This window comes from Anopheles nili, chromosome 2, assembly GCF_943737925.1.
Source record: "Anopheles nili chromosome 2, idAnoNiliSN_F5_01, whole genome shotgun sequence".
NCBI lineage: Eukaryota > Metazoa > Arthropoda > Insecta > Diptera > Culicidae > Anopheles > Anopheles nili.
This window is the reverse complement of record NC_071291.1, coordinates 48,331,634-48,402,334: the sequence shown is the minus strand read 5'-3', so window position 1 is coordinate 48,402,334 and position 70,701 is coordinate 48,331,634. Positions and strand designations below refer to the sequence as shown.

At 35.6% G+C, this 70,701-nt stretch overlaps 10 protein-coding genes across 13 annotated transcripts in view; 4 read left to right on the top strand and 6 right to left on the bottom strand.

Moving 5' to 3' along the window:
* Window positions 1-7,319: 7,319 nt before the first annotated feature.
* LOC128720269 (splicing regulator SDE2-like) lies at window positions 7,320-8,262 on the bottom strand. Its single transcript, XM_053813930.1, has 2 exons — window positions 8,170-8,262; window positions 7,320-8,078 (listed from the first exon to the last, which is right to left on the bottom strand). The coding sequence occupies exons 1-2, from the start codon at window positions 8,260-8,262 to the stop codon at window positions 7,410-7,412; spliced, it is 762 nt and encodes a 253-aa protein (XP_053669905.1). The 3' UTR covers window positions 7,320-7,409.
* A 5,239-nt stretch (window positions 8,263-13,501) lies between these two features.
* Window positions 13,502-27,125, bottom strand: LOC128730570 (rho GTPase-activating protein Graf; the record flags this gene model as incomplete). The annotated part of the gene is made up of 15 exons (XM_053823638.1): window positions 13,502-13,869; window positions 13,946-14,025; window positions 14,454-15,488; window positions 16,190-16,405; window positions 16,471-16,576; window positions 16,856-17,087; window positions 17,159-17,272; window positions 17,344-17,523; window positions 17,608-17,705; window positions 17,772-17,895; window positions 17,957-18,054; window positions 18,133-18,250; window positions 19,707-19,880; window positions 23,082-23,239; window positions 26,957-27,125. Coding segments are annotated over 15 exons (2,994 nt in total), but the record flags the coding sequence as incomplete, so codon positions are not given.
* A 4,096-nt stretch (window positions 27,126-31,221) lies between these two features.
* On the bottom strand, window positions 31,222-36,670 carry LOC128731346 (nuclear pore complex protein Nup160 homolog). Its single transcript, XM_053824458.1, has 14 exons — window positions 36,589-36,670; window positions 36,403-36,511; window positions 36,012-36,310; window positions 35,566-35,943; window positions 35,053-35,489; window positions 34,396-34,980; window positions 33,924-34,306; window positions 33,666-33,854; window positions 33,444-33,562; window positions 33,091-33,365; window positions 32,689-32,986; window positions 32,261-32,424; window positions 31,473-32,183; window positions 31,222-31,389 (listed from the first exon to the last, which is right to left on the bottom strand). The coding sequence occupies exons 1-14, from the start codon at window positions 36,668-36,670 to the stop codon at window positions 31,339-31,341; spliced, it is 4,080 nt and encodes a 1,359-aa protein (XP_053680433.1). The 3' UTR covers window positions 31,222-31,338.
* A 2,493-nt stretch (window positions 36,671-39,163) lies between these two features.
* Window positions 39,164-40,129, bottom strand: LOC128720442 (mpv17-like protein). The gene is made up of 2 exons (XM_053814112.1): window positions 39,938-40,129; window positions 39,164-39,873 (listed from the first exon to the last, which is right to left on the bottom strand). The coding sequence occupies exons 1-2, from the start codon at window positions 40,059-40,061 to the stop codon at window positions 39,467-39,469; spliced, it is 531 nt and encodes a 176-aa protein (XP_053670087.1). The 5' UTR covers window positions 40,062-40,129; the 3' UTR covers window positions 39,164-39,466.
* Window positions 40,130-41,022: 893 nt separating this feature from the next.
* Window positions 41,023-41,521, top strand: LOC128724752 (coiled-coil domain-containing protein 86). The gene is made up of 2 exons (XM_053818477.1): window positions 41,023-41,144; window positions 41,227-41,521. Exons 1-2 carry the CDS (start codon window positions 41,023-41,025, stop codon window positions 41,516-41,518), a joined length of 414 nt encoding a protein of 137 aa, XP_053674452.1. The 3' UTR covers window positions 41,519-41,521.
* Window positions 41,522-44,424: 2,903 nt separating this feature from the next.
* LOC128724741 (probable ATP-dependent RNA helicase DDX10) lies at window positions 44,425-46,802 on the top strand. Its single transcript, XM_053818466.1, has one exon. The coding sequence runs from the start codon at window positions 44,425-44,427 to the stop codon at window positions 46,726-46,728; it is 2,304 nt and encodes a 767-aa protein (XP_053674441.1). The 3' UTR covers window positions 46,729-46,802.
* Window positions 46,803-49,135: 2,333 nt separating this feature from the next.
* On the top strand, window positions 49,136-50,860 carry LOC128732050 (U4/U6 small nuclear ribonucleoprotein Prp3). Its single transcript, XM_053825212.1, has 2 exons — window positions 49,136-50,003; window positions 50,109-50,860. Exons 1-2 carry the CDS (start codon window positions 49,139-49,141, stop codon window positions 50,858-50,860), a joined length of 1,617 nt encoding a protein of 538 aa, XP_053681187.1. The 5' UTR covers window positions 49,136-49,138.
* A 3,250-nt stretch (window positions 50,861-54,110) lies between these two features.
* On the top strand, window positions 54,111-58,358 carry LOC128721940 (eukaryotic peptide chain release factor subunit 1). Of its 3 annotated transcripts, XM_053815748.1 has the most exons (9): window positions 54,111-54,218; window positions 55,091-55,371; window positions 55,462-55,861; window positions 56,072-56,317; window positions 56,403-56,558; window positions 56,645-56,842; window positions 56,918-57,065; window positions 57,218-57,312; window positions 58,058-58,110. In XM_053815748.1, the coding sequence occupies exons 2-8, from the start codon at window positions 55,286-55,288 to the stop codon at window positions 57,295-57,297; spliced, it is 1,314 nt and encodes a 437-aa protein (XP_053671723.1). In that variant the 5' UTR covers window positions 54,111-54,218; window positions 55,091-55,285; the 3' UTR covers window positions 57,298-57,312; window positions 58,058-58,110. The 3 variants fall into 3 exon arrangements, with proteins under 3 accessions (XP_053671723.1, XP_053671721.1, XP_053671722.1); XM_053815746.1 differs by lacking the exon at window positions 57,218-57,312 and having other exon boundaries at window positions 58,058-58,358; XM_053815747.1 differs by lacking the exons at window positions 54,111-54,218; window positions 57,218-57,312 and adding an exon at window positions 54,747-54,875 and having other exon boundaries at window positions 58,058-58,358.
* Window positions 58,359-61,888: 3,530 nt separating this feature from the next.
* On the bottom strand, window positions 61,889-66,846 carry LOC128730677 (vesicle-fusing ATPase 1-like). Of its 2 annotated transcripts, XM_053823750.1 has the most exons (9): window positions 66,204-66,267; window positions 65,866-65,930; window positions 65,698-65,786; window positions 65,340-65,564; window positions 64,599-65,256; window positions 63,994-64,518; window positions 62,525-62,815; window positions 62,246-62,430; window positions 61,889-62,187 (listed from the first exon to the last, which is right to left on the bottom strand). In XM_053823750.1, the coding sequence occupies exons 2-9, from the start codon at window positions 65,872-65,874 to the stop codon at window positions 61,890-61,892; spliced, it is 2,280 nt and encodes a 759-aa protein (XP_053679725.1). In that variant the 5' UTR covers window positions 65,875-65,930; window positions 66,204-66,267; the 3' UTR covers window position 61,889. The 2 variants fall into 2 exon arrangements, with proteins under 2 accessions (XP_053679725.1, XP_053679727.1); XM_053823752.1 differs by lacking the exons at window positions 65,866-65,930; window positions 66,204-66,267 and adding an exon at window positions 66,826-66,846.
* A 3,391-nt stretch (window positions 66,847-70,237) lies between these two features.
* LOC128724730 (aminopeptidase N-like) overlaps window positions 70,238-70,701 on the bottom strand; it is a 4,377-nt gene continuing 3,913 nt past the window's right edge. Inside the window, exon 5 of the mRNA XM_053818455.1 lies at window positions 70,238-70,701. This exon is cut by the window's right edge and continues 104 nt beyond it. Within this exon, the coding sequence (XP_053674430.1) occupies window positions 70,238-70,701 (464 nt within the window).

The window sequence follows — 70,701 nt, the reverse complement described above, 5'->3', positions numbered from 1 at the left end:
CCTTTTCTTTGAAGAAATTAATATGGATTGTGTAATTTGCTCTACATTTATCATTTGCTTGTATGTGGCTAATTAACAGAGATAACAGTTCATTTACCTTGTGGTAATAATGATTTATGACTTCATTAAATTGTTTCATAGTTGTGGGTAATTCGAAATTTATTAAAAATATATCTCTTCTATCACCATAGTGGTTAAGTCTAGTTTGTTTTATATTTAGCCAATCCGTGGATATATTACTTTTATTTAATGCATCTGCTGCCTCTCCTACTACTTTTGTTCTAATACTTTGAAGGATTATTTGTGACAGTAAGGTGGATATACTGCATCTCACACACATACTCAGTACTTCCTCAACATCCTCTATCAAGTTATTAAGTTAGTCTATTAAGTTAGTTAGTTCTGTGGCTCGGCCGTCGAACTGTCTCAATTCCTTAACAAAATCGGGCACTTTACCGATTTCGTAAATGTTAGGTACCTGATCTATAGGTATTTTTTTTGTTTTTAAGAAAAAAAAATCTTACCAAGTGGAGCCTTACCAATATGTTGTAGTTTACAGAGGAAGCCTGGACAGTCAGCAAAGGGCTACCTTTTCCTATTCGTACTGGGGGCCTCGGCAAACGATCGGGTTAATTTCACGGTGTCCCAGGTGTCGCTTCGTGCTGCTAAATCCCTGGAGACAAATGCCGAAGCACTGCGGTAGCGGGAAAGAGATAAAAGATGATTTTCTACATGCACCTCACCGGTTTGAACGATTTTTGGGTGTTACTTCCCCGTCAAAAGCACGAAGGGTGCTAAATTTCTCCGCTTTGCACCTTCGTACCCTTGTGCGTGTGCATGTGGAGCGATTTAGGGTTTGTGTGCGCGTTTCTCCAAATTCTAAGTCCAGCCGATGCGTCGGCGAAGTGAACTTAGCAAATGTGCAAGCAAAGCAGTAAATGGAGTGAAAGAGATAGCAGTGTGAAAGTGGTGTTCCTGGCAGAAGGACGTGCGTGCGGTGTAATTATAAAGGTAAGTTTGCACGTAAGATTGTTGAGACAATGTTTACGTTTTCTATTTCAAGCATTTTCTTATTTCATGTTTTATGATTCATGCGGCTGTGCGTCGAGACAATATTCAATCGCCGGAAATGCTCCAGATGATGACAACAAAGCCAGATATTGGTGCATAATAGTGATGCTTCGAAGACGCCTGTGCTACTACGTGTGCATTGAAAGACGCCTTTAATTTAGCACCGTGGATAGACGTAGTGGGAAGGCGGTCCATGTATATCAAAAGTGATTAAGTTTAAAAACTATCGTGAAATTTATTATTATAAAAAACGTAAGTGACGCGTCGTTTTCAAATTATCAATAAAGGCCTTTGTTGTTTGTTTGTGGTATACCAGGTTTCCAGGTTTGCACCCTTTCTCTTTTGGAAGACGGAAAGAAAGCAAACGAAATTCTGGATAGAATGAACCGAGCACCTCCGATCCGAGCACGAAGTGCTCTTGTAATTGTTAAGTCTCTGCTGAAGATGAAGTTTTAGCTTGCATGGCGCTGAAAGAGAGGAAAGCTCCCATATAACCATTAAAAAAGTGGGACATGAGCTTTTCTATGCTCCACACATAGAGTGACGAAGACTCACCTACACTGGTAAGAGACAAATGGAGTCCTTTTTACAACCTCTCTTTCTATATTACAAAAAAAACTTATCCATTATTCCACAAACATCGTTCAAATTATGTTCGATTTGGCAGAAATTAGGGTACGATGGTTTTCTTCCCCAAAATATCGAATAGCTTAGTTTCTGTTCTCTAACTGGATGGCGGACAGAAGCTCCCTCATCAGCCCCACTTTTAAAAATGTCGAGAAATATGTTCAAATATACCAATCACGGCTGATAAAAATGAAATGGGGCATAAAAATCGATAATAAAAAGCAAAGTCCATACTTACTCCACACAGAGAATAAAGGCATTGCAGCTTTCTTGGTGGAAAGCAAATGGGTATGGATCATTCAACATAACTGAACAATTTTACTTAAATTTCGGTTCAACTTAGTCCATTCAAGAAGTAGCATCTTTTCCTACAAGGAATGGAGACCCTCAACAAACCCCTATTCTAGACTATTATTATTATTAGATGGCAACGATTATTGATTATTAACATGGAATGGGGGTTCTAAAATGAATTCTAAACGCAGGTGTAAAATAAAGGTAAGAAAAACTGTGGAAAGGTACGTGCTGAGATACAAAAAAATAGAGTATGTATGAGTGAGAGAGAAAGAGAAAAAAAGAGAGAAAGAGAAGAAATACCAACAAAGCAATAAGGAAATGGAGTTCCGAAATTGGTAATGATATTGGATTATCTAGAAAGAATGTACTTAGGTGGATGGTAGATGTATGATTTTCAAAAACCAAAGCCAACTTCATACATCCTAAGGTTGGAACAACGCGTTACTTTTCCTTGCTGCTATGTAGAGTGAATGTTATGACGGATCCAAGAATAAGCATTAAGGATTTAAGGGGGTTTTCCATAGAGTGGATGTGGAAAATAATCGGCATAGACAGTAGGTGTTACTTATTCAAGAAGTTTACGAATGATTGGAAACGTTAGGTATAGGAAATTGTATAAGCTGCTCAAAGAGCAAAAGAGTAAGATGTGTGTAGCAACATGAAAAACTGTTTTATATGAAGTTAGGAATTGATCAAATAGAACGAATTCAGATAGAAATCGATGGAAGACAAATAGACACTTCAATATTTGTATAACCGTGTCAACATGTATTTTTTTGCACCGGTCGACGTGCGTCCGATCACCTCGATTCGATTTTAAGTGTTCCATATAAAGTGAAAGCTCTTTTGATGCATGGTACCATTGATGTCTACTGTACTTATGAGCGCAACCGTAAGCGCTGGTTTGCACTCTTTCTCTCTTCAAAGAACGGGAACAGTAATTTGAAACGAGAGCGAAGGGTCATTGGACGCACGGAGCTCCTCCGGCCAACGCTTAAAATTTATCGCTCTCTCCATAAAGAACAAGCTTCGCTGAGGCGTCATTCATGAGTGATTCCTAATACTTAGAGCACCCACAGGGTCACTGTTCGTCATCTACAGAGCGACCAAAAAACACATTCGATCTTAATGACAACTGGAGGCAGAATGGTCGTTTTTTGATTGAATATATCATTTATTGAGCGTTTTGCTATTTTACATGTTGACTTATGATTACGATATTCAGCACAATTTGGCTTTACAACTACTTAAGACTAATGCTAATCCTACTGACTAGAAAAATTTACTCAAACCTAACAAGACAGCACTCTAGCTTAAGTTTAGAGGCTAAATAAATCTCTAAGGTGAGAATACGGCGAATTCAAAGTTCTTAAGACCGACGAGTTTGGCCGTTCATTTGCCATCCAAATTCACCCCTTAGGCTTTGAAATTCTTAACATCGATGAATTTTCCGTTCATTTACCATCCAACTTCTCTCTTCTTCCTTTTTTTACCCACACTTGCAAATGACCACCAAACAAAACGATCACCCTTTCTTACAAGTGTGAGTATAAATGCCACATTCACGCGTGTACACATGTAAGCATTGCGGTGACATAGCTTCCCGTTCTGCTCACTCCTTCACCTTCTCCCTCTAAAACATACAACTTCTGCGCTACACATTAAATCAAACTGCACCTATGTGACAAAAAAATCATCGGTAAAGATATTGTGGATAACAATTTTTCTTTTCTGAAGCAAACGTACTCGTTATTCCTGCACTACATTGCCTCGATGCATTGTTTAAAAAAATATAAAGTAGTTTTCTCTGCTTAATTTGGTTGCTGAAAGAAAAATATAGAACACAACAACCGTATTGCTCAGATACCACGTGGTGTCTATTTTTAGCACCAGCGGGTTTTTGGAGAGTGGGTTTCAAAGGCTCCTGCGCAACTCCATACCCAGTTCTGCTCAGCCGAGTGCTTGAAATAAAACTTGGTTTTGGCCACTCTCTCAAACAAGAATTTGACGGCCGAGCGTTCTAAGTTCGCATGGATGAAATAAGCGTAGCTAAGTTAGGATTCTGACGGGACGATTACGACTGCTTTGCATGGGTGGCGATGAGCGAGCAAAAGAGCGCCGTCCGCGCTCGTTTTTTTACAATGAATTTTATTTTATGAAAATGAACAATTGAGTTGATTCCACGACATTACCCTCGATATTAAGAATTTGTGCATTTAAATGTATAAAATGTTCACTCCGCGTTGCTAGGGCATCTAACGTGTTCACTAAATTTAAACTTGTAATCTATTGTCAAACCTAAATATTTGATAACAGAGGTCCATTCTATAGGGGAGCCATCCAGCAATACTCTGGAGGCCCGAGTAGGAGTAAGTTTACTAGTAAACTTATGGGGAAATACGATGGCTTGCGTTTTTGCGGAAAATCGAGGTAAATGATTTTTCAATCAAGGGCATAATCTAAGAAGCAATCAAGGCAGCGCTGAGCCTTGCTTCTTAGTTCTAAAAGAGACCTAACCTTAACTGCAATGGCAGTGTCATCTGCAAACAGATACAACTGGCAATCAGAGGGTAAGGGGGAATGTCTGCCGTAGAGGCCACTCTGAACGTCCGTTGGGAAAGATAGCTTTGAAGCATTTTGCGCAAGTATTCAGGGATACCAAAGCCATCAAGCTTGTGAATAAGTGCCATACATTATCAAATGCTTTCTCCACATCCAATAAGACGATAGCGGTCGACTTAGCCACTTTTTTATTCCGCGAAATAATTTTTTTAATTTGAGGAGCAGGGCATCAGTAGAATGTCCTGCCCGAAAGAAGGGTGAAAGAGAGGGGAAAGAAGGTCGAGTTCATTCACCACATCCTGGAGATGGTTCAAGATGATCCGCTCAAAAAGTTTGCCTAAAGTCGGGAGTAGGTTAATAGGCCTATAACTCATAGGGAGCGTAGGGTCTTTCCCAGGCTTAAGAACTGGCACAACTTTAGCACTTTTCCAAGCAATACGGAAATAAGAGTTGAAGGCACCTGTTAAAAACCACAGCGATAAGCTTTTTTTGATGTTTTTCATCCGCTTCAGCGCTATGCGGATTTCTTTAAGGAAAAATCGACCTTCGTGAGGAACCTCAAAAGTAGAAGCTTCAACTCGAGAGATTGTTTATAGCCACTTCAGCCTCGTGAGGACTGACCATCATGGTACCAAGTTGGTGCGCACTGGAAAAATGGTTGGCAAGGGCGTTACACTTTTCTTTCGGGGTGATCAAGGTCCGATCAGTAACCATGGGCGGAATAGGTTTCATGGTTTCTGTCTTAGGACCTCGGCCTCCTTGCAGAAAGGTGGAGAGCGACTATCCAGTCTTTCAATAAAACGTCTAAAATATTCATTTCTAAACTCCTCGACTCGAGTAGATGTCTTGCTAAGGAGTTTGTAGTCATCTTAAACAACAGGGTATCTGTGCGTTGGGTTGTGCGTTGGTGTGTATGGTAGTCCTTACGGCAGTAAACAGGACCTCTGGAGACGACGGAATCGACTGTCGTCACGACCGGAAAGTGCTCGGAGTTTAACTCATCCAGAGTCCTAGGTTTACTGATGCCAATATTGGCCAGAAAGAGGACAAGCGTACTCGAGCCTCTTGCTGACAAATACGTTGGAGCATTGATAGTGAAGTGTTCTTCCTCGGCGTAGTCGAAGAGCACCTCACCATTGAGGTTTTTGCGGCAATTGTTCCACGAACTATGGCGAGCATTTAAATCCCCACTCACAATTAGCCTAGTGTTAGTGCGTGTGACTCCAACAAGGTCACGCTTGAAAATTAAATGCGACGAATCGCTTCGACGGCTCTGCTTCGGGCAGTACATCACAACAACCTGGAGTCCACCCATAGGAGTATGAAGTTCTACTCCAAGGGCTTTAATCATCAGGGTGTTGAAGTGTGGTACCAGAGTGTACCGAATGCCATGGCGGATGGCGAACGCCACTCCACCTTTCTTAACGTTTATATCTGCAGGATCCAAACGAAGCACGGTGTAGTTTGGCAAGGAAAAGTATCTTTTTGTTGGAGATATGTCTCCGTAATCAAGGCCACATCAACGTTATGCCTTGTTAAAAAATCAGTCAAAAGTAACTGCTTAAGCCTGACTGAACAGGCATTACAAGTGGTTACGACTAGCTTAACATCCGTAGCGAATAGCAATCTCCGTAATTACTGCAAATTGCTCACTACGGTTGTGGCATGCAGAGAGGCAATATGTCCATTAATGTGGACATATCTAAAGGGTCATTATTGCAGTCTATCGAGACAGGCTGACAGGGAACTGCGGGTGATTTCGTAGATGTCTTCAAAGCCGTCGCATACTGGAGTCCAATAGGGACGGTGGGAGGTACTGGGGCCTTTCTTTGCGAAGAAGTAATGGCTTCAGCTCCGGAAACGAAGCTTTAGAAAACGTAGGAGGTACAGACACCACTCTAGGAGTCGTCAAATTACTACATTGTAATATATAGAGCTACTTGATAAAATGAAATTAACGTAATCAAGTGGCAATTATGCTCGCTATATACTGTTTGTAGCATTAAACAAAGCGGTGATCTTGCGGCAACTATATGATCGAATAATGCGTAATCACACCGTGTTCTTATGTTGTTCCGGTGAAGACTCACCTCGTGAACACGATATTGTAGTACAAATCACTCCGAGTAGTGAAGACAGTCACCGCGTTGATGCGGAATCACGGTGGCCCGAGGCCGGCGCAACGCCGATTGCTGGCGAGTGTGGCGGCATCGGTTGTTCGGTATGCGGCTCCGGTGTGGCATAACGCGAAGAACAACACCGCAGGTCGACCCGCCGCTGGATCATCCGCTGGACGCACAGGGTGCTGCCGCATATAGCACCCTGGCACAACAGGACAACAGGAAGCATAGAGAGGTGACATTCGCGTTGTCGCAAGTACTCTCGGGACATTCTTCTGATGCGCTTCAGCAGAGCAACGACGCAGCCATCACCGATTACCGTGACTCGAAGGGCGGAGGCAGAGCGAGCGACAGCGGCAGTACCGCCCTAATCTCCAAATGCATTGGCAGCAGACTTCTCTTGTGCTGACGGCGGCGGAGAAGGCGGCAACCAGCACTGCGGAGTTTAACGCACGATGAATTAAACCAGATTGCCGTAGCGAGCCTTGCTGGCATCAGTGAAGGGAAGTGAAATTGTGAGAGACAGGAAAACAAACAGAGTAAGAAAAAACTAACAACACAACTGTGCTTTGGTTCAAATACGTAGAGATCTCCTTTAGGTACAAATTCCCCCTTTAGAACAAATCCCTCGCGGGTAATTAACTATAAAAGAAGAGAGGGTTATAATTTTAAGTCTAACATTTTAAATTAAGCTATGGACTATTATTTAAAAAAAGATATTATAGTACTACCCTAGCTTTTGATTTGCGCCTTCCGCTGTTTATTACCCTCTGTGACGACGGCCAATCCACTGTCGCTTTTGTCTTCTTCCTGGCTCGAATCATCGTCCGTCTCAGTAGAAGAACTCAGATCATCCGAACCCAGCCAAAGACTTGATATCTTATTCCGTTTCGCATTACCGGCGCTGGTCTCCGATTGCTTCCGCTTCGAAGCACCCGGTTTCGCATTGGCCGTGGCATTCCCACGCTGCTCCTCGACTGCAATCACCTTCTGTAACCCCTCCTGGATGGCTTCGTCCGCTAACACGACCAGCTCACTACGCGTGTGCTCGTACTCCTTGTCCTCGAATTCGTGCTTGGGTTTAGCGAGCAGCTTGGCGATTTTCCTCTCCGCCCTCACGCTGTCGTCCTCACTCGCTTCCTGTTGTTTTTCCAGGTACGCTTTCAGGCGTTTTTCCTCCTTGATGTCGCGCAGTCGGCGTCCACTTAGATCGCGGCATGCCTCGCGGTTGGTGGTTTTCTCGATCTGTGCCCCGATGGCGCGTAACATCGAACCAAAACCGCCCTTGCCACCGGGCACCCTTTCGCAAATTCGCAGCGGCATATCAGATCGTAGGCTGTCGAGATCCGGCCGAATGCGACGTCCATTCTGGGTGATATAGTATTCCGTCGGCTGCAGACCCTAGAAAGAGAGTCATTCAATATATCAATGTTGATGCTAGATGGTTTGCGACACTTCCAGTAAGCCAGTGCTGGTGTCAGTTGTTACCTACCGTCCATCGTTCAACTGCTGCTGGAAGTTCACGAAGCTGATTGTTTTCGGCGTGCAACTGCAGCCACTTATTCCCGCAAATAATCGAGCACATCATTTTAGATGAGAAACTAACTAACCTAAATAAATTGCTTTGTTTTCTTCAAACGAAGTTGTTTCGTCTTCTTCTTTACTTATGTATTAACTTTATTGTATTTTATAGTAACCCTCGCCAACCTTAGTTTTTTTGTAGGAAGTTCTTTTTTTCTTTGCGAAATAGGATGAAGCCTTGTATATTTGAATATTCCAAAGAGTCACTTTTTTATATTCAAAGGTTGACCACTTCTTTATAGGCTCGACTATCTAGAGTAGTATGCCTTACAGCTAAATACACTAGATACAGTTGTCCATTTCGAGTAACAACGATTGTATGGTTTGTAGGGACGGCAATTACAGATTGGAGTTCTTGTTTACATTGCCCTTGTCTTTTTCTGAATCAGTGTGCTAATGACAGCTATTTTCCGAGGCGTTTACACCTTAGTGTGCGCTTCTTTTTCAATCTTTTTTTTCTGTGTGCGCTATATATATATATATATATATATATATATATATATATATATATATATATATATATATATATATATATATATATATATATATATATATATATATATATATATATATATATATGTGTGTGTGTGTGTGTGTGTGTGTGTGTGTCTGTGTAAGAGAGAGAGAGAGAGAGAGAGAGAGAGAGAGAGAGAGAGAGAGAGAGAGAGACAGAGAGATGTAAGATATCTGTTTTTAACGTAATAAATTGTTTATACCAATTAGTCATCACTAGTAACCGAGCCGCACGGGATAAGACTCTCTCTCTTGAAACGGTAGAGCCGCTTCGAACTCGAAACTCTCCGTTCAGGATCGGTTAGGTTTCAATCGGTGTCGGTAGATCCGCAGTGAACTTGAATCCTCGATAGCCAGAAACTAGACAAGGTTCAGAACTTGTTCAGAGAAGTACACAACTACTTGGCACGATACACGTAGCGACCCGTACACCTTCGCACCCACACGGAAGGCAAAACTTTATTCAAAAAATTCAATTTCGCTTTAAACGAAAACGCTCAGTGTACAGGAATTTTTAAGGTTTTTGCACTTTTTCAACTTTGCCATTTTATATCTCAGAAACTACTAAAAATATAATATATAAATGCTATATAATCTTGAATAGGACTTATGACCGCCTTTTGCCCAACGTGGGTTGTCCATCCACACATACGGGGCCAAACATCCTACTGAGGATCTTCCTCTCGAACGCGGCTAAGAGGTTTTCGTCAGCTTTGGACAAGGTCCATGTCTCAGAGGCGTATGTGAGTACTTGAACTATAAATGTTTTATATAGTTCCAGCTTCAGCCGTCGCGACAGGTATTTTGAGTGAAGAAGTTACCTCAGGCTGTAATATGACCGGTTGGCTGCCAGCACTCTTGCGCGTAATTTAACTTCAATGCTATTGTTGGTGCTTGTTTTTTGACCCAAGATAGGTGAAGTTTTGGACGGCTTCAAAAGTATCAATTACCAATCTATACGTCACCCCTGCGTAGTTTCGCTGCGCAAGATGATCTCCGAGGTTTCCACTCCTGACTTTCGGATGACCCTCTCTAGATCCAGATTGAAAAAGAAACGGCAAGCCTATCACCGTGGCGCAGATCCTTGGTAAATGCAAAGGGATTTGAGAGTTTTCCATCCACCATCACCTGGCATGCGACGTTGGTCATAGTCATTTTTACAAGCATGGTAAACTTTACGTGTATTGAAAAAGCAGCGTCGTAAAAATTTTAACCTGGTTAAACTATCATATGCGGCTCTAATATCTATGAAGAGATGGAATGATTGTAGCGGCTGCTCCGTCATCTTCTCTAAGATCTGCCGCATGATGAAAATCTGATGAGCGGTTGATTTTCCCTTTCGCAATCTTTCCTGATAGATTATAACCATTTCTTTCACGAATGGATTCAACCGACGTCGTCGGTTGCTTGTCGAGTTTCTTTAATGCTAGTTGCCAATATCATGATACCATCTACTAGTGCTCGTTGAACTGAAAGTTTAGTAGTTCATCGAAGTACTGAGCCCATCGTGAGAGGACCTCTAGCTATCTCTTGGTAAAACTATGATGGCCGATCGCACTCTGATTCTTTGCAGTTATTGTACCCGTTGTCCTTTCAGTTGATGCATCTTGGTGCGGTGTACCTAGTTTTCTTCTCGCCTGAGCCGCATTTATTTTTCTGCTCATACTCACGGTCTAGTCAAGAGAAACAACCATTTGGAAAACCCTCTATAACTAAAATTTCGCATAGAATAAGAAGAAGCATATGTGTCTAATGCGCCCTTTAAGTTCAGCTAAAACATGTCTACTATGTTTTGAGTTTTGTTTTAGTTTTAATATATTGTGATCATTTGAGTTTTTTGGAGTTGTTTTGTTTTCAATATTCTAGAAGAGATATCTGTAGAATCCTCCCTTGAAGAAAACCAACGTGGCATCTTTCAGTCAAATCGGTTTGCAAGCATAGTTTTGATCGATTTTTTAGATTTTTCTGAAAAAGAGTTGTATGATTCCTCTATGTAGCCCTAAATCGCTTCCCATCATGAGAGATGAAACATTGATACTCCATGTATTGAGTAAGACGAAGAATATTTGCAAAATTTCAGCAAAAACAAACCTGATTTATATATTTCAACAAAATATTGTTATTCCAGGAAAGGGGCTTGTGTGGGCAGATATGAAACAAATTTAAACAAAATCGAACGTAGTTTATATTATTATATTGATTTTGCTAGGTGATTTATTTAATATATCACATGGAAATACCTTATTTATAATGTAATTTTAGCACATAAATACCACATCAGCTTTTTGATAGTATAAACTTCCAACTATCACGATTGTTTGTAATCTTAAATTAAAACTTCAAATCAATGGATTCGTTAAATTCATTTGATTTATTCAGGAAACAGTGTTTATAACAAAGAATAAAATTAAATAACGAGAATATATCAATAAGTAAAAGTAATGCTATGCAATATTAAATATATGCATTTTTTCCCATTTCAACCGTACATACATTTTACTAATAACTGTAAACAATAAAAAGCAAGTAAGCAAAGCGTTCGGTTTATCCAAAAAGGTGTACAATTTTTGTTGATAACATTATGGAATTTTCATTTGCAAAAAAGTTAAAAAATACTTTATCAATGCTTATAAATTTTGTACAATGGTTATGGCATCTCACTTGATTCAAGCTTTCGAAACGATTCCAATGATAATGACCCCAGCGATTCGAAATATAACCGTGTGATTGTTAGCCAATTTCTTGTTTTTGTTTATTGTTTCGATTTATTAAACCTATTTATTCTGCCCTTTTCTTAAGATCTAAGCATATTATGAATCATTGATGATTTCATGGTATTATTCTTGATATTTGCTTCCAATGGTACAATAATTGGTGTTTACTTGCTGAAATTATGTTAATGGATTTAAGTTGATAATAACATTCGCCCATATTTATCGGAAACTTTTTATTGAAATGTATGATAAACAGATATGTTGTTTCTCTTATTTCTATATAAGTCCTCATTATTTACTCGTCGAATCAATTATATTGATTTAAAAATGTTATTATTTAGACTTTTCAAGGATATTTAAAGAAATTTGATAAAAGCTTGCAAAATTTACTAGTTATTTGAAATCAAGCAATGTTGCTAGTCATTCAAAACCAAATTAGGAATTCCCAAAAAACTATTTTTGATGAGTGTCTAACAGAGTTCATTTATGTTGCGATACATATAGATATTTTTACTATTGCTGCATCAGCCGGCAGTGCTTCCTCGATTTAAAGCCTATTGTCTAACAGGTTCTTTGTTTTATAATGCTTGACTTTCATTTGGTCGTGCTTATATGTTAACGCGTCCAATTGTGGAAGTTAGAATAAAAAATGATATAAATTAGGGAATACATTCGCGTGGACAATAATTTTGATATGGATAAATCTAAATAATTTCCAAGTGGTCATTTATTACACGTAAAATAATTGTATCATTCTTAGACATTTTAACTTGGATAAAATAAAATTTTCTATCTTTTCACGCATTGTAGTATAATCTTAGAAAAAATTAAATAGATAATTTTTCAAAACCGCAAATTACGGATATAGGAATGCATATGGAACCACAGAAACGTTGATATTCACGATGAAAATACATGATGCATTCAGTGTGGGAATATTGTGGAATGAAAGTTTTCGAACAAGCAAATAGTAATTTATTCAAGCGAATGTTATCGTAATTGTTATCATTCATTCGACGTATGAAAATTATTAATGGTTTTTGCCAAGAATATAAAAAAAATTTAAAAAATATTAATATATATATATATATATATATATATATATATATATGTGTGTGTGTGTGTGTGTGTGTGTGTGTGTGTGTGGGTATTTTAACTAAACAAAAATGTAAAAAAGTTAACAAGGAATTTTATCGAGGAAGATTATGTGTAAATATATCAAGCAAACAAAAATCGATACATACAAATGTTTTTGTAAGTTTAAACGTGTATGGCACAAGATAAATATAACTTAGATTTCAACAGCTTTCAACAAATCTTTTAAATCATAAAATCAAATTCATAAACGACGACATTTTACTAAGCAACGTGCAGTTCAACTCATGATAATTTTCAACATATACACTCTCAGAAATATAAAAGAACTTTTGTAACAGATAGTAGTCAGAACGAATTAAGTAGCAAATTATACCGCAAATACTTGATTTCAATTGCATACCCTGAATTAAGAAATACTTGAGCTTGACTAGTCAATAACAAGAAAAAAAAACTAATGACAAAATTTAAACATATAGCATACAATTATGATTTTACTCATTTTATTTCCTACCTTATGCTAAACACCCCAGCTTTTCTTTCACTAAACTATACTACATTCATGCTATCCAACTCTATAAAGCTACATTTATCAATATTATCCTGACTTGTTTTAGACATACTAGCAAAGATTTATTTGCAACATATTGTCGGCAAACATCTTGTCATCACCTTCACCTTGCCACATCATATTACAATGTCTTCACTTTTGAATTCTATTTGACGAATATATCTAAGTATACTTTCGAGGGCTTTTTGCTTACATGATACAATTTCTGGTTTTTTTCTGATGATATATATATATATATATATATATATATATATATATATATATATATATATATATATATATATATATATATATATATATATATATATATATATATATATATATATATATATATTTGAAAAAGTCTGGCTTAGGAATGTGTAATTCTGAACACTAAGGCATTTTTCATGTTAAAATAAGATTTACGATTGATGAATGTACAGAAATACAATGTACAAATGTCTTTCAAAATTGTTAAAAAAATATTCCCGTTCTTGATTCGATGTTATAATCGCTTGGATGGAATTACGTTATCAGTACATACCCATATGTACAACTTTATTATTATGTGCGTTTTTATCTTCTTTTCTGCTACATAGTGTATGTTGTTGCTCAATCAAGAGTGCCTTATCGAGCGGTTTACACACTTATTTCAAAACTTCAACATAGTTTTCTGGAATTAATCCAGACTTACCATTCAGAGTTCCTTCCAGCCAACCGGGTTCATTTGAACGACGCACTGAAACAATATTTCATATTTTATTTATTCATCATTTTCTCCACAACAAAATATGCGAGATGATTATTTTACATACCATTCGTTATTATTTGATTTGGTTCAAAAGATAATTCGCCATCATTTTCCGCCAAACATGCGTATAAAGTACGTACTCGTCTAAAAAAATAAACAAATAAACCGTAATGAACATGAAAATGGGTATATAACCAACAAATCATTTTGGAAACAATATTGAATAAAAAAAAAAGAAATCAACTAAACAAGCAATAGTACTGTTGCGTGCACTTTGCTCGTTCTATTTCTTTTCGCTTTTTCCATTCGCACAAAAACTTCTTATACCCATATATCGCTAAGAGTCGGACTGACAGTTTTTACGAATATCGCTTTGCATTTAGGTTATTTTTTATATTAACCATACTAAAGAAATGGTGGATTTCCACACAACAAAAAACTTTTTACATTAACTAAAAAATAAACATAATCAACGATCTCAATTTACAAATAACATGTTTGTTTTTGAAAAATAGTTTAATGAAGTGTGTGTTGACTAAAAAAAGGATTAATTTTACAAGCTATGTACTTACACGCTCTCTCTAGTTGTAGTTAACGATTGATTCCCCTGCTTTTGTTGAATAAATTGTTGCTGAGTTAATGATAGATGAGACTGGATATGTGGTAACTGATGATGACGGCCGTAATCTTTGCTACGTTGAGTTTTCTTTGGCCTACAATAACTTGGACTAGCGGAAGTGTCTGAACCACCGCCTGTTAACGGGGCTGTTAACGGTACTGTAGTAGTGTTACTTGTAATTGTACTGGCTATATCATATTTTGATATATTTTTGCTTCCGATCGGGTTGATATATTCATTGGCAGTCCAACTTCCTAGGTGTTGATTACGCATAACAGATAATGAATTACCAGCAACAACTCCACCCGATGAAGAACAAACTGACTCATTTGAACTGCTCGTTGAGTTGATTCTTTCATATGTAGATAGCTCCTTTCGATAACTAGCCAAATTAGAATCACTGCTAGCTAACACAGATACTCGATTGTACACTCCATGAAGTAACGAAGGATCGCAGCTCAATAAAGCACTAACTCCAGATGCGGAGTTTTGTTGTGCTCCTGATATAAGCTGCTGATGAGTGCTGTTTAGAGAAGCATTGTGGTAGTTCGCAGGAACAGAATTTAGAGAAGGATATACAGCATGATGATTTGGAGAAGAATTATTGTTAGATTTTACATGCAGTGGCTTGTTTTGGTCTCTGTTATGTCCTACAGCAGTACAAGGATCATTGATGGCTGAAGAAATAATTGTCGGTTTGGCTTCGTATGTTGGATAATGATTTGTTCCTTTGCTATACAACGACGTCAACCCGTTGGATATGTTCTGCAAACTTGATGACATTATCGATTCGGTATAGTTTGACTTAGCGATTACTCGAAGTGGCTGCGTTTGTGCATATATATTTTGAGCAGTGGGAGTAGTGCGTTCTTTGGAATAGCATTGACTGCCACTAGATGTTGCAGACATTCCTATCGATGATGTGCCAGCAACTCCACTGCCACCGCTACCTGGTCGATGGAATGATGGACTCGTACTTGTTTGCATCCTGTAAAGTAGCAATCATATATATTATAAGATAGTTTTAACTTTATCCGTTGATTTGATCAAAGAACGTATTCATTGCATAAGCACGAAGCAAAATAATTTGCAACACTATCCACTCAATAACTAAATTAAAGCACATTCAATATTTAACTACTTAAATAAGCCAACAAAACCGGTCTTGCTAAGGCTTTATATAACTTGAAATGCTAACGTAGCTTGTTAGTTAGTTGTTGTTAGATATTGAAAAAAAAATTCCACATTCACATAGCATTCACAATCGAGCTTCATTTTGCCCTCTTTTTACTCGTTTCATCCTCTCTATGTTAGAGTTGGGACCGAAATTTGTACATGCCACATTTTATAGAAAATTTGTGGTCATATGCATTTTTAAGTGAATATTTTTATTTTTTATTTAAAGAAGTTCGTGCGTTTACTTCCTTTTGCATTTTATTAACAAACTATAACCGCTACAATTCAAAATACCCAAAAACCGTATATCATATAAAAAAAAATTTATACTTTATCCATAATTTATTTCTATAGCCTACCGATCAATGCTAATTGTGTTTAACGAAATTTCTAAGAATTCTTGCAATATTAAGCGTTGTTTAAACGCTAGTAAAAAAAGTTTTTATTTTTTTATTAAATACCTGTAAATTAAATGAAATAAAATTGTGTATTTAAATTTAATTTGCTACTCACATGTACAAATCTCCAACATTGTTACTGGATGTCGGCATCGGAGAGCTTTTGAACATTTTATCATAGTTCTCGATTAGTATTTCAATAACGACATTGTTAAATTTAATGTCCAGTATAGCTGCCACCGTTTCTTCAGCCGCTCGTAACAATGTAGGTCCAAATACAACCCCTAGGTTGAACACTGACATCTTATTTCGATCACTTTTCATTGAGACTCTAAAAATATAAAATGAAAACTTTACGTTCGGAGCAATGATGTGTCATATAATTCGTTTGCTTACGATTTCAGATGTTTTATAACAATATCTAGCATCTCAAAACGGTCTTTTGGTAGTTTATATACCAACTGATGAACTTCGTTGATTCGTTGTAATCGCGTTTCTTGCTCTATGAATAAGTTAAAATTTACCCAAGAAACAAATAATCAAACCAGATGCAATTTAAAACATAGTTCAACCTTAATAGTATAAAATCGAAACTTTTTTGAAGTTTGTTCCTATTTTTTCATTATTGAAATATTATATTTGACAATATATTGATAGTTCGACTAATTTACAATTTAATTTTACATAATTTTTTACATTTGCCTTTCAAAAGTATTTTACATTGACAAGTTAATATTATTATGATATAATGAAAAGTGTTTCGGGTGAATATAATACTTACTAGCAGCTGATATAAAGGCATGATGCAAGCGAAATGTCATAAGCGGCTCACTTAAGTGACGAAGATATTGTTTGAGGGCGCTAGCAATAGTTTTGCTTTCGAGAATATCACCATTTCCAATTTGCTCCTCTTTAAAAAAATCCAAACGATCCCTTTCAGTCTTTTTCCTGTCTAATCCCATTTGCAACAGCTTCGTTATTTTTGTACTGACGCCGCCAATTCGATAAAGCCCCTGTAAACACATATTATTGTCATTCAATGGTATATATTTTAAATTATTATTACAACGTCTCGATTACATACTTCTTCTTCCAGTCCACGATTTTCCAAAATCTCAATACACCTCTTAACAAATGCAAAACCCACTTCATCTAATGTATTATCCTCGGTGTATTTCGTTGACAATGCTAAGTTCGTCTAAATGATGAAGCAAAACAACATATTTATAGACAACTTATTGCTAAAGTAATGTTTAAAATATAACTTACCGGCTCTTTGCCATCCATCGCGTCAATCCATGTTTTAATATCGTCTTCGCTAAGGGCCTGGAATGTATATGTAATGGCGGTTCTCTCATGAAATGTAAGATCAAAGCAGTATCGTTTTTCAAATTCCGATATCCTTCTCGTACATGATGCTAATGTGAATGTTTCAGGACTTGTTTGCTGCTTCAGATTGTAAACGAAAAATAAAACACAGAAAATGAACTTAATTTTGCAAAATAGAATATGACCCAATTATATAAAACTTACCGAGCGTCCGGACATTTGATTGAACTGTAGCATGGAAAATTCTTTGTTTTGTTTTTTAAATGTACAATAATACTTCGACCACGTCACCACAGTAAACTCTATAAAAAAATGGTTATTTAAAAAATATTCTTGGCATTTCAAAGTGTTTGTTACACTAATCTTACTTTTTTCCATTAAATAAAGATACCCTTGCTTTGTGTATTCACTATCCGGTTTCATTTTGCTGTCCATATATTTATTTTTTAATTCTTGCGCTTTCTGTCGTGTTTCATCAAAATTTTCTCGAGTCTATAAATATAGATGTTATTGTTCGATTACCTCCAATAAACCAAAAGCATACAAAACTTACTTTCTGCACTTTGAGCTGCAGATCCGACAGATAGACTTTGGCATCTTCGGCTACTTCATGCCCTAGATGATAAAACACTAGCCAATCAGATATGAATCCTAAAGGCAAAACAATTGAGCATTGTTGCATTATTTTTATAACAAGTGAAATAGTTTTAGAAACTGTATGAAACTTACTAAGAATTATTTCCACAAACTCGAACTTTATTCTTTCCTGAACTTCCTGAATTCCTAATACGTAGCTCAAAGATTCTCTAAGATACTCTCGTTCTAGCATTCCTAAAGACGCATCAGCCTGAAAGAAACAAAAATAAATTCTCATGTTTGTTTCTTACAAAACTCACAGCACATATAAAATTATGAACATATATTATACTATAGTTTGATATAAAATATAAATGATCCAACTGATACAAAAAAGTATATGATGTAAAATTGTGACATCTCAAAAATTAAACTCATATTCAAAGCAACATTCATATTATTTATGAATACTACGTTTATTTATTGTTATGTACAACAACGGTTGGCAGTATGCAGCTCTTAAGTTAAGCTCACTCAATAGTTTTATTTTGTTTTGAATGTGCTTTATAAGTAAATGAATTAGATTTTATAGAGGATCTCACTTTGAGTCTGCCAGAAAAAGAAAAAATAGCAATAATCATGTGAATATTATTACATCTTTAGTAGTACTCGTCCCTTCGCCGTAAGTAGACAGTACTTCTTTCCGTCTATTTTTATACCTCTGAAAAAAATCACGGAGAGTCATAAAATGTCATTCGTATATTAGCAGACTCATTAAGCTTAATATTGCCGACCACTGTTGAAATGCATTGAATAGATTTGCTTAAATTCGTCAATTAAAAAAAATGAGAAACTAGTCGATGTGTTGATTGATATTAAAGCATGAATTCTGAAGATTGCACTTGCACTTAACACTTTAATGATCACATGAAAAGATGATATACCACACATTTGAAGAAGCACAATTAAAATACATGTGTATGTAGGACAATGTGAAAATTAGTCATTTGGAAACAAAATCATCAGAATAAAAAAATCAGGAAAATCTAAGGAAAATAAGTCATTGTCATAAATAAATAACACTAAATCAGTAGATGAGAGCATGTTTATGTAATGTTTTCCTTTTTTATATGAAAATATTCTCCACCATCTTCTGATAACATTGTTGACATTCAACGATGAGTAAAGTTTCGATGCAAATTTTCAACGCAATTGTTATGATGCGTCAAAACGATAGCCGTAGACACAGAGGTACATCATTTGTTTTAGTTTTGAAAGCATCACTTGAAGTACTATATCGGAAACAACATAATTACTGTATTGTACTGATTGAAAATAGAACTACAAGATAAACATAAAACCAAACTACAGCGAAGCATAAGTTTTAACTAGCAACAGTGCAAATGGTACACCAATAGTGGCAGCTCGGAGTTGATTTGATGGAACAAAGTACTAGATTCCAAAAATCATGTAGCCCTATATACCGGTGGCAGCGCATGCGCTTTTTAAGTTGTTCCGTAATTGTTGTGACTTTTTAAAAATATTATCGTCTGGAAATGAAAAATTTGCAAATTAAACCTATTTTGATACACGCGTGAAATTGGCAATTTGATATCAAAACTTAAGATTTTAAGAAAAATTCTTTAGAAATCTCCTCCTGTATTTTAACAAAAGTTCTTAATAAATCTTCTTCTGTACATTACACTCATCTGGCAAATAAAACTTACCTCTATAACTGCTGGAGATGATTTTTTGGAAGACATATTAAGGAACCGCTCTTGAGCTTGACAAAACTTTGCAGTCTTTTTGTCATATTTCTTTTTATTTTCTTTTACTCCTCCAATGTGTACTTTACGAAACTCTTCGAGGGGTAATAGGATCTGATCATGAGCTCGATCAAGCTATAACATAACATAAATGGGAGAAATGGAAAATATTTTTTTTTATTTAATACTGTAATGGATGGGAACATGTTATGGGAGAATAAAGTATTTGTGGAAGGGAATCAACATTAAAATTATATTACTATCAAAATACATACGAATACTATTTATATGGATGTAAATTGATTTAAATAACTTGTGTTTTAGTTGTTGACCGCATTATCAGTGTTGACTGTATGTGAATTTAATTATCTTTGCAATACAGCGGTCGATACAGAGACAATGTGCGACAATGAATAAGAAAGTGATGATTTGAAGTTCTGTTCAAAGCTGTTGTTGGTGCTCTCTACGTACAAGATGATACGAATAATGCCTATTATTTTGTCTATAAGTGTATTTATAGCAAACACCTTTTTGTAAGTTTTCTTTATATGCTTATTGTTTTTTGTTTGCTCCGACAGTTAAACCTAATGTTTTGAATTATTATTACAAATAAATTGTAAATAACAAGAAGCGATGTATCGATCATTGGAAAAATCAAATAATTTTAGAACTGCTCGAACAAATTGCATACAAGTTGCATGCAGGCTAATGGGAAAGCTATATTTCACATTTTTGTGCTACGAACGTAACTAGTGCATTTCGATAAATGACACAGTTTGATACCATATATTCTTGTAAATTTAAAAATGTTTTTGATTTTAAATTATAGTAATGATGTATACAACTTTTTTAGCGGCGTAACAACATCCGTTGTATCTAACTCGATGACCCCATCCAGTTCTGTCTAGGTTAAGGTTTTCTTGGATTCATATTTCACTTCACCGGATAGACAAGTTTGGCATGCTCACGAGTTTGAGTATTGATCCCGAAATAGTCGTGTGTTTGAATCGCACGCGAACGCTTCGGCAATCAACTCCACTGGTTCGAGATCATTTCATTGTCTCGATAGTTCAAAAAACAATTCTCTGTTGTTTCAGAGTTCGCTACTTACAAATGTCCTATTTAAAATATTCTAGACTTCACCTATTGAATATTCTGATAACTTTAAGGCAAGAAATTCCTCAATTCATCAAAAATTTGACATTTTTCAGTATTTTTTTTTATGACAAGCTGATTTACTCGACTATATTTAGGACAATGTTGTTTAAGAAAACATTAAAGGGTATGCAAACAAATACTGATGTAACACAAAAATTGATGTGCCGATTCGTTTTCACCCCTGGCAGCTATGATACTTCTGTTGTCAGACCACAATATCATATCAACGAAGAGATTTTAAATCAAATCGTCTCTTCACTCGCCATTTCAAACCACAATTTCTCTACACTTCCGATCGTACGATCAACTCGTTCTTGCCAATATCTCCCCTTTAATAGCAAAATTAAGTGTTCTTAAGCATTCCGCTCTGCTATCTAAATCTCAATTCTTTACTCTAACTCTCTAAGTGACATACGTGAATATGTAACTTGTTCGAAAGCATGTTTTTATATTTTAAATTTTGAGCAATTTTTCGTACAATCCAGCGAAAAGGAGTTGTTGAGAGCTCCATATCCAAATGGAGAAACTAATACTTGGTTATTTTTTACATGTCAAAAATACATTAACCTTACATGTCAAATTTAAGTTAAATTAGGCAACATATGTAATTTTATTCATTATTTTTTAAATATTCCGAAAAGGAATTGTATGCTATCCAATTCGTTCCAATTCTTTGTACGGAATAAACGTAGAATTTTCAAGGACTTTTATGTCTCATTTCATTCAAATCATAAGGGATTAGTATGTTCAAATATAGTTTTCGACATTCTGAAAAGAGGAGCTTGTATAGAAATGCCAGGTTACTCTCCACTTAGCGAGCAGATATCTCACTACACGATATATTGATCCAGAAGAAGCATCCTTAATTAATTTCAGCGAAATCAAAATACATTATCTGTTATCCAACTATTTTTTTGTAATATAAAAAGAGAGGTTGAATGAATCTTTGTTCCTAATCGATGTAGCTGAGTCTTTTTCACACTATGAATAGTGAAAAGCATTTGTGCCATGTAACAATCAAATTGGAAACCATTTATGTCATTTCAAGAAGAGAGGTTATATGAAAATAATTTCAGTCGACAACAAATAGCAATCTACCTGTTCACTTTAAAATCCTTGCAGGCAGTATGGCAAAAATCACATTGTCAATATATCTCATTCTTCACCTTGTGCTAATTGACTTGAGCCATGACAGTTCCAGTGCACAGTGGTGCACAACAGCACTGCCGGTAGACTATTGATGTGAATACTGGAGATAAAACTAAAGCAAATTCAAAATATCCTCAAGTAACGAGCCTAAGTAGCTTGAAAAATATTAATTCTGAACCGTAGCTCTTTGAAAGCTATCCGCCGTATTTCACCAATTTGATACGCAAACCTAGTTTTCTGTATCATAATATCATACATTTATAAAAAGAATAATTTTGATGTTTCGAGACATTCATATTATATTTCTCAATGAAACGGCATGGTTCGCCGTATTACAAACTACAAAAACCTATTGTTCAGTGTTCCATGGAAAATTGTATGCAACTTAACAAATATTTGCTAGATATCACTTTTTCTTCTTGTCACTCTGAAGTAGGCAGTGTGGATTGTTCTCAGATTTAAAATATAAATAAATTGCTCAATTTAGAAATGCCATAAGTAAAATTGATATACATATTTACAAATCAGAAAAAAATATTATGCATAATCTAACACCTCTTACCATTCAGGGGAAAGAAATTATGACATTGAATCATTACAATAATGGTTTTGTATCAGATTATTATTACATTACTGGAGAGCGAATCAATAATGTTGAAAATTTACAAGCAGAAAATTTATAAAAAATTTTATTCTTATTTTTTTTATTTACATTGCATAGATTTTTAAATTATTATTTTAGTTTGGGAAAAGATCTTTAAATTTTGATTTGCTGTTTGATTAACTCTTTAAAATACGCAATTTATTTTTTTTAAATAACGCGTAAAATTACTTTTCTTATACATTTAAATATGACACTCTGTAATTCACAGTTAGAATTGTCCTGAATATCTATTTCTAATTATATCTTCAATTATACACATCTCTTTCTTCTTTTAATAACGAAAGCAAATGTCATCCTCTAATGCAATCTATTTTGCTATTTAATGTATATTGGCGAGAATTAGCAGCACAAAAAATAATACGTACCATATTATCACGTTCTTCCTCGATAGCAGTTATTAGTTTACTGAATTGCTTCAAACTATCTGCAATAACTTGTTCATCATCAGTTTGTGTGGAGCCAATGCATTCAAAATTGAATTCTTTCAAACTTTTGGATAACGTACGCTGCGCACGTGAAAGACCTGTGAAATATGAAATGTCAAATTAAGTTTTGAAGACATACATTTTACCACTCTTGGAAAATACGGTACAACAACTTTAACCAATTGTTATTATTGGGCCAACTAAATAAGACTGTAAGAAATAAGAAGCAAGTAAGTAAATAAGATTGCTTATGGAGCATTGCACTCATGCGATATTCTTAGCATCTATTTTTTTCGTAAAGATCGTTCAGGTGTTTAGATATTGATGCTTATAAACAGTGATGGGGGTGACTTTTTCATATTTTTATTTCATTTTCCTAAAAATTAACATTGTTTGTGCGATGTAGCATCTATCACAAAGAGGTTGCAGGCCTAAAAAGGAACAGTAATCCGAATTCATTTCATGAGACAAATGCTAGTTATCGAGACAGTAGTTATATTCCAGAGTATTTTATCTACGAGTAAATCTAACAATACTGCCATTTTTCTATGGATAGACTTAGCATGTTAGCAAGAATTCAATACATATATGTAGCTTCAAATTACCAGATGCCTGATTTAAATCACATGCCTTGTTGTATTAATTGAGTTGAACACGGTTTTAAAATCAGTATAGACACTATACACTTGGCCACCGTAGTTTCAGCACTCGGAAGTAAATTGTTATAAATTAGTAGACAATCATTGGAAAAGAATCATTTAAAGAAATCAGCAAAAAATTATCATTGAAGAATATGCTTGCTGATATGTTGGCCTGTTTACGTTTGTTATATGCAAAATTCCAAAATGCATGGGTGTTAAAATGCAGTTGTGATTGGATTTTGTATGTATATTAATTAACCTGTTAACAATCAGTTGCAGCATCTATATCAAAACATGAAAAAAATAATAACCAGTCTATATGAGGTCTATGTTTGAACATTTTACCATAGAAGTTGATTTAACATAGTTATGCACTATGATTTTAATAGTGTGTTTCAATATTTATATGGTATTTAAGTATAGCCACTTAAACATTCAGAGAATTGTTTCGTTTATGGACTAACCAGCATTCAAAATTATATCATTAGCAAATAACTTTGCCGAACGAATTGATATGATTTCGTATATGTCATTTGCCATGCCATTTATCTTGTTCAAAAATGAAGTAAACATCATCAAAAACTTAGAACGAAATCGTTCAAGACCAGCGAGTCCTGATTCTTTGGAACCCAATGTAACGCATGTTGATTGAAGTCACACAATAAAACGATAGTGTTGTGATAGTTTTGAGCGATAATGGAGAAGAGTAGAACAATACTCTCTTATAATGGTATCCTTTTCACTCATCTTAGGAGAAAAGTAAATCGTGCAGATTTAAACCTCAAACGCACCCAAAAGCATTGTACTGTCGAATTATTGATATCGAAACAGTCAGCAAAATGAATTTGGATAATATTGCGACAAAGTACCCCCACCTGTTTTTTCGACATTTACTGTTGCGATATTCATACTCTGTTCGAAATAAATGAAAGCAATTATTCAACATCTGAGCGGGGAAAATAGAATCAGCTCTGTGAGAAATATGAATCTGTGAGATCAATAACTTTGTAATCGTATATAGATGGTGCAGTGCAGAAATCTACCGGATTAGTGCACAATCCACGCACATTCTAGAAATATTGCGATAGATTGCTCCTATTAGTATCATGTCGTTGAAGTAGATTGTGTTAGTAAAATTAGCCTTCGTATGTAAAAAGTTATCGCTGCGCTTTAACAAAAAGCATCTTCAATTTGACTGCAATAATGTCAGATCTCTTCCTCTTTTCTTAAATGACTCAAAAACCGATATATGATCGAGACCTGCCTAGTTGAAATTTTCTATGACTTGAAATTTTTACGTAGACGAATAGTTAGTCCTACGTACGGGAGAAGCTTATTCAAAATTTGAACCCAAAACTATTCGTGTGTGCCCCTACGCCCGCTAATGTGTCAGATCTAATAGCGAAGAAAACTTCAGACTTTGTTCTGCAGACTAGCCCCCTTTTCTACAGATTTCGTCGACAGTTACCAAAAATGGCTGGTTGACCTCTAATATTGGCAGTCACCAAATCTGCCACTAATATTTTTTTTACTGTACCGCAAATTCTCTAGAAAGGCCTAGACTGCCAGATCCCTGCGCACAACCTATTAATTGATTTCATGGCGGCCTATGATAACATACCCCGAAACGAATTATGAAAGATTTTAGCCAAATCGGGATCATTTGTATTTTTATGTCAAACCTCTAAATCCGAGACCATCACAAACCTATGTACCAAGGTTGGTGCAAATCGGTCGGATATATGTATATTTTTATTTATAACAACAATAGCACAGTACTATAGCGCTAATAGTACTACCGTACAACGTAATGTGCTATTAGTTTATATGTATCTATTTTAATGTTTCTATTTTAACCCATACTACGCAATCGACATCCCACCGAGATAGACAATAACTAGATATTCAAAACACACTCCTCTTGTCTGGAAGATAATACTGGTGAAAAGTCATATTTTCAACTACGTGAATTCGGCACATGGTGTAACAGATCACATGCTGCATCAAGCGAATACTGTTCATATAAATAGAACATGATTCTATGTTTTGAAAATACAGTTAAGCCACTACGCGAGTTGCGAAGCTTTCTTCCGATTTTTTTCCAAAACTAAATAGTAAAGTATAAACTATACTAAAATGGCAAAACTATACTAAAAAGCTAGAAAAACACATACAAAGATTTTATGCAATTAGCCAAATGGATTATTTAAAGTAAATGTCAAAATAGTCGTTTCCGTATCAGCTTTTGGGAAGCACAATAAACAGATAAATCTACATCTTCTTCTACTTCTTCTAGGAGGAATATGAATTAATACGAAGTTGAAATATGAGGTTCACCATACAGCAATTAGAATCATAAGCTATCTATTTACGACATTTAACTATAAAACTTATCTAGCATCCACTCTACTTTCAACTTTTAATGCCACACGCAGGACAATAAACGACACGGAAATTATACCGATACGGTTTTAATGAACAGTGGTGATTTAAAGTAAAGATTTTACCATCATAACTTACGATATATCATTTAAGTTATACCTTAAATGCAATAACATCCGTGTTTTACAAATCGTATGCAAATTTGATGGTTACGGTTATAATCCGGTAACCTAATTTAAATATATTATAAAAAGAAATTTTTGGACTCTCTACGATTATATTTCCTTTAATTCATATATTTGGCTATATTGCATAGTCAAATTAACTTATGTTACTAATAACTGTTAAATTACCATCAAATCTCCTGGTTATTTTCTGGCCAGTAAATGCTAATGTTTTTAGCCATTTTGAAATCAAGTTTAGTTATTAACGTATTGTTTGGTAGCAACTAACAGGTATGTTCTAATCAACAACCGAGAAGTTAAATAATCCATTAAGAACTTTATGAAAACTTCAACCCTCTGACAACTCGAGAAAGAAAAATGTTATATTACAGAACTTGTATGGCTATGGGCAATTGTGATGAACTTGTATGGCTATGGGAACTTGATGAAGAGGTCTAAAAACAGAAAGATGTTCACAACTTGTTTTTACGCAATATTCAAACCCAAAAGCTGAGTCTGAAGGAAAACCAAAGAAATTCACTGGCACTTTTCTCCTCCAGTATCTCTTGTTTTTGCTATAAAATTGAGAAAAATGAATAATACTATGCAATTATTGCTATATACTTACTTTTAGCAGCTGCTAACAAATCCTTTATTTCTTTGACGATTTTTTTAATCTGTTGACTTGTTTTTTCCAGCTCTTTCTCGTGTTTATTAAGATTTTCTCGAAAATCTGGACTGTCAATAAGGCAGTCAATGAATTCTAGCGGTTGTAGCTTGACCATCTTTCTAGGTATAAACACACACACACGCCCAACACACGCACACACGTATGCGTGTTGTTGATACGACGCCGATCACGAACGTGAATATGAACAAATCAAATCTTACTGGGTGTGTTGTCACTCTTAGTCATCTTCCAGCGTATGGAGTACGTATATATGACAGTGTCTGTATCGCTCATAAAGATCCAATAATTTTTAATAAACATCTAATCCAACAACTAATTGTCACTTCTAATTTCCAGTTTGTCATCAATAAGCACATTTTTCAATACAATCACGTATATAAATATAAGTAAAGTAAAAGTAGCTACACACCTACAGATAAGTCACATGGCTTAGTGATTAACAATACGCAGCACTATTCACTTCGAAACACTATTGGCTTCCACTCAATGCACTTGTTAGTAAATCCATAGCTGGAAATCGGCTATTTTGTTTTCCTTTCAGATCGTAAATGAAAAGATATAGATGGAAACTTGTTTCGTTTGCACTGTGTAGAGAATTACTCTGAAATCTACACATTCACTCACCTGTTTGGTTGTTAAGGTGCGGTTAGCTAATGTATTTTTGTGCAAAATTTAACCATTTCTGTTGATTAGGTGCATCATGCGATTTTTTCACAGAAATAACTGCGCGTCATCATTTGTTGTCAAAGCGTTTAAAGTCAAGTCGCATATGTGCATGAGTATAAGGTTGGACTATAAAGCGACATATTTGATTGTTTGAGAAGAATGCCAGGAAGAAAATCGAGTGTTAGCAGTGAGATTGAAAGTCCTAAATATTCTCTCGTCAGAAAAATATGACAGAAGATTCAAAAAATGTTTAGGTTTACCCCTCTAACAGTCGTGTGGAAAGCGAAAGATACAATTAACATCAGCCTTGCATATCTTCAGGCGTCGACCGCTAAGCGTTGAGATAAAAACATATTATTGTTGATGAGTGATTTTGCTATTATTCCTATTATTGTTGATTTTTGTGCAATTTGCAATTGAGAATTACACTCAAAAGTTGATATGTGTAGCTGCTGCTTAATAAAATAAAATAAAATAAAGTATGAATATAACATGGTAATCATGCAAGAACAGAATAGTACGAGAACGATGGCTATTTTTTGAAGACCGATTTAAGCGTAAGCATCGTGGTTAGTTCGGTTTAGTTTGGTTCAGTTGTATGGAGTGCGAGAAAACGAGTTTACTGTAATAAATCTGAATCTATTTAGATTTCAGTACAGCTATGGATGTGGTGGTTCCCAAGCTCACTATTGATTCACGCTTCACGCGCTCGTGTTCAAAAGGAATTAGAAGTGTTTCACAAGCTTTACACGCTTACAAAACAGTTCAGCACTTGCAGACAGCATCCAGACACGTTTGAGTTAGCTCTTCGTGTTAGTTCGATAGTCACGAGTCCACTACATAACAACTCATACAAATTCACTGAATAAACTGCTCAACGGTACATCCCACTACACGTTCTTCCTGATTTTACTACATTCATCTTTCTTCCGTGCTCAAAAAACGGGCAAAATGATATACTGTATCTAATCTTTTTAATGTTTTCTGCACAACCTGCCATTTTCCCAATATTTTTCCACATTATTCTTTCCTGACTGCTATACTAATAATGTTTTATCCGACTATCATATCTACTATTTCAGTGTAATGTAAGGGGTAGAGGAGGCCTCTTGCACGATTTCTTTACAACTAACCAAGGAGGCTGAAATTTGATCTCTCTATGAAATAAATAAGAAACACCTTTTGCAACAAATTTCAATCACATCGAAAGTCATTTACATGTCGATAGCCAGTCACATTTTCGGTATACGGCGAAGGGGAAATGTATGGGAGCCATCCTTTACTCCCCGCCGGGAGAAATGAAAATTTCCCACATTTCGTTCGGAGTATGATAAAGCGTATGTACCAAATCTGAATCCAATCCGGGCAAAATTTATATTTTTGAGCTAGTTTCTTAGAGTTTTGAAAAGGAAGCGTAGTACTACTTTGTCAATCTTCAAGATATACCATGTTCGAGCGATTTTTTCGAGTATGCAGTGAAGAATTAGGAGAATCTTGCCCGACTATGTTAGACTGTGTTGGAATTGAAACTTGGTCACTTTTCGTATCAAATCGGTCGTCACAAATCGATTGATGATTTTTAAATAGAAAACCTGGTTGTAAAAATACCTCTCATTTTAGCCATCCAGGAAATTTACGGTATTTCAAAAAGAAATATCTTTTACTTATTTTACACTGGGGAAATTAAAATTGCACAACTTTTTGTATTCCGTGATAAAAAGCTAATTTGTTTTTTTTCTTCTAAATTGGACGATATTTGCATAACTGACTGAATATTCTGTCCCCTTTGGTTCTTCTCCGGAAGAGCTTCTACTTAACTTCTTTTTATTAAGAATGATACGATATTCGTATGCAATATTTGTGCGAAATCAAACATCTTTTATATATTAAGCAATCGTTTTCGCCAGCACGACTATCAAGGGGGGGGGGGGCTTATTCAGAGCTTTCTTGCACCCGTAGGTAACTGACGCTTTGACTTGTTTTACAAAATGAATGCTTGTAACGTGTAAATTATATGCCATATCTGTTATCATTTGTATTTTTGAGCGAAAGTTATTCATTTTTTAAGCGGAAAGCCTCCTTTTATTTCCACTGGGAAAGATGAAGCTTTGGCTTCTTTTATAAGAGAATTTATTGGCATATGTGTCAATTTTTAGTCAAATCGGTCGTTTAACCAGTCGTTTGAAACATGAATGTGTAAATGAGAAAATGAGTGAATTGCGCATGAAAATAAATAAATTTATTGGGATTTCAAATGAACTTCAAATGATTACTTACAAATGAACGATTTGCCTAGCTGAGGAGGAAGATTAAAAAGCGATTAATACGAATAGGAAAGACTCTTAGAGTAAAATTACAGAGAATTGCAGAAAATTTGTTGTATGATGTGACGGGAGGACAAATACTTATACTGACGGCGGGGAGCGTAAAGCTTCGGAAAAATTGAAAACAAATGCAAAATTTTTCGCGAAATTGGGATTATTTCTTAGGATAAAGGATGGAAGATTATGAAAAACTTAATTTTTTTTAAATAGTACCGTTAAAATGGTGCTGGCCACCAAATAGCGGTAAGCGTACGGGTCGCAGTAGCAAGAGGGCGTATAGGAAACTGATATTTTGAGAGAGGTAGATTCGATGAAAATTTCGGAAAGCCTCCAATGAACCTTTGTTAGTTATATCTGTGCGACAATTTCGAAACATACATTAGGATGCACATGAAGATAAAAGCGATCCGCTAAACGTGTGTGCATTTTCGTGTTCGACCAAGAGGAGTTTCTCGTCTCAGATTCAACAGAATCAGCATCTCTTTCAAAGTTGACACTAACTATCCCGCTTTTACAGGGGCTCAATCACCGTTAATGTAATGATAATCGTCGTTTCTCTCGAAGGCTCTGTTATCGCTTTCTCAATGATAAATTAAGCCAATGTGTCAGCCCATTCAGGAGCAATCTGGAATGCAGTTCCTGGATGTTTTTGGTATGTATCTTATCTGTCGTGTCTTTTTTCCTCGGTTTTATATATTACATCCCTCTGGCACTTTTCCGAATTTCAGCAAGGTAAACAAGTTAAGCCAATAGCTATAATTTACTGAAGCAAAAACTGATGTTCTCGTAGCAAATGAATTCCTAGCATTGATTGACACCGAAACAGCCTTCTGTCAGTTGAAGAAAAGTAAGGCATATGGCACAAAAGTAGCTCAATCTGGAAGTATAAGAAACATTTTTATCTCCAATACTCACATACCAATGAAGAATCTCGCTTATCTGCGAATGATTGAATCGAATCTCCTCATTCAGGAGAAAAATGCTCAGGAACATTGAAACGCCTGATATGAAGTAACTAACCATCCATCGACTGCGCATTTATCCGTGCACTCATTTAAGGTTAAACCGTTTACAAGTAAATCATCACTAATTCGAAGAATTCGGATGAGCGATCGAGAAAAAGAACTCCGTGATTGGCCAATCCCATGTTCTTATATTTATGCATATGTTCATGTATGTATTTGTTGTTTTCCCCATTCAGGGTGTTTATAGATTCATGTTTTATGTTGTTTTTATATTTATTATTTTAAAATAACATTATTATCTCATTACATTATTTCAAAGCCCAAAAATATATGTTTTCATCTCATTCGAATGCAAATAACATTTTTATGATGCTATTTCAATTATTCGCAGATACTGTTCAATATGGTCTTTTTCCTATTAGAACGCAGCAAGAGATAGATAATACAAAATAACAGAATTAACTTCTAAATCAAAATTACTGAAAAAGTTATACATACCTGAGAATATTGTGATAGTTGGTTTAATTCATATAGCAAATACTCGCAAACTGACAAGGGAAAAAGTGTGTTATGCTTGAATCGCCCAGCGCTAAAGAAACGATTTCTAAACAATTCTACAATATGTTCATATGCTTCTTCTAACCGGCCATGGCATAGATAAGTGCGGATCATTTGAATAGGAACGTGCTCGGAACACCAATGTTTCAACCAGGTTGGAATATGTGCGTTCCGTGACAACAAACGATTCAAAACAGCTAAATGTACATCCTTAGCAAGTTCTCCCTGTTCTAGATCCATCATGTGACGCAAGAAATTCCAAGCTGTTGATGAGTTATTAGATATAGTCGCTACTTCTGATACACAGCTATCATTCAGCCAACTTAAGCCATTGAGTACGCCGACAGGTGCTTGATTATTTGTAGCAGGAGCAGCATTGACAGATACTGTGATACAGGAGCTAACTAAATGTTCATAGATTGCAGGCACCATCGATTTCATTCGACTGTGAGCTAGTTTGAGAGCAAGATGATATAATTTACGTTTTAACAATAATGAAATTAGATTCATTGGTTCAAGTGATGTAACCAGCTTGAACCCATCACTATTCATTGATAATTGGAGGGCGCAGTGTGTTGTGATTAGTTGTTCTTCAATCTGTTTAATATCTATTATTTCAATCTTATTTTCGCCAGCATTATTGATTGATTGCTAAAATTGATATAAATATAGAAATAAGATTCCAATTTTGTTTAAAGAATAGATCAAAACAAAAAGTTTATACATACTTCAACAACCTCCTTGATGGGGCGTATGATCCACGCGTGCGATTTTTTAATAATTGCGAGGGCATTTAGGCAGTTCATGAGACAACCATAGTACTTGTTGAGATGAGTAAAACTGCTGCATTCCAAAAAGTTACGCATTCCGTGTTCGTAAGAATTTATAGCAGCTGGAAAAGTAACACGCATCAGCAAAACATGACAAATATCTCCGCGGTATGCGATATAAAGTCATATTAAAAAATATATATTTATACTAAATATTAGTTGTTTTGCTTGATTTCATCATCGTTGAAAAGAATATTAAATGGCATTTTTGCGGATCCTTTACTGTTATAATATCAACATTAATATTCTATTCATCAACATCTAATCAACGGAAAATATGTTTGTTTGTACCATATGTTATTACAGTAATACTACAGCACACATACCCTTTTTAAGATTCATTTTGTTGACATAAAACGCATACAAAAAGTCGTATTGCATACAGTCGACAATATCTGAGACACGTGCATTCATCGTTACAATATTAGCAAATTCTTCTTCAAGCCCATAGTACGGCAAATCAAGTAATATATCCAAACGACGTACTGAAAATAACACGTAAATTAATTGCCTTAAACAGTCCTTTTTCCGAGCTGGTTCACAGTTCTTAATGAGCGTATTATAAGCCTCTTCGTAATGGCCAAGCTCCATGTGACAGCTAAATTCGATACTTTGAAACATTGCCTGAAAAAGTTACAACAAAACAAATGATGTGTATTTTATATTTATAAAAAAGATAAAGCTTGTAACACTAGAGCTAAGCAAAAGCCACGTGAATATGAACTAACCTCCTGCTTCGGTTGAATTGTACTATCGATTCCTGAGTGAACCAGTTTCATTACACCATCCTGTGCGCCATATACGTCAAATAGTCGAATAAGTCTTAAATAAAAAGTAGTAATTGTTGCATAGGGCGATATGTACGTTCGATCTTTTTCAGAGTGACGCAAGAATTTTTGCAAAACGCGTTCCGTTTGAATGCCTTTCAATGATAATGGGAAAAGATCGAGTGCTTTAAATGTGTCTCCGAGTGCGAGATACGATTTAGCTCTGATGAAATTTCCTGAAAGTAATGTAAATGAGTTAGTTTATTTTTTTAAATACAAAATGCAAGCACATAATAAATATTTGTATAACTTACTTGAACAGCTGTTCCATTCGCACCAATTGCTCAACAACCGCACATATGCGTCAATATGCAAATGTAAATCGTTATTCGAAAGCCACTCTCCAAACAAGAAATCGTCACTTGATGGACATCTAATAACATAAAAAACCGAATAAAAGTAAATTTTAGTCTCGTACACTTACTCAAAACTCCTTTTTAGTAATAAAAGCTCGTAACACTTTTTAATGGTCTTACATATATGATATAATCAGGTTTGTTTTTTGTGCCAACGATAAGGTCATTGCACTATAGCAGGTCTGTGACACATTTGGCAAAGACTTAATCAAACTTGAAATTTCTTCATTCATGCGTGAAGTAGCGAACGCCTGCAACAAACTCATGGAAGTTCGCAAATGCAATGGAAAGGATGCCGAAATTCTGTTTCTAAAATTGAAATTAATAAAATATTACCAAGCTATGAACTATGTTCGATACCTTAATCCATATACTAACGTTTTGGTCCAATCGATATCCAGGCGTGTACAGGCTATCCAATTAATTGTGTAATAGCATCGTAGCATATTTTCTGTATCTGGTCCAAGACTCGATTGTATGGCATTGATAACATCATAATGAAGGTTGCAGTGCCGTTGAACGACCAGCTGGAGTAATAGTAAATTTCGAAGCAACAAATAGCGAACATTTATTGATTGCTTCGCTGCTGTTAACGCTATTTCACTGGCCAATTCATTGCCACTAAAAACACTAAACATTTGTGTTTCTTCCTGCCATAGTTTTAAATATTCTTCTCTATTGACAGGTTTTAAACACTGCAGAAGGATTTCTATGCAATGCGGTAAATTAGTAATACGTTGCAAAAATGCGACTAGTTTGTGCTACAGAGAAAGGAATATCATGAATATCATGAAAAAAAAAACAATAATTTTGATAAACTTGAAAAGAGCGAAACTAAACTTACCTGTACTTGGTGAAAGAATTGATTTTGAATTGCCTCTATGAAAAGTGAAGTGTGTTCCTTCTTATCATTTTCGCATCGTTGACGAATGTAAGCATCGATATCATGCTTTTGTTCGAAAGAGAGGTTCTTTTCTAATTCACCCAAAAATATAACCAGAAGCATCAGTTCGTAATTTTCTGCAAATAAATCATTGTCTGATGCACAATAGTGGCTGTTGGCATCATAATCGTGACACATATGGGCGAAAAAACAGGCTTCCAAGTGATCACATGTTCGAAAAAAACTTATATACTTCTTGCGCACAATTCCTACAGTAAAATAGCTTTTTTCATTGCACTGTCTTTCAACAAGAAATAATCCAACGGGTTTCGACAGCTCATAGCGATACTGGACACAGTAGAGATAAAACTTTTCCCACAATTCATTCGATATTTCAAGCAAATGCTCATCCTCTAACAGGTCTTTGCCCCGTATGGCTGCACTTTGCTGATGCATTTGGTTTTCTATACAGGTGAGTACGTATCTTTTTAGTCGTACCATATTGCCGGTGGCAGAATTCCCAGCTACACTAGCCAGGTTTCGATTGAACATCTACCAAGAAAAATAATCAAAAATTATTAGATTTAAATAAATATTATATTACTGTTGCTATTTTTTGCTTACCGTTAGCGTTTTTTTAATTACTTTATCCGGAAACAAACCAGAATTAAAAATATGATTACTATACACTTCTCTAAAGTCTGTGCAAGATTCCAATGTCAAATTGACTTTATCGTTTGTGTTTTCCAATATCACCGGAGACCATGCATTTCTTTGGGGTACTGAGTTGTCTTTTGGAGCAAGCTCGTACACAAGAGTCTGTGTCTCGCTCTCGGCATTGCACCACAGAGACCACAAGGACTCATCGCAAAGCTTAAAATCAATAAGATCATAATTCGGCGCCATAATGGTGGACACATTTTGCAATGTAACAGATACTACTCCCGTATTTCCAGAATCAGTGCATGACTTAGGGTATAATATGATAAATTCAGAAAATGTTTGAAAAGAAAAATAAAGGGCAATGAATGTTTGGGAACATCGCAATATGCAAGTGTGAACTGTAATGAATGTAAACAATACAAAAGTATGTTAGAAACATAAAAATTTGACCCCACATCATTTTATACTTATTACATTCCGTTTCACTGCCTTGGGTGTATTTGGATAAATGTTCTGCCGCTAAAAACCGACCGCTAGACGATAGCCATACGCGCAACGTCCCGTCCCGATGTAGCGTATAGAGATATGATTCATCTTCTGCTGAGGATATTCCAAACGACATTGCTACTACCTGGCTAACATGAGTTTTCCGTCGCCATGAGTCAGCTATTGTGTGAATTAGTTTTGAAAGCGTCAAAGGATTGTGATCGAGTTCCAGCACATTTACATTCATCTTATCTCCTTCCATTCGCATTGAAAACAAATGTAAAGAACTAGCACACGCTACAGCAATTTTGCTAGAATACTGTGCTGGATAATGTATAATCGTTGCTGCCACTGGAAGTACTTGGCCTAATGAAGAAAAATTAATCATTGTCAGATTAGCATAAATGTAATGCATATAAATGAAAAATACATACCTATGTCGGTAATAAAAGTGTAACAATGCGACGGATCTGCTAGCATGTGTTCATTTAATTTGTATAGAATGGAATCCTGTTCTCCATTGGATTGTTGATCTATTTTCACAGGCATTGATAATGGAATCCAATGAATGCTGGTAGTGGTGACAATTATCATTAAACCCAAGCAATTTATGGGTTTAAAGCATTCTACTGCCATAATAGGACATCCTTCAAATGTAATTTTTAATTCATGACATACATCATTTCTATCAACACACGTTTCTGTAAGATAAATGGTTTCTCTGCAGGTGCGCCTAAAATACAGTAAAATATAGACATAAAACGATTCCAGTTATACAACGTGTTTCAATCAAAGAAACATCGTTTCAAGAAAATATATGCTTACCAATATAAAAAACGATTCTTGAATGGAGCATTTTTGAAAGTGTTATCAAATTCAAACATTCCAGAAATATCAGACGTTTTAGAATCCACCAGCATGGCATGGTAGCCGCCTGTTAATATCAAATCAATTGGAAAAAATATAATAAAATATATACTACTTACTAGTAATGTCCGAAGATAGACTTACCAGAGGAAACGGTAATGGATTTCCTTTTGTTCCTTACAAGGCACTGTTGTAACAGCGGCACTTCCCTATACCTAACAGTCATCGTTAGTTTTAATAAATGTGCCTGTTATCTAGCCACTTAAGTAGTTTTTCCAACTAACAGCAACTTGTATGTAAAACTACAGTGAATATTCGATAAATAAACAAAAGCGGCTTCAATATTTCACAGATCGAGCGGCGTCACAAACTGAAGTTATTCGACGAATGACAGATTAAAAAGCGCGTGCATGGCACCATTCCTAGCAGACAAAGCTGTCAATGAAAAATGTTTATACTGGTATTTCGCAGCGTGAAAAGACCGCGTAAAGTTAAGGTAAACCCCGATTTTTGACAAATAGAGAGCCACAATACATAATGCTTTAAAATTGAAATATATTATAGCGTTAGCGCATATTAACTAACTTTTCTTTTTTAACATAGCACATACAAATATCATCAATAAGCAGTACGAAAATATCAAATAAATTATGCATTATGAAATAAGCATAAATAAATCATAGCGAACGAGTTTGTTTACAATTAAATGATTTTTATTCTTTTTGTGTGTGCAATAGATGATATTAATAATTATCGTCGACTATGGCTGATGTGACCGACAGAGAGATTTTCTTAGTGGAACCTGATCTCCAACGCAATATCTTTCTTAAATAATTATCAGGCGCCTCCATCGCTTAGCGGCCTTAGACTACTCTACTGAAAGCTAGAGCTGCCTGCGATTGAACACCGCCTATTTATTCTTGGTGGAGAAAATCAATGAGGACTGGCATTCAACTTATGTAAGTAATGAAATTATGAATGTTTTGTATAGCATCAACTTCACGTCGATTCTTTAAATAAACGCGTAAAGCTACGTGAAAATTTTAAATTACTTTCTTAGCAACGCATGCCAGTTGTTGAGCCATTTAAGAATAAGAAGAAGCTATGATAAGATAAGATTTATTCATACCCGTCGAAACTGGTAACTTGTGTTTGTAATTGTCATAGTTTGCCCAAATGAACGTTAGAAAGGCCCGATAAACGACACCTGTTACTGAGAGCAAATACGTCCAGGATCAATATGAGTTGCATAAGACATTAGAAATAAGAGTAAAATTAAGTGAAATAAATCAGCCACCTGAAGAAATAAATTCCATAGAAATATAAATAAAATAAATTACCATTCCCACGTTGTTGTCGGCGTCTGGAAATCTCCAGCAAAATAGTATTTGTTCAGACGCATTTCGACATTATTACGTCCTACATTGACACAACATAAAAAGGTACAGCGAGGTATCAGAACGATTAGAAATTTGACGAAACCAGATTAAATCATTATTATATAAGATAGAAAACTGAAGTCATTTCTTTCATTAAAAGTTATCCTAACAAGCGTGAACTAAAAGATAACTTTTAACGTACTTGCATAATCAGCTAAAACTTTGGTAATCTTGACAGCAATTCGAAATGGGATGTAGCCTTCTGTATTCAATATACCCCTAAGGGTCACTACTAACATACTCAAAGATAAACCATTTCTTTGTAAACTCGACTGTCTGGAGGCATATGCCCTTCAGTAGATTGGGTTTGGTTTGTTTTCTTATAAAAGATCGTAACTCAACCGCTTTATACTACTTTCACCACATTGTTCTGTCGCTATGTTTCTTGTCCATTACAATCTAGCGTAAGGTTTTAGCTTATACTTACTCGTTATTACACTGGTACCAATTACGGCTCGTTGAGTGCCTTTGATCAATGTAACTCCTAGAAACGAAAGATGCCAACCAGCTCTAAGCCTCTCAAAAAAAAAACATCTCCATGTGTTGCTTCGTACATAAGCAGCCAGCTTCACATGTATAAAAATACTATCGTACAAAAGGGTAAAGTGAAGGAATGAATACTGTAACGTAATGTAATAACTTTATTTTCATATCTTCGACAATATTAAGCGCTAAGCGTCCAAAAAGCGCGTTGCAAATGGAGCATGTACAATACTCTTTGAAGCTGTTGAAACTAAAATATCAGAGTAAGTACAAAAGAGTTATTCGAAAGAGTGTAAAGTGCTACTTTGAATTTGAAAATTCTTAATTTTCTTAGTATGTAAATATCATAAATCTGTTCAAAGTTGTAGCAACTTGTCATGGACTTACAGATCATTTCGAAAAATGCCTTTAAAAATACTGATGCAAGAATATGTACATTCCATAGAAGTATTACAGTACCGACAATGTTCAAATAAAACGTACTAAAGTACTTAGGTTGTTTTTTAAAACATATTTTTTTATTTTTTGTCGAGTTTTTTATGTGAAAGGGTATGCTTAGTTCATAAAATTGCTTTTTCTTTGATGAATTTAAACATTTTTTAGTTTAAAATCCCCAAAGTTCTATAGACTAATTTAAATGTTAGAAAAAATAATGATATAATCAGCATTCTCATCTAGATCATTTGTAACAGTGGTATCAGTAGTTCAATTAAATACTTGGGGTTTGTAATTATTTGAATTCTTATAGTTTCCTTCTAGTTTCTTTAGAATATAAAGACAGATCTCATTGATGCCATTTAAAGGAAGTTATCCATGCCTATTGTAAAAGCGCATAAACCGCTTTCATATAATGATCATAAATATTGTATCTGATGTAATAGGCAGGTCTATCGTGGAAACACAAATAATAATTGATTTTCCTTTGACGCGCACGCAATATTGGTTCTTAAACGTAACAACGGAGCCTTATTAGCAATTTTAGTCAACCAGACATTGCATGCACTGTTTCCAACATATCATTTTCAAACATCATTTTCAACATATCATGCCGAAAAGTAAAACAGGTTTATTAGGAAAATAAAATTAATCCTTAGCCCGTTTTAGGCACTATCTTTTCGTTTTACAGAAGCTAGAAATACTGTCCAAAGAAAACTACATGCTGCTACGAATGGTACCCGATTACGTTCATGGATAAAAGCAAAATTAATGGTTTGAACAATAGGCCAGACGGCTAACCCAACAGCATAAGTTTGAGGAAATTTGTTTTTTACTTCAAGTGCCGCCTCTTGCGATGTTTTTCCTTCGATCAGCGACATGATGTACAAAAAACTTACACCAGCAAAAGGACCGTATGTCGCTTGTTCGATTGCCGCTTTAAACAACGCAGTTTTTAAATTCATGCTCGGCCACATGATTGAAGATATTCGAACCCATCCGTAAAGAGTTGGAGCGACATAAAATGCACCATATAAACCGTAGTGAACACACTGTTTATAGTCGAAAGAGTCTGTAATACATTGTCTCGGTTTTGGTAAATCCGTAAAAGGTTATTTGAACTTTTCCGCGCTCACCAAAATGTTTGCCTTCCAATCTTTGCTGAACCAGATTAGCAGTTGGCCATAAAACGGTATAAGTCATCATCCCGCGCAACAACGGATACCGTAATAACTTCGACATTCTCAAACGGGTTAACATGGAAATGCTAAATAAATTATACCAAAGAAAATCGTTAAAACTGCAGACACTCGACTATTCTCATTCAGCGTGTTCTTTTACACGATCAACTTAAACTATTATGTTTTAAAATATGAATGATTGTAATTTATTCACGACATTTTTTCCTGCCTTACAATATGACCAACTTTCTTTCTGAATTATAAATTGGACAGCTGAAGCAAACGTCATGTTTACAGGCACGTGGTGCTGGACCCATACATATGAGCTATTATAATAGCGATATATTTACTGGTCCAATACATACCCCAAAGTTATATATGAATGAAGCCGCAACGAAACCTATGACTCATATATTAAGAGCAATACATCCAATGGGGTTATCCTGGTTATATGTTATACGTGATAATAGCCAAGATATCAAATCAGCTGTAGTTTTGACAGTAAACATAAGACGAAACAAAACATTCAAACCCTACCAATTGCCAGATTCAATAAGTTTCGATCATAATGTGTGTGAATAAAATTATAAGATCTACCGTCAGTCGGAAAATATATAAATAAATTATTAAACAAACATATTATTCCTGTAAACTCCAAATTCGAAATAAATTCGTTCAAGTACAATATAAGGGATTTGAATTTGTAAGATTCAAAGTGCATCCCTGACCAACCTTTTTCGTTCTAGCATTCTATGGCATTTAGAAATCTCCATGTGTTTTAGAAACAGAATAAACAAAAACACGTCATTTGAATTAAGTAGAATCTTTATTTGATCAGGAAATTAATAACGACACAGTTTTTTGCATCGAAAACTCAACGTTCATTGAAGTCATCAGGTGTTTGAAATAAAGTAGAAGAGCCAAATAAATTGAATTGGCTATATATAATAATGGATAACATCCAAAAAAGCTCAGACTCATTCGAGTTGCTAGTGAAATCGCAACCAGATGAAGAATCCAAACGCTCAAAACCAACCCCAATGGAACAAAATCCTTTGAAATCACATGCAAAATTAAGCAGTGAAAACATTCAAAATGATACTACATCAATTATTAGAGGGAAACCTAAATCTGGTAGAATATGGAAAACTCAAAAGGAAAGGTATGTTGTGTGTAAAGTAACGTGCTAGTCATATACTCACGAAGTTTATTCCAATAAATTTTGTTACCAAAATATTTTTTAGGTTTGCTGCTGTAAAGAATCCCATTCGGCGTAACAAGACCCATCTGCAGATGGCCTATAGAGAGGAAATAAAGCAGATCAAACAACTATCTCAATCGATCAAAGAAAGTAAACGTCGAGAAAACGAAGAAAAACGCTTGAGGAGGGAAGAAAACAAACGTATAAAATTGGAAAATGAGCGGAAATCGGAAATCGTGCAAATCATTAACAATCCTATGAAACTTAAACGTCTGCGCAAGAAACATTTACGTAAGATAGAAAAACGAGACTTGGGAAATTTAAATGTGGTTTAAAAATATAAAATACACTTTCATATCGTAAATTTTGACTAATTTTGTAACTTAAAATGGTTGAAAAAAATGTTTAATTACTAGCTGATTGACCCGTTTTCATTCGGTTTCAGTGGTGGTTAAGGAAACATTGAGGGGTATTTTTACAAGTACCTTTAAAAATCAAAATTTTTGTCTATTTGTCTTCTTTCGAATTCTTTCTGCATTCATTTTTTTCCTTTCTGCATCCGTTTTTCTATTTGGTGTGGTGAAGTATAAGCTTCCCATAGCAAAAGAGGACAATGGTACTTGCTTTCATAACGGCGTAATAACTCAAGTATTCATGTCGTCCAATTCAACTCCAATTGTATTTCACTTTTCCAAGCAAGAAAACAATGAAAGTTTAGCTGACTTACTAGGCGCTAAAACCGCTTAGCGGTCTTGGCCTTCTCCAAGAGAAACCGGGCCCATAGACTCCATCTCAGTTTGGGCCTACTTTACGGTGTCATTCTAGTGACGTGACCAGTCCACCGGAGTCTGGCGAGTCAGGACACAGGACCACAGGACAGTGTGGCTATTGTACAGTTCGTAGAGCTCGTCATTACAGGGTCATACGGGTAAAAAGATTCTTCTGAGCATCATCCTCTCGAACGCGGCTAAGTGGGTTTCGTCAGCTTTGGACAAAGTTCATGTCTCAGAGGTGTATGTGAGTACTGGAACTTTGAATGTTTTGTTTTAGTACGCTAGGGGGCGCTGTTAAGGACTCGGCTTAGGTGAGAGCAGACCCGAAGCGACTGGCCGAGAGAGGTCGTTACCTGGGGGCAAAGGTCGAACAAAGGAACGGACCGCGCTAGCCTGCGAGATTGGCGGGTCCTTTTCAAATCAGCACTCGGAGGAGTTACAGGTTTTTTCAGCGCTCTCTTAAACTATCAATTAAAAAAAAAAGATTGCTAAAAACGTGCAAATGCCCGAGTCTGAGTTTAATATTCAACAATGCTACTGTTGGTGCTGACTTTTGACCCAAGATAGGTGAAGTTTTGGACGACTTCAAAGGTTCGCTCACCTATCTGTACGTCACCCCTGCGTAGACTCGCATTAGTATTTGTTAGCAGGGCCGCTGACGGTGCCACCATCATTTTGGTTTTTGCCTCGTTAATCTCCAAACCGAGGTTTTCAGCCGCCTGCTCAATCCATTTGTGAGCTTCTGCTACATAGGAGAGCCGCAAACGAATGATGTCTATGTCTTCAGCGTATGCATGGATCTGGATTGACTTGTAGAAGATGGTCCCCGAGGATTCTACTCCTGAGTCCCGGATGGCCCTCTCTAGCGCTAGGTTGAAAAGGAGATAGGCAAGTCCATCGCCCTGGTGCAGACCCTTGGTAATAGCAAAGGATCTTGAGAGTTTTCCATCCACCATCATCTGCTTGGCTGGAATTTCAAAAGAGCTCATTGCGTCGTTAAGTTTTATCCTGATTATGCTACCATATGCGTCTTTGAAGTCTATAAAGAGACGGGTAGAGTGGAGCTGCTACTCCATCTTCTTCAACATCTGTCGCATGGTAAAAACCTGGTCAGCGGTTGATTTTCCATTTCGGAATTCATAAGAGTTTAGGACTCCTTGAAATACCAAATAAAGTTCAAAAATACAAATGGCTTCCAATTTCTTTGAACCATGGCAAAAATGATTCTCACTGTTCATACACCAACACCCACACCAGAAGGGAACAAAGGGGGACTTCCTTCAAGCTACCTGTTATACATACAAAAAGTGCATTATTATTGGGTGGTTGAAATTAAGTAGGAATGATTCTTATTTCCCAAAATGTAGAGTGGTGAAGTTTCTACTTCCTTTATGTGATGTGTATTTTAGATGTGTTGTGTATAGAAATGTAGATGGAAATATTCAGCTTTATTTTGCAACATTTGGAGGAAAATTTGAGCATTTTCAACGTACGTTAAAAATTATACTACTTTTGGCATAAGCTTTCTTTTGCCATCAAATTGGCATGTATAATTATATCCAAATAAAATACAATGAGTAAACTTTCATCGAATTTGCTGGAATTTATTTCGTTTTACTCTTCTCAATGAGACCTGATTACCAGCCAACACAATGAAGAACAAAGAATGGCATATTTTTGCATTATACAAAAAATCATAAGAAAAAGTTCTTAGACAAAAGGAGTATGGTATCGTACAATGTTGGATAATTTTGGCTCTGATGCTAGAAGCAGCACCGATCATATCTCACGCATTACTTCGCTTTCCACATCAACTTTTCCTGTCTCGCAGAAAGAGCACGTGGGAAGCGGGCTCGATTATACTGTTGACTGAGTAAACTGTTACCACTGAGGGATTCGGAATGCTCTTTGTCCACCACGCGTTCATTCGAATTATCGCCTGGCTCAAGGGTTGGTTGCAGATAGTGCGGAGCTATACAGGAAATGTTATTATATAAAATCAAAAAATGTATCTCAGGGTAATTCATAAAATACGATAGAAAATCTATGTTTCTCTCCATACGGATCAACTTCTAGCCAAATAAAACATACTCAATGCAAACACGGTACGTTCAGCTAATTATACGCGATGCGAAACAGGGGTGCCGTTTGCGGAGCACGCTAACTTTTCGGCTATAAAACCTCGTGATGTGTGATGAGGCCTAGTTGATTTTAATCCTTTTTTTCTGTGACTGTCAATCGTTATGCGTCACATTCCTCGCGCGAATTTTTCCTACTGTTATACGTGAACTGTAAACTGTCCTTTCGTCGAGTTTAATTTGACGTTTAATTTTTCTCGAGTTTTTGTCAATTCTTTGTGTTTTGATAGGTTGTCAAATCGATTCCATCACGCTGTGGTTCCAACCGTGTTTTGAGAGCCTGTTCGGAAAGTAAACTTCATCTTCTGAGCACGTTCGGAAACTGACAGTATGGGCAAGAACAAATACGTGAATTTTGCAAGAAAAAACAAATTTAAAAGCTTCAATGTTCAGTACACAAACAAAGATAATGGGCATAGTGCTGAAGGAAGACAAAACTGTGAACAGGATGAGACTGCGTCCCGTGCAGTTTTTAAGTTTTCTGTGAAGGATGAGGAAACGGAAATCACCAGCTTGCGTCAGCGCTACAATAACATCTCTGCATCTACTACGGAATCTATAGAAACATTTAAAGATTTTCCATTATCGAAAAAAACGCTTGCTGGTTTACATGGCGCGCAGTTCATTAAACCAACTGTTATACAACGGCAATCCATTTTAGATGGATTATGTGGCAAAGATGTGTTAGCTGCAGCAAAAACAGGGAGCGGAAAAACATTGGCGTTCATCATTCCCATCTTAGAACGGCTGTACGTGGAAAAATGGACCCGTCTGGATGGCCTGGGAGCACTGATCATCACACCAACTCGCGAGCTTGCGGTACAAATATTCGAAACCTTTGCAAAGGTTGGAAAGCATCATGATTTTACCACGGGTCTCATTATTGGGGGACAAAATCTTAAATTTGAACGAAATCGACTACACAATCTCAACGTAATCATCGGTACACCTGGTCGCTTACTGCAACATATGGATCAAAATCCGTTGTTCGATCCAACAAATTTAAAGGTGCTAGTGCTAGATGAAGCCGATCGATGCTTAGATATGGGGTTTTCGGCCACAATGAATTCAATTATCGAGAACCTACCTACCTTGCGACAAACGCTACTATTTTCTGCAACACAGACTAATTCCGTTAAGGATTTGGCACGTGTGAAACTAAAAAATCCCGTATGTATTGCACCTCACGCCCACGAAGATAACGCGACTCCCGCAAAGTTACAGCAAAGTTACGTGGTTGTCGATCTTCCTTCTAAATTAACGATGCTTTGGTCTTTCTTGCGTACGCATCCAAAGCAGAAAATAATAATATTTTTTGCAACTTGTAAACAGGTCAAATATTTTTATCAGATATTAAGAAAACTTCGACCCTTGATTTTGTTACTACCATTGTACGGTGGAATGAATCAAGAGAAGCGAAACAAAATATATGCCGAGTTTTGTGGGAAGAATAGCAATGTCTGCATGTTGGCAACGGACGTAGCGTCACGGGGACTTGATTTTCCTAAAGTAAATTGGGTAGTGCAGATGGATTGTCCTGAAGATGTAGTTCAATACATACATAGAGCAGGGCGAACAGCACGATTAAACACAGGCGGTGAAAATTTGTTAGTCTTATTACCTCATGAAGAAAAGGCGATGCTTGAATCTTTACGCGCTAGCAGAGTTCCCATCAAGCAGATACAAGTTGACGAAAGACAGTTGTTCTCTCCGCTAGTAAAAATTCAATCCCTTCTGGCTCAGTCTCCTGATTTAAAAGAGAGTGCAAAACGAGCTTTTATTGCATACATAAAATCTGTTGCTTTGATGAAAAATAGGGACATATTTCAATTACAAAAGCTTAATCTTGAAGAGTATGCAAAATCACTTGGGTTAACTGTTACTCCGCGTGTACGTTTTCTATCGCGTATAGCAGACGATCGAAAGCCATTAGATTCAACGTGTTCTAAGTTGAAAAATAATGTTGAAATCTGGAGAGAAGTAAGCGATAGTGATGCAGATAGTGATGGTGAATCCTTTTTGAAAATTAAACGTATCAACCATACGTCAGATTGGCAAAAAACTACTCAAGATGAAGGTCAGTTTGTAAAGTTAGAAAGCTCGGAAGAGCAACCATCAGTAGTAGCATCTAAGAAACGTATTTCTAAAGCTAAACTAATTAAGAAATCTTTAACAATCAGTAAACGCACTATGTTCGATGAAGAAGGTGTTCCACTTGATGCTGATGAACAGCATTTACACGACTCGTACGATATAAACGCTGCTCGACTTAAACTTGAGCAACAGGATATCCATGATAAAATACGATACAAATCATTAAAGAAAGAGAAGAGAAATGAGCTAAAAGAAAAAGAACGGAAGCGCAGTGTGTCAAATAAAACTAACGATCCACAAGATGATTTTGGTAGCGAAAGCGATACAAGTATCAATCTTGATTGGCTTCCTGATCCTGACAAAATTTACGGAGAACAATCTAGCTCGGCGAATGTAGAAGAAAAAAGAAAACAAGTTGATATTGGTGACATTAAAAAGATGTATCAACCCCCTACTAAACGAAAGAGAATGCTTTTGCAAAAAACTAATGAGCTATCCTTGAATGAAACAGAACGTTTAGCAATGCACTTATTAGAATAACATGCTTATGTAATAAAATAATTTTGTAAAAGATTTTGTGACGTACATTGTACTGTAGTATTATAACTAATTCGAACAAGATTTTTAGAGAAAACTCAGAACAAATCAACTATTAATTTGAAGCGTGTCCGTATTGTTTACCATATTCGTATTTGCAACTAATTATTTAGTGCAATTGATGGAGATTATATTCTTCCTTTTTCTATGTATTGAAATTCATAGCGGGAATGTTATTCGGCACGAATCAAGCGAAAAAAAATAATAGGAATGATCATATTAGACACTGTTCAATCTTGAATTTACTACGTATAAAAAGGGTATATAATGTTTTCAGCAGTTCATCTTAAATTTGTATTTAAGAGTCGTAGTATGTACATGGTAAACCTTATCGACACTATAATTTTTTAATTGTTTCAATTGGACTGTGTTTTTGTTGTTTATACTTGGATTTTATTTTAAATTGCAATATCAACTGTACCTAATTAATTGTAACTATTTGATTCAGAATCAGTGTAGAAAATATCCTGTTTATCGTTCACAAAGAGGAACGGTGTAAAGAAAGTATATTGAACTATACTTGATATACAAGAAGGTTAGTATGATTTGAACGAGTACGGGAACACGATTTTGGTATCCTAAAATAAAGTGTGTCGTTTTCGAAGAAAAATTGCCTTACAATTGAGAAGTAAGTATTTCCATTTATTCATTCGTCAATAAGAAATACGGTACAGAAACTATGGAATGGAAATAGAGAAACTATGCTACAAATTCCATCAATGGCAAAAAAATAGTCGCGCAATATTTGCTGGTAAAATAAAAGATAGAGTGTTGCAGTACAACTTGTGTTTCAAAACTACGTAATTTTATATAGCAAAACGAAAAATTGTATTTTAATATTCATAACATATTTTTTTTCTCTGAATGCTATTTTTAGTGCATAAGCAGTACGCTTTACTAGTAAAGCAACTACTGTCCTTCGTCCTTTAAAAGAAATCGTTCCCGTTATGCAGCTCTAATGGAACATCCCGTTCTACTTTATCCTAACACAGTACTGTTTACAGATTCAGTAAGGCACAGAGCAATAGCGTTTAACAACTAAAAATATAATCTCATAAGGCCATCAATTAAAGCGCTGCCTAACGAAATAAATAATTAATTTGGCAAGATGCAGGACAATTATTTATTATCCTGTTCCGTTGAAGATAGAAAATACTCTAACCTGAGAAAAAAGCAATATACAATTTTCATCGCAACTTTCGGCGTAAAAATAACGCCTAACAAGCTATAGTAAGAATTTGAACGTCTCTTTTATATGATAAGTTTACCATGTCATATAAATAAATCCTTTTTTTATTTTTCCAGCTGTAGAACATAAAAAGTTCTAAGTTACAGGCAATATGGTTGATGATTTTTTAATCTTTTTAAAATATTTCAAATGTATTTGATGTTTGCAATGTTTGAACAGAAATATATTTTTACTACGTACATGTTTTTATTTATGTTATCAAAGTGAATTGCATGTGGTCTGTAGCAATGGAAAATGAGCGCTTCCAATTTAAATATAATTTCGCAAATAAACTTAGCTGAATTGCTCACAATTCTGTTTGTTTGGGCTATTTGATTCCTGTCATATGATCGAATTCGTCTCATTTTTGTCTGCCATACGTTGTATGCCAGATTCTGTTCCTCCCAAAAAATCATTATTCGTACACCAGCACTGTACATTGACACTGTCAAATCGCTCGAAATGACCTAACCTCACAATAAATAATCTTGCTTTTCTACTCATTCGATTGAGGGAGTGTGATATATGATATAAAATTTCATTTTTCTAAGTCTCTGTAATACATGAAAGATTAAATTGTTCAAAACATCGATAAGAAGTTCCTGCTACAACAAATAAGGTCGGTATTGCTTACGCTATGGCATGTCTTAACCGTCGTGAGATTAATAATGCCTGCCCGTGTTTAGAAAAACGCATATAAAGTGCTTTGCGATACTGATAATAATGTACTTTCGTGGATTGAATCTAGCTTATAATACGGATTTGACCGGCGTATATTGGTTGAAACCCCATCATTCACCATTGATGAATGCAAAGCAGTACGGATTAGCCACAAAATAGAAGATTTTGTTGATAAACTGCGGACAGTACATAGCTTCTCCGGTGACAAGTGTCACCGGTAGTTTAGCATCAGCAATGGACAACAAATCATTTCAAGGAAGTGCTTATAATCCCGAAACAAAGCTTGATCCAGAAACGCTCCTTAAATTGAAGCAAATGAGAAATGAAAACCATGATGTTATATCATCAATCAAGGAGTCTACAGGTACACATAAACTCGTCTTGAATAGCAGTCATGCAGCTGAAAATACAACGGCAAATACTTTCCCTTCGCATCATATAAAAATGATGATGGAAAATGCACAACGTGAAATTGAGGAACGTAAAAGAAAACTGGAGAACATAAGATTGAACAAAATAACAAATGTGCCGGCGTCAGCAGTAGCGGCAGCTGTTGCAGTGAATGCAAAAATTTCAGCAACGGTAGCACAAACTCCTGTTGGCAGTAATGATATTAAAAAAATGACCATTAGCGAGCCGCTTGGTAAACCGGAACAGCTTATTTCCGACATCGAAAGGTCCAAAAAAATAGCTCAACTGCAAGAACAAATTCGTGCCAAACTATCGGGCACATTGGCTAATGTTTTACCTCAGCATCTTCCAGCACCAGACAAGCCGAAGCCGCTTATTCTAGACGCCGAGGGGCGTACAGTTGATGGCAGTGGTCGTGCTATTGTTGTACCTCAACTAACTCCAACATTGAAGGCAAACATAAGAGCCAAAAAACGGGAACATACGAAAAATCAATTGGCTGCGGATCGTGTACACAGCGAGGAGTTGGGAGAAACGCACTTCCACGATGATCGTATCACACTGAAGCCGGCTGTTCGAAGTAAACGTTCATTGCGCTTTCATGAACCGGGAAAATTTCAACAGCTCGCTGAACGGATGCGCATGAAGGCTCAACTGGAAAAACTACAGAATGAAATATCGCAGATTGCGCGTAAAACAGGAATAAGCTCCGCTACAAAGTTAGCGTTAATTGCCCCCAAGGCGGATACACATACTAATGATGTTCCTCAAATGGAATGGTGGGATTCGGTCATATTGACGGACGATTTGAATATGTTGGATACTAAAGGAAGTATTTCTATCAGGGAGTCATCTATCACAAATCTTATTGAGCATCCTACACAAATGCGACCACCGAGTAAGTTTTCAAAATTCACCAACGCTATCACAGATATTTTGTTATCACAAACAGCTTTACAGAAAAATTTTGTTAATTGATATTGTTTTGTATTATTTTTTTCAGACGAGTCATCTCGGGCCGTTTATCTTCCAGTATTTCTGACTAAAAAGGAAAGACGGAAGCTGCGCCGTCAAAATCGTCGTGAGGCTTGGAAAGAAGAACAGGAAAAAATACGCCTTGGCCTGGAAGCACCACCGGAGCCGAAATTAAGAATTTCAAATTTGATGCGAGTTTTAGGCACAGAAGCTGTTCAAGATCCTACAAAAATTGAAGCTCATGTACGTGAGCAAATGATAAAACGGCAAAAGATACACGAGGAAGCAAATGCCGCTCGTAAGTTGACAGACGATCAGCGTCGGGAGAAAAAAAATCGTAAAATGAAGGAAGATACTACGCTGGGAGTACATGTTTCGGTATATCGCATTCGAGAATTGCAAGATCAACAAAGTAAAAAGTTCAAAGTAGAAACAAACGCAAAGCAACTTTTTCTAACTGGCGCTTGTGTACTTTTCCGAGATTGCTGCGTTGTTGTTGTGGAGGGTGGACCTAAACAACAGAAGAAATATCGCAGACTCATGCTTCACCGAATTAAATGGGAAGAGGATTTAGTTAAAAATGCAGATGGTGTTGAAATACCTAACTCTTGCGTTCTCGTCTGGGAAGGAATGAACCAACGCAGAAGCTTTGGAGAGTTTAAATATAAATCTTTTCCGTTAGAGAAAAGTGCCAGAGATTTTTTTCAGAAGCATCATGTTGAGCATTACTGGGATTTAGCATACTCCGGAGCAGTTTTGGAAGCTTCTGAGGATGCTTAACTATTTGAAAAAATATTGTTCAGCGTTCATTTCAGAATTTATCGTATGTTAGATTATTATTAAAAATAATAAAAAAAGAAATTCAATTTTAATTTATTGAAACATTATTACATTACATTTTTTAACATTATTACATTACTTTTAATCATTATTCCGGTGAAATAAAAGCCTGTTCCATCACCTTCTCTCTAATTATCTATCACATAAGGGAGATTTTAAATTAAAATCAAAGAATTTTTTTAAGCGAAAAAATTATATAGTGAAATTGTCCTTAATCCGAACCTTTGTATTCTGCTTCTTAAGTCGATGTATTCTTCTTGAGTGAAAGGAATATGACCTCCTACCATACTAGAACATAATGTATTTACATTTCAACCAAAAAAATCTAGACGCCTCTCTACTTTCAACATTTAGTGTTGAAGCCCGGTATCACACTCATTCCAATAATTGACTCGAAAATTGGTAGTTAAGTCGACATCGCACGTAGGAGCAAGGACGGTCATAAGTCCCATTTTTTTTATTCGCTTATGGTAAATTTGGTATTGCCGATTGAAAGTCAGTTAGTTAACTAAGAAAGTTTCGAAATTGCAGACTTCTAGCATTTATATCTTCGAAGATATAAAGCTCAAATTTTATTGATTCAGAACCCACAAATCAAAATACTATTTTAGTTGTACTTTGAGGTGTAAAATAGGTAAATTTTATATCATTAGAAATATAAATTAATCTGGTTTTGAATAAAAATAAAAAGAAAATGTAAATTTTTAAATGAATATATATTTTTAGGATATAACCAAATAAAAAAATAAAAAAACGTTTTTTAACATTGGTAATGAAGAACAAATATGTTTAAATTTGTTTATTTTCCATTTTTCCTAAAGCATACTTTAACATATAATAATGAAATGGTGAAACGCTCCGGGCCCACTTCGAACGGCAAATATCTTAAAAATGGATTAAAAACTTTTTGGTACACACACTGTATATATTTTTTTAGGATTTTTTTAAGTTTTTTTTGTATTTTTAAGACGATTTTTGAGACGTTCAGCATGTTTAGGATTCAAATTCCAAGCAAAAATCGTTGTCAATAACACTATTATTTATAGGGATTGATATTGAAAATGCACCAGAAACAAGGAAACACTGTGCACAGTGGCGCCCTCTGGATGTCCAAAACATCAAATAATACTTAGTTTTGTTATAAAAGCGCTTTCAAACCTATTTTATTGTATATTGTTGCTAAGTGTGAAAAAAATTTGGTCGCGGTTTGTTCAGGGCTGCCCCTTAGTGCATTGGTTTATCAACACTAGCGGGCTAGCCTAAGAGTTTTAGCATCCAAAACTTTAAGGTCCAATGGTTGACGGATTGAGTTTAAAAAGCGAAGGGATTTACTTCTTGTCGCGAAACGAACGGTGTGGGGTAATGTTCTGCCCCCCCCCTCTCCTCACTGTTATACAGGACTAGCTACGTAGTTTAATCTACTACTTTTGAAGAGATGGTGTAGCGCCATCTAACGGTGGGTAGCTAGCCGGTTGTCCGCGTGTGTTCACAGTGCTGTATAATTCGCGAGATTTTCGTGGCGAATGGCGAAGTGCAGCAAATAGCTCCAAATGGTTCTAACAGTAAATTCTAGCCGACTACTATGGGGTCAAGAAAAAAACTAATATAAGTTATCTCAAGCTATCTAATCGACAGGCAACTTTTGAAAACTTTTGTCACCTCACATTATTATTCCCGTTCGACGATGGAACATTACCGTTCTCCAGAAAACCTTTTTATCCTTCTTATCACATCAAATATCCTATAACTCCTATTTATCAAATTTATTTTCATTGGCCACAATCTCATTACCTTTCTCTCTACTCTAGTGCTAAATTAATTGTCGTTTCACAACGTTTTCATTCTCCCACAACTATTCAGCTCCTCATTGTTCCCATAACATTGATCGCACTCCTTTTCACTCATTGCAATCTCATCACACACTGTCCTACTGTTCATCTATAACATTCATGCATTCTTGTATAGCTTTTCTTTTTCTTGCTTTATTCCTACCGCTTCGTTCATCTCGTACTCACTCGCTAATTTCGTCTGCTATTCTTCCCACTTACACCAAATGTTATACTTTATTCCAGTTTGTTGAGTTTCATACTATTTGTTGAGTGGATCCACGACTTACGCAGTCACTCACAGTGGACAGGCGATCTGGCACTATCTGAGTGACTTTGAGTGGGTGATGCTAGAGAGCTGGACCGCTGGTCGCTCTCTTTCCAGCCGACCAGCCTCAAGTACAGACGTGGAGCGGGACTCCGTTGTACTGTTTTAAATTATTTCGTTTGTGTTAGATTAAGATATCTGTTATAACTCTATAACTCAAATTTGGGTCAAATAAAAAATGCCTTGGGCTAAATCAGGCTTCGTTAAAAGAGATGTGTCATCAAACATACAAATATAAAATGCATGATCAAGAATAAGTTTTAAAGCCCCTGAGTTTCAACGTTGACTAAGAAGGATTAAAAAGGTACATGATTTTAAATATGGCATATTTGGACCGTGCTTGAAATTGCAGCCGTGATTTTTCATGAACTACTTCAATTATATCGTAGGCTTTTGTTTTAGGATATGCGATATAAGCTTTTCCAAAAGTACTCTAGATAAGAACCACGAAATCAATTATAGCCGCTGCTGTAAGCTGTGTAGTGTACCACTAAACAGTTTATTCAGTTGAAATTATCAGGCCTTAACAGTAAACGAGCCAAGTACAAAAAAATCGAAGATTGAGGGTTGCGAATATCCAATACTTATTCGACCTGGGAGAAAAGAGTAGCCTTGTAATAAACGCTTCACTAGCTGAATTTTCGGTATAATATCTATCGGTATAACATCAATAGATATAATATCAAAACTTATATCAACGTCATCCGACCAATAAAATGCAAATGCAAATTTTGATCAGGTTTTACAACCAGAGAAAAAAAAAACAAAACTGTTTGCATGAAGTATAGGACTTGGGCAGGATTGTCATCATATGATAATATTCTTTTTTGGAAAACATTCTGGTAAATTTCATCTGCTCAAATCGCACAGCTAATACACAGCGTAGGTTTCTATTGGAATACCATTATTTTACTTTTCATACGAATGTTTGTGTAGTACGTTTTTCGCAACTGTGACGTCATAGATTTATTTACGGCTATATTTTTGAATGAGTATTTCTGGGAATGCTACGCGACAACCGCGTGTTACAATGAGCAGTGTAAATTCCTGATGTATGTGAAAACATCTTTTAAAGTCCGCAGAAAAAGTTGCTGAAATTGTTGCAGTACTCCTTCTTGCGGATGTTGTTCCATTTTCTGGCAACGTAAGTGCTTCGAGTGTCGCGAATCATGTAAAAGAAGTCATGTGCAATTGATATTTTTAAGTACAATTTTTGTGAGTGTTCTGCTGCAATAAAATTTGCTGGTGTATGTGACGATATCCATGTGGCATTAAAGTCAAAGAAGACGCGATTTTGCACAATTTTTGCAAATGAACACTTGATTGCATCTCGAATAAATGGCATGGCTCTTATCATATTGTGGTGTAGGATTACTATACTCAATAGAAATACTGAGATTTTAGAGATCTTTACGTTAGTAGAACAATGTTCATCTTTCATAATTCGTCTCCGACAATTATTTTTCTATAAGGCCTTCTCGGAAGGCACATAGTATTTTTTTTTCTTGACTGGTACTGCAAGCTGCCCGTGTAGTGAAACAAGAGAAAGGTGGAAAGGCAACGAAGAATTAAGCAGTCGATAAATCATTGATTTACCACTGTACATCTTACTATTAAGGGTGCAGTTGCATGGCGTGAAGAATGAAAGTTAATTAATCGATGTGTAAGAGAAACCGAAAGGATTATTTGGCAAAAAGAACGTGTAGAGATGAAAATCGAGCTGTTTTGACAGATCACTAATACATATGTGAAATCATGTAATTATTTGACGTAAGTTGTGTGTACGTCTGTTTAAGAAAAAGTAAGTAGGTTAACAAACATCAGGAAGAAATCGAGCAATAGGAAATTCCAATAAGAAAATTTTACGTCAATTTTGCCACGACGAGCAATGTTGTGTTGACTCTTTTTCTGCACGCATAACGATTAGTTCAATGAAATTAAATTGTTTATTGTTTTTTCTTCTTCTCCGTCTTCTATGGATCTCATCGGATGTTGGAAATCTTATTTAACGTGCAGAATCCTTTACTGAATAAGAATTACAAGAGTAGGAATCATCGTTCGAAGCTTGTTTAGAATAAAACGAATTTTAGCTTTTCATCTGAAGAGATAAGGAAATACACAAAATCACGATTCTACTTTTATCTGGAATTGCTTGTTACGACCAGCATTATTAATCATTCTGAGCTATAAAACTGCAACTTTAACACCAACATGTCGTTTGACGAGACATCGGCTGATCGCAACGTGGAGATTTGGAAAATTAAAAAGCTTATCAAGAGCTTGGAAATGGCAAGAGGGTAGGTGTATTGCGTTAACATTAGTGAATATGACATGCTGGTTTATTTATCCATTTATTGTATGTTTGATTGTCGTTCTAATCGTTGTAGTAATGGAACTAGCATGATTTCGTTAATCATACCCCCGAAAGATCAAATCAGTAGAGTGAGTAAGATGTTAGCTGATGAATTCGGAACCGCATCCAACATAAAATCTCGTGTGAACCGTCTATCTGTGCTGGGCGCTATTACGTCTGTTCAACACAGACTTAAACTTTACACCAAAGTGCCTCCTAATGGATTAGTGATTTATTGTGGAACGATCGTTACTGAAGAGGGCAAGGAAAAGAAAGTCAACATTGACTTCGAACCGTTCAAACCAATCAATACCTCTCTTTATCTATGTGACAACAAATTTCATACTGAAGCACTAACAGCTTTGCTTGCCGATGACAATAAATTTGGGTTTATTGTGATGGATGGTAACGGTGCTCTTTTCGGAACACTGCAGGTAAGTAACTAGGCGGCAATGGTAATATAAATACGTGAGGCGTCATGCGAGCCATCACATTGGTACGCAGAAATGCTGCTTCAATCAGTGAGGTGGCTTGAACAGACACCAAATGTGCACAAAATCACAAGTGTGGATTGTCGTTTAACAAGCTACGAAGTTTGTTTCATGTTTTATATCATGATTAATTTCTTACCTCATGTTTTTTAGGGCAACACCCGAGAGGTTCTTCACAAGTTTACCGTTGATTTACCGAAAAAGCATGGTCGTGGTGGACAATCTGCATTGCGTTTTGCACGATTGCGTATGGAGAAGCGCCATAATTACGTACGGAAAGTAGCCGAGGTTGCGACGCAATTGTTTATAACGAACGACAAGCCAAACATCGCTGGGTTAATTTTGGCGGGTAGCGCCGACTTCAAAACCGAGCTCAGCCAGTCTGATATGTTTGACCCGGTATTTGCAAAATGATTAAAACATTAGATTCTGTGTTATCTAACAGTATGTATTTGTATCATTACATTGTATCTTTATGCTTCAGAGATTGCAATCAAAAGTTATTAAACTTGTCGATGTATCGTACGGAGGAGAAAATGGATTTAATCAAGCAATTGAGCTGGCAGCAGAATCGTTACAAAACGTGAAATTCATTCAGGAAAAAAAATTAATTGGACGATACTTTGATGAAATATCGCAAGTAAGTAGTAACACAAAAACTCGACAAGAGTTTATGTATATATGAATGCTCACTGTATCCTTTGTTACTTGCTTACTTTAACACAGGATACTGGAAAATACTGCTTTGGTGTAGAAGATACTCTGAAGGCACTGGAGCTCGGATCCGTGGAAACGCTGATTTGCTGGGAAAATCTGGATATTCAGCGTTATGTGCTAAAGAATCATGCCAGCGCCACTTCCACGACAGTATTACATTTAACACCCGAGCAAGAAAAGGATAAATCTCATTTTACTGACAAAGAGGTTGGACTTTAAATTATTGATAATAATAGCAAAAACATGTATTACTGCTTGGGTGGTATTATTTTTTGATTTCAGAGTGGGGTGGAAATGGAATTGGTCGAATCGCAACCTCTTCTTGAATGGCTAGCTAACAATTATAAATGTTTTGGTGCAACATTGGAAATCATTACTGATAAATCCCAAGAGGGTAGTCAATTTGTACGCGGCTTCGGCGGTATAGGAGGTGAGTAAAGTGGTTTTTGTTTTCCGGTTATTGCTAACTTATTGCTAAATTTTTTCTCTTTCCCTTTCTTAATGCTCTCATGCCGGTTGTATGAAATAATTGTAATAATGTCACAAAACTAACGAATTGTTTACTTTGTATTCGTCATCTAGGAATTCTTCGCTACAAAGTCGATTTTCAATCTTTACAAGCGGATGAACCATTGGATGATGTAGATTTAGATGATTACTAATCCTTTATCCATACGGTTTGCAAATGATTGACTCTCAATCCATTCAGTGTGTGCTTATATTACATTCATCAATTCACTAGATTGATTTTCACTGTTTTCGATGTTTAATTATGAATTGAATTAACACTAGTAAAGGCAAGTTGGTTATCACACCTGTTATACAGTTTAAATTTTACGTGATTAAATAGATGAATATATTTTTTGTTGAATGCAATTAGAAGATTTTCATGTTTTGTTTTGATTGTTTTAATTGAAAAGTTTGGTTTTAATTGAAAAATGATAAAAATGACTTTAATTCAAAAGTATAAGTTTGCCTTGAATCAGTATATTTGAATGTAATTTTATTAAACTGTGTCATGCTGTTTATCATTTTCACAATTTTTGATGAAGATTTATATTCTTCTTGAAATATATTTTCTGGCTTTAAGAAACGTAGAAAAATAACGATTCCTTATGTAAACTTATGTTACGATAGATATGTTTTTGGTTTACCTAATTGCATGAGAAATCATTGAAATTTCACTAAAATATGATCAATTTGAATATATAGAATTCTGATGTATCCGTTTCGATAACTTTGTGGTCTATTTTTGTATTAATATGATGAATTTTCTTGAAATACTAAAAAAATATTATTATTTTGCGTTAGTTAGTTTTTGTTGTATGACTAAATCGCTTTTTTTATTTACATGTTAATTACAACATACTCTCTTTTCTGCATAATCTATTAATTTTATGTACTTGTTTTACATATTTCCAGGTATTCTGCGTTATAAAGTAGACTTTCAAAGCATGCAGCTGGATGAATTGGATAATGATTGTTTCGATCTGGAAGATTACTAAATCATCAATAAGCCGTTTTAAATATCGCACGATTGAGTATGCATAAAAAGGGGTAATCAGCGATGTGAACCATTTACTATCAGTCTTAAACATTAAATATATATACGCAAAGTATACAATTGAATCCTGTTCTAAATCAAAACGATTAAACTATACACAAAACATCCGTTTCCAGGACAGCAAAATGACAAAACTGTAATAAAACTGATAACATATTCGCCAGCAAAATTATTGAGATTTTATTGTACATCTTTATTGCTTTTACAAAATATATTCTTTGAGAAATTGAAATTTAGAATGTATGTAATATTCGATCGAAATATTGAGGTAGATGAAGTGTAGTAATTGGACTCCGTAATTATTTCTGATTTGTTTGTACTGCTGTAGAAGGCAGGCTGAGCCAATAGTGATTATAAAAGTCAATAGCGAATTAAGACTAGCGAATAACCGTGTCTAACGTACTAAATTATAGATGATAATTTTTCGGATTGTGTTAACATTGCATTCCTTCAGATCGACTAAAACACAGACTACTTATAAACGATTATAATACGACTCGAAATACTTACGATTTTCTCATTACCGCCTGTGATTAAGTGACGCAAGGGTGCCACAAAAGAAGAAACTATTTGCTTAAAATAATATCTAAATAAGCGTGTAAAAATGTAAAACATTTAAAACGGATAAAAAAACTGAGTAAGAGGACGAACGGGTAAAGCTTCCATAAAAAAGCTCACCCGTTCGTGAGAGTGAGCAAATGTGGAGCAAACGGAACGCAAGTAAAGCGAAAGAATTTTTTATTTACAGATTGCTGGAAGGAAATGGGAAGACGCGACAACAGAAGCAACCTAGCCCGGTATTATTTCTCGCCAAAGCCAACAAATTTATAACATCACGGGGAGGAAGACTTCTGGAACGGTTAAAAGCTCGCTCTATAAGATTATAGAAGTGTTGGAGGTGTCGGAGCGGAAAAGCTCAAGAAAGGAAGAAAACTCGCAATGTGCACATTCTCGCAAAAGCGATAAAAAAGTATAGACTAAGAGATGGAGGAAAATAACATTTCTGGAAGCTCTTGAAATGGATAATCAAACTCAAGCTCACCTTACCCAATATAGGATTCGAATTACCACACTATTCAAACGTCTGAATCCTATATGGTATTTTTAGAAAAAATATGGCATATAGCTTGCCTTAAACCAATAAGAAATCGTCAGACAAGGTTAAAATATCGAACACAAATACTTGTTCGGCTGAAACGGCTTTTAAAACGAATCTAAGACGACAATGTCATCATCAATGGGAACAAAATTTTTGTCGGTGGCTAACAACTTGGAAATAGTTCAACTCTTTCCTACGTAATACACACCTGTTTTAATTCCACTTTTTTACTCGTTGTTCGGTCAAAACTTGATACGTGTTCGGGTGTGAAATTTGATAAAATCCAGAACCAGATCTAACAAAAAGTAGTCACGGGAAGTAAGTCAGTTGTGGAAGATACAATTTTACCTTATATCACCGTACCGCGTGTCTCGTGTAAATATCGGTTGGTGATGTCTACTTAGTAAAGATTTACTTGAATGATGATATTCACTTAAGATTTACTATTTGGTTCCTGTTGGTAGCTAACATGAGCTAAACCTAGATCGTAAATATTCTTCCAACATTGAGGTTTCCCAGGACCCATGTCAATCGCTCGCAAAAGGGTGTTGAAGAAGATACATTGATTACAGATTACATTGAAGATACAGATTGATTTTATTTCTTAGCTATCCGCATTCTTATGATCTAACGCATGTGGCACGCGTCCACCACCTAGGTTATAATTAAAACAATTCAAATGATGGTTACGAATCAATAGTTCGTCATAATTCAGTCAGAATAAAAGCATAAACATTAGCATAAACATACCATTAGAGCATAAAAGCATAAGCATACCATTAGATGATAAGGGATGGTGGATGGTGAATGGTGGTCATGATGAAACAAAGCGGACACCTTCTCATACTATCTGAGCAAAACAGGGGGCACTCGCACCGTGATGTTGCATTCATTTTAATTTATTTGCTTTTTGATTTACTACATCTAAATGAATCGTAACAATTTTAGTAACTGTTATATCATGTTGTAACATACGAATCTAAAGAACAGTATGCAATATAATTATTTTATACTTAGAATATTGCAATTTTTGCACACAGGCATTCAACATTGAAACAAAAGCTTCAATTATTTGCATGGGATTTACTTGTTCATTATTTTCAGATACTTGTTCACTTCAATACTCACTCTTTAGGTAATAATTTAAGAGTATCGTGAGACTGGAATGGTTAAAATTGATATACACTTTTTTTTAGTTTTGATGTAGAGAGAAACAGGAGGGTTCTAGCTCCAACCCACATCAATGTAAAAAAAAAACATTTTACTTACAGTCCATTCATGCAATATATATAGTTTTTTTTTCTTAAGTTTAAATGCTGTTACATTGCGCTTGACAATGTTAGTTATTTACTTGTAGCACTAGCAAATCATACATAAAAATATTAGATCACTGTTCAGTATGTGTTTTACATATTTTAAATTTGTATAAACAATTATTTAACATTGCTATGTTGTGAATTCAATTCTATATTGTGTGAAAACAGTATAATTATTAATTTTATTTATTAATGGTGCAAAAAAAACTAACAGTTATAACTAAGACCAGAATGCTGAATTAGAATTAATAATCTGAGTCGCTACCATAAGCTAATTGCCTTATACTATTTTGCATTCGTATGTTTTGATCTTTATAACACCACCCCTAACTTTGCTCAAATAATTATTTTCTAAATCATGTTTTTGTAGTTCCATCTGTAATGTTAACAAATATTTTTATTTTGTAAATTATAATCTTGCCCATAGCAATATACTACGTTAGTAGAAACGATACACATTTCCTTTACTCTAAGAAATTTCTTATTTATGAACTACGCATATTATCAAATCAACGAAAATAATTGATAATGGTAACAAAACAAGGAACCCTAAAAGTCCATACAACATTTTACTATCAAATAGCTCGGTTCTAATGACAAACATAACTTCAGTGGTAAATTGAGTAAAACTTGAAACTCAATTCAAGCTTGACTGTGCATATTTATAGAATATCTAGGTTATCGAATAAGTAATTTAATTTTTTTTTAATAATTGCGTTGGTTTACAATCGTTTTCGATTGACAAAAACACACACAAAAACATACACATATTGATGCATAACTAATTAATGCCTGATTTTCGCTGCCGATATCACGAGACCTTTCACTTGCACTAATTTTGTTTAGTTATTTTATGTATGTATCTTTTATTTAGACATATTTTTGGTAATAAGTTTAGAAAAATAACTATAAACCAAAAAATATAATAAAATACTAGCAAATGTTTTCCAGTATAAACGTTATGTTTCCGCTATATGTAACACGAACCAGTTTTAATGTTTAGTGATTAGTGTGTCTAGTAAAATCTAATAATTTTGTGTACTATAAACTAAAAGCATTTTATCATTTTCTATTTGATTACCAAGCACATTTCAAGGATATAATATTGATACAAACATCGCAACTTTGACGGAGTATCGATCGGTATAAGATATCCTTACATACAACAACATTTTTGCTATGTTAACAAACACGGAGAAAGCGTTTGATTAATGCCTTCCGCTCTGTGCTAGATGGTAATAGGTTCATATTATAGTTGGTTATTGAATGTGGTTTTTAGTGCGCAACTGTAGCATCTTCTAAAGCTCCTTCCTCTTCAAGTTTGGAAATGAATTTCAACATTCGTACTTGTGGATCCATTTGTCGAGCAAGATCGATTAAATCAAGAAGTTTTTTAATACCCACAAATATACGTCGTCCTTTTAAGCGCTTATATATAGCGGCCAATTCATTGCGTCCAAACACATCAGGTTCCTGCTCCAGTACCGCAATCAAATGCTCTGCAGTTGATAAATTTGGCACATGAAGTACCGCGGTGAATGCAGAGAGCATTTCCATATCTTCCAAAACTTGGCTGAAATAGATTCAACAATCAATAAATCACATCGATGTTTATTATGCGATGTTCTTACCGTCTGCTTGTGGTGCATAAAATAAGTAATTTTTTCCCTTTCGGTGGAGGTTTTTTAAGCAAAACCAGCAAAGCCTGCAGCGTTAGATTCGAATACCGTGGACCAATTGGTCCGTAATCTAATAATCTTTCTATGTTGTCAACCAAAATACAGCTAAATGTCGATCGATAGGCGTCGTCGAAATACTGAAAAATGGAGTGGAAAAATTACTTTCACTCTGCACTAACTATGTACAAATAGGTATATTTTAGTCGTATATATTGAATATGCATATACTACCTTTCGAATTGTCAAACATTTTGCATTTTCGGTGAATCCCACCATCTCATCCGGGGTGCATACTTTTACGAAGGGGAAATCAGATAGTTTCGCAAGTTTTGCAGCAAGTGCTGTTTTGCCTGCGTTAGGAGGTCCTTCTAATAAAACCGAAACCAATCCAGATCCTTCGGCTCCACGCGCCTGCTCAGTGTATAGTGCACCGTCTTCAAGAACATGGGCTACTGGCAGCCCCCAATTGATAATTCCTCGCGTTAAATAGTTTTCCAAAGCTTCCGCAGCAGTACCGAAAGCCTAAAAGCAAACATACAAAATTAATTGAATTGCGTTTGAAAACACAATTATTGTTTTAATTTTTTCGTTATATTATAAAAATCAACATAGAGCAATGTTTATTTTTACATTGTTTTATAAGTTAAATGAATAAAACAATGAAGTTTCTTATAAAGCAGATATCATTTACCTAACTGATTTACCCGATATCAACAGGATCGATGTTGGTTGGAAAATTTTCTTTTCGTTTATTTAATGGTCATGTATTTAAAGAACAAGCCAAAAAAAATCCTTTTTAATCTATTGTATTCGATAAGTCTACAGCGCCACACTATGAATTATTTTAACTGGCTATGATTATACAAAAAGGCTGGCTTATCTGTTAAGCGTTTATGATCTCCATTTTAACCGTCTTTTAGAATATGTTTCGTTATTGACATTTATTTCGACACCATTAAATATGCTGTGTTAACCCTAAGACAAAAATTATAACAGTACGATTGAGACATTCTAGCTCACACTACATATTTTCCAGATCTTGTTTTATTTGATTATTATTTGTTCCTCTCTTTGAAAAATCTCTCCGTTGTAAATCGTCAATAACTTTAAGCGCAGGGGGGCTCGGTAGGCGTAGCGTTACCGTGCGGCACAAACATACGACAGTATCAGGTTTGAATCTCATCTGAGCCTCCCCCGTATGCAGGACTGACTATCCAGTTACGAGTAATTCCAAGTCATGAAAGCCTTGGTTAAGCATAGCAAGGTAAGCCTTAACCGTACATCGGTTGTCGAGCCAATTAAGAAGAGGAGAAGCGTAATAAAAATTCAACTAAATGAATATTTAAAAAAGTAAGCCTCAATAATTTTGGAACGATGGAATAATAAACCCTATAAAGGAAATAGGAACAATCTTATGAAACACACTAATACGTTATTGCAACGAAAACTTATGTATCTGTAATAATTCCTACCATACGCTCTATACTCTTAACTACTGCTCATTATTTCTTATTTTAAAACAGCCATTGTTTTTCGTTTTTTCTGCATCCAAATTTCCACAATATTGGGATAGTTTTAAATTGTAGGTATAAAACACAAAATCTAACATTTCAATTCTATCGCATATTGGTCAACCTTGTACCCAGTTTGTTCGGAAAAAATATTCATTTTTGTTATATCGATAAATAAAAGTAACTTACCGGTTTTATATCATTTTCGAAAGCGTGCAGGAAATCTTCTCTGTTTACCATCAATTTTTCCATTGCTGCTGGATCAACTTCAACTTTCGACGCAGCTTTGATTAAACGGTTCATAGCAGTAGATTGTGCAGCACGAACTAATCCTTCCAGTTCGGCACCGCTGTAATTTTTAGTTTTTACTCCGAGCTCTCGTAAATCTACATCGGGAGCTAATTTTTTGAATTCCTTCATTCGTCGTGTATGGATGTTTAAAATCTGCACTCGTCCTTCTTCATTTGGAAGACTAATTTCCATTTGCACCTCTAAGCGACCGGGTCTTAGCAAAGCTTCGTCTATCATATCCCTGCGGTTAGTCATTCCAATGACCAAAATATTATTCAACTGTTCAACACCATCAATTTTTGCCAGCAGTTGATTGACAACTGTATCATGAACGCCTGAATTTCCTCCTACCGTTCCGCGAGCTTTACAAATTGCATCGATTTCATCGAAAATTATGATATGTAAACCACTTGCAGGACCAAGCTGAAAATTTCATGTAAATAACAAAACATAAGCATGTGTAATCATTTTATGAGGTCATTTCTCTATCATATTTAGCTTACCCTTTTCTCCTCTTCTTCGGCATCGGCAAACAACCTTCGCACATTAGCTTCAGATTCGCCGACGTATTTATCTAAAATCTGTGGGCCATTTACAATTTTCGGTTCGCGAGCATTTAACATGGTGCCAATTTGACGGGCCATCAGTGTTTTACCAGTTCCAGGAGGTCCATAAAGCAGTATTCCTTTCACATGCTTACAACCCAGCTGTTCAACAACTTCCGGAGGAAATACACGAGAAGCAAATGCTCGCCGGAAGATGGCATTAAATTCGCGATCCAAGCCACCAATTCCCATTCTTCCGAAATCCCAATCCGGATTAATGATCGACTGCCGCACAGCCGTAACGCGCCCCTTGGAACGACCGACAAGGTTTAATCCGGAGCCTTCGGCCTTCTCAAATGTTACCACAGTGTTGGCTAACAATCTTCCAAAGTTTACTTTTTTAGGTTCCACCGGACCCGATTGTCCGTTATTGGATGATGCACCACCAGCCATTACAGCGGCATCAATAACTTCTAGTGTTTTAACTGCGAGACAAAGAAGTTTTTTATCTTGAAAATTAAATACCAAGGGTTGTCCAACAGTAACAGCTAGACCAGCAAATTGTAAAAGAAAGTCCCTTGCCATCTGATCGCTGTCGTACGCTTCATGCGTAACGCTACAGGAAAAGAGAATAAATTATATTTTTACACATATGCAGCATAAATACAGTATTGTTAAGTTAAAATACAATTTTCTTACGTTTTCTTTTGTAGAAAATCCACCTCTAAGGCGATACTGCATAGAACTTCCGAGGATCGCTCAAAATGGTACGGTTTAACACTGATGTCTTGATTAATTGAAAGAGTTGCCCACTTTCGCTGAAGTAATGAAAAGCCAATAGTACCAGGATTAATTTCTCCAGCCATTGTTCGTTCGGTGTAGAAAATAAAATGTTGCCCAGGAGCAGTCGAAACATCGATGTACCTTTGAATACAAGAAAGTAGTTTAACTTTTTTGAAGGTAGATAAACTATGGATTTTATTTTTCAAAACATTTCTAGCCTCATAAAGGTGAATTGTTGTATATACTTGTAAATTGTAATGATATTTTAACATACTTGACATCTGGCGGAAAATCCCCTGCGCTGACGATAGCCCTGTTCTTTAACGAAAGTTCGTCCGTCGGACATTTGGCAGCTTTCATTATCTATGGTTATATAGGAAAACATGTACTTCATTTATTACGTGAATTGTCCTCATCTTTCCTGTTGAATGGACCAACATACCATTGCCATTTTGAATGATAGTTTTTTTAACTGCTTTCACGACGAATAGATATCAAACAATGGCACTGAAAATTAAGAAAATCAATATTTTACGACGGATTGTACTGTATGTAATGCTTTCAAACTATGAAATATATCGATTCTTTCCATAGGAATTCAATTTATTCAATAGATTAAAAAGTTGTATCCAGAATTATAATGAAGCACTTTAATTGTTAGCAAAATTGCTTTGAAACTAAACAAACACCAACTATTAACTATACAAAAATCGCATAACATTTATAAATTATAGTTTCAAAACACATTTTTGACAACAACAAGCTCAAAGATAAAACTACCTTCTAGAGAGCAAATTTCTAGAAAATATTGCTTCGTTCTTTGACGAACAAACTAATTTTGTTCTCTTACATGAAACACTGAAAATTAGAGTAATATATTGTGCGTTGACGGAAAAATGCAGCGCAGACGCGCAGACACTATGTGGATATATACATAGGCAGGTTGGCTTATCTTGAAAACTTAATAATAAAAACAGAACACTAGCTATTGACAGATTAGGGTGCCGTTTCGTCGCGCGAATCGCCACGGGCTCACTTGTGAAGCGACAAAGTTCTTCATCAATTTTTAGCTGTCAAAATACGTTTTCCAGCGTAATTTCGTAGTCGCAGGAATGGTGTGTTATGTATTCCCTTTTGTGTCAGTCACCGTCATTTCTAGAGGAGCATTCAAACAGATTTATATCCTTTGAAAAGTTCAATTTTGTATCTGGTCTAATGTTATAATAAAATGCTTTTTTTGATGATGAGGTTCCAATGCTAAGACATCTGTCATATCTTAATTTGACAAAGAATAAAACGTACACCCTCTTGTCGGGGTTTCAGTCGTGCGTATTTTCGGCTGACGATTTAAAACATAATATTGTAAACCACTTCATCGTAATTGCGCATGATGTTTATCAACGTTAGATTGACCTATGGACATATGGCCTCCTCTTAGCCACAGATTAATACAGGTTGAAGCTCAGGAGGAGTCCCAGGAAGCTGGACTCTTGTATCTTACCGTGAGCAAAACCTAGTCAAGAAGAAGAAGAAGAAGATCAATTTATGATCGGGTGCTTGGGATATGAGTTAACGTAAACGTAATCAGATTGATTCTACGGTTCTAAAAGTAGAATATAGCTGAAGGATACTATTTTCCATGTTAATATACATTCAATGTATTGAAATTTTCACGAAGCTGGAAAGTAAGTCGTTTTTATGGGGGAGGCTGAATCGAGCTTTGAACCCGATACCGTCGTAGATTAGTGCCGCACGCTATGGATGTGAGAGATGGTCGAATAACTTATAAGTAGTGTTCACGGGGTTTCTTTGATGACCGGCTTCGAATATTGCTCATGTACGAAGCAAAAGAATGATAGATATAACGCGAATGATAGATATACAGCGCTTGGGATGATCCCAAGCATTTGTGGAATGATCGTGTTACGTACACACACGATGATGATGATATACATGCATATGATATACATAATGGATGCAATATATTCAATCGTATGCTTTACATAATGGATTCAAGAATTTTGGAACATGTATAGAGGAGGTACCACAATTGTTGGACACGGCGTTGCGATTACACTTGTTTCAATAGGTATGCACGTTTGTGTTCAAGCAACGTACAATGAGGAGACAATTAATGTCAGAAAGATAAGAATGAGAGATGCAACAATAATACAGCTCTACAACACCGGTGTCGTCCGGCTAAGAGGAAAAGGAGCGTTTTAGCTTTCGTACAGTAGCGATGACACCCGAGACCATCGGCCTGCGTACAGTTTTCACTAAGCGCAATGAATAAGATGTACGGTTTAAAATTCAGGTTGGCCTAGCTGCGTATTAAGAAAAGTGCACAATTTATATGGTAGCATCCTTCCTGACCAGCATGGATGGGGAAGGAACGAATTGTCGATAGAACATTTTTGGACATAATTGGTATCACATATTTCAAACATGACCGATCGTAAGATAAAATGATTCGTGAAAGCTTCGCGATGTTAACTTCTGGAAGAAGAGGTGTCGACTGAATATAGAAAGTAGATTAGTGCTGCTTTGCGAGCCATTGTAATTGGTGCATGCAACAGGTGTTGGAATGTTGAAAGGTAACTTAGTTAGTGTAATCGAAGAAGGAACGTCGAGGTGATAGAGTGTGGCAGGTGTAACCGTTTGTGATATTCGATGGGACGATGCAGGGTTGCGTATGCAATCTTTGCGGTGATTTGGAGGAGTTGCTGGGCTAACGCTTTACCAACAATTCGAATCATGACCGTAGAAGCGATCCTTCTGTTGCGTTAGATAGCAACAGAATCGCGGATTTCTGGATGGAGCAGTTATCGATTCTTAAGCGTATGATGCAAATTATCATTCGTGTTGTTTTCCATGAGGAGTGAACTTCATGAGACAGTAGTAAGTGCTTCATGAGGATTAAACGGGCGGGCATCTGATATGCGTACATCGGTCGTGATGGTGTACGTGATGGCTTGTAGTAGATCCTTTTCCATGTTGCCATGTCCATGACATGTTTTCCATTTCGTTTAGGCACAAATACAAAAATATCTTATTTTTTCCTTCGATCGAGCTCAACTGTTGTACTTTCGCGACCGAAACTATTTTCAAAGACATGCCACCCAATCCTAGCATAATCAATAAAACATTACAATGATGAAAGTTACGATGCCATGGTTAAGAAACATGTCCCATGGTGCGTCGGTGGCGACTACGCTAGTGACTTACTATTGATGGTCTCAGTTTCTCTTCTTCACTGTTGGGTGTCGCTGTTAACTCGGGTATAGTTGCTATCTATCCGGACGGTTCCGGTGTTGGATAGCCCCAAACACGGAAAGTAAAAGGCACACTTGTAGACACCGTCGCATACATACAGCTCCTCGGAGGAACTAATTGAATGATCGCACGTGGGGTTGGATTTTGTTGTTGTTGTTGAAGTATAGATGGTTTATTTGGACATTTCGTTTTCATTCTCCAACCTCGCTAGCGCTTAGTCATAGCCTACTCGGGAGGAATTTGGTGAGTGGGATTTTCATGTTTAGGCGCATATTGTTACTAATGTTTCATTTTAAGTACATTTAGTTTCCTTATTAGTTTGTGAACCGGAGAGTTACACTAATTCTTTAGTTACACGAAACATCAATGTCACTATTCCTTTCATTGGCTTTTCTTTAGATTGGTTTAATACGCTTCCTTTAGATTACTTGCAGGCCTATAAAAGTTCACAGTCACTATGCCTAGCCGATTGCTCTACATGAGGCTGTTCATTTGATTACAATATAAAATTTGTAAATACATTTCATTGAGTGATATTTCCAGTGTATAACAAAGGGGAGTTCAAAGATAACCGCTTGTCCTTAAATACAAAAAGGATTGTAATTACTAAATTTTGTTCAGTACATGTAACTATTTAAAGGTGTTTAAGATGCCAGTCTGTGGAAGATCAGCGGTTCATCCCAGTGGATAATTCATTCATGGGCCTGGCAAATATATCTGCATATTTCATCAATTCTTTGTTTTCTTTCTCTCCCTTTCTTTTTCATATTTTTATTGCGTGATTGAGACTTAAACAAGAAAAGGTTACATCTGAGTGGGTCTGTCTTGACGTGGGAGATAGAACAGGTATCAAATCGTATTCCCAAATGCTATCTTCTAGTAAGATATGCGCGGAAAAGAGAACTTTCCGAATTAGGAAAATAAACGGAGCGAATCAGACACGACTAAAAATTTAAAATGCTCTAAAATAGTACTGCATAATTTTCCTCCATTTTTTTGATGATTGTGAATATGAACAAATCACAGCAACTGCCAACGCAAACGAGACGATAGTGACCAATAAAGCTCATAAGCTAGCGTTACTACATATATATATATATATATATATATATATATATATATATATATATATATATATATATATATATATATATATATATATATATATATATATATATATATATATATATATATATATATATATATATATATATATATATATATATATATATATATATATATATATATATATATATATATATATACATATATATGTGTGTATATATTATATTATATGTATATATATATATATATATATATATATATATATATATATATATATATATATATATATATATATATATATATATATATATATATATATATATATATATATATATATATATATATATATATATATATATATATATATATATATATATATATATATATATGTATATATATATATATATATATATATATATATATATATCTGGCAAATCTGGATTAGATGCTCGATTCACATAAAATCAAATAAATATTTAAATTGCACAGAGTTTCAACAAGATATACATTGCAAAGCTAATGCCCATGGATTCGTATGGGATGAATGAAAACCGCATAGCATTATTGCTTTCATCGTCTTCATCATTTTTGGTGGATGTTAGAGCAGCCAGAGTTGACATACTTGTTGATAATGCTGTACTGCTTGAATCATTCGGAGCAAATGTTTTTGTAGTTGGTACAATACTGGTAGTGGACACGGCAGATGGTAGAGATATAGTTTTGTCAATCGTTGTAATGTTACTAGTTTCGGTCGATTTCGCAGTAGTGGTTACTTCAACTGTAGTGGGTTGTGATTGAATTGTGGGGGCATAATGTTCGTCTAACCAATGCTGAATTTGTATGCCTCTCGTGGTAAGCCACATTAGATTTTCGCTAGAACTTTCTAAGGCTTGCAGCATATCAGGCATCTGCAGAAAACCTTTTTTTAGGAGTTGTTCCA

Coding starts and splice junctions, on each gene's coding strand:
- LOC128720269 (XM_053813930.1), bottom strand. CDS start 8,262: ATGTGCTCGATTATTTGCGGGAATAAGTGGCTGCAGTTGCACGCCGAA. Junction 8,079..8,169: donor CAGCAGTTGAACGATGGACG/GTAGGTAACAAC, acceptor CTCTCTTTCTAG/GGTCTGCAGCCGACGGAATA.
- LOC128730677 (XM_053823752.1), bottom strand. CDS start 66,846: ATGTCCATAGGTCAATCTAAC. Junction 64,519..64,598: donor CCGAAGAAGAGGAGAAAAGG/GTAAGCTAAATA, acceptor TGAAATTTTCAG/CTTGGTCCTGCAAGTGGTTT. Junction 62,431..62,524: donor AATGTTTGACAATTCGAAAG/GTAGTATATGCA, acceptor TCCATTTTTCAG/TATTTCGACGACGCCTATCG.
- LOC128720442 (XM_053814112.1), bottom strand. CDS start 40,061: ATGTTAACCCGTTTGAGAATGTCGAAGTTATTACGGTATCCGTTGTTG. Junction 39,874..39,937: donor ATTGGAAGGCAAACATTTTG/GTGAGCGCGGAA, acceptor AATGTATTACAG/ACTCTTTCGACTATAAACAG.
- LOC128732050 (XM_053825212.1), top strand. CDS start 49,139: ATGATGATGGAAAATGCACAACGTGAAATTGAGGAACGTAAAAGAAAA. Junction 50,004..50,108: donor TACACAAATGCGACCACCGA/GTAAGTTTTCAA, acceptor TATTTTTTTCAG/ACGAGTCATCTCGGGCCGTT.
- LOC128724741 (XM_053818466.1), top strand. CDS start 44,425: ATGGGCAAGAACAAATACGTGAATTTTGCAAGAAAAAACAAATTTAAA.
- LOC128731346 (XM_053824458.1), bottom strand. CDS start 36,670: ATGACTGTTAGGTATAGGGAAGTGCCGCTGTTACAACAGTGCCTTGTA. Junction 35,490..35,565: donor CCAAGGCAGTGAAACGGAAT/GTAATAAGTATA, acceptor CATTCATTACAG/TTCACACTTGCATATTGCGA. Junction 33,855..33,923: donor GATATCGATTGGACCAAAAC/GTTAGTATATGG, acceptor TTTCAATTTTAG/AAACAGAATTTCGGCATCCT.
- LOC128724752 (XM_053818477.1), top strand. CDS start 41,023: ATGGAACAAAATCCTTTGAAATCACATGCAAAATTAAGCAGTGAAAAC. Junction 41,145..41,226: donor TGGAAAACTCAAAAGGAAAG/GTATGTTGTGTG, acceptor AATATTTTTTAG/GTTTGCTGCTGTAAAGAATC.
- LOC128721940 (XM_053815746.1), top strand. CDS start 55,286: ATGTCGTTTGACGAGACATCGGCTGATCGCAACGTGGAGATTTGGAAA. Junction 56,318..56,402: donor AGTCTGATATGTTTGACCCG/GTATTTGCAAAA, acceptor TTTATGCTTCAG/AGATTGCAATCAAAAGTTAT. Junction 56,843..56,917: donor CTCATTTTACTGACAAAGAG/GTTGGACTTTAA, acceptor TTTTGATTTCAG/AGTGGGGTGGAAATGGAATT.